At 45.7% G+C, this 60,948-nt stretch overlaps 3 protein-coding genes and 1 non-coding gene across 5 annotated transcripts; 3 read left to right on the top strand and 1 right to left on the bottom strand.

Moving 5' to 3' along the window:
* Positions 1-491: 491 nt before the first annotated feature.
* On the top strand, positions 492-32,168 carry RTF2 (replication termination factor 2). 2 transcript variants are annotated; one of them, XM_033094718.1, is made up of 9 exons: positions 492-657; positions 2,537-2,631; positions 3,370-3,463; positions 5,251-5,390; positions 8,409-8,487; positions 28,045-28,158; positions 30,364-30,418; positions 30,530-30,625; positions 31,450-32,168. In XM_033094718.1, exons 1-9 carry the CDS (start codon positions 589-591, stop codon positions 31,629-31,631), a joined length of 924 nt encoding a protein of 307 aa, XP_032950609.1. In that variant the 5' UTR covers positions 492-588; the 3' UTR covers positions 31,632-32,168. The 2 variants fall into 2 exon arrangements, with proteins under 2 accessions (XP_032950609.1, XP_032950608.1); XM_033094717.1 differs by having other exon boundaries at positions 31,447-32,168.
* LOC117015882 (beta-1,3-galactosyl-O-glycosyl-glycoprotein beta-1,6-N-acetylglucosaminyltransferase 7-like) lies at positions 14,669-21,648 on the bottom strand. Its single transcript, XM_033094719.1, has 3 exons — positions 19,859-21,648; positions 19,285-19,380; positions 14,669-15,585 (listed from the first exon to the last, which is right to left on the bottom strand). The coding sequence occupies exons 1-3, from the start codon at positions 20,829-20,831 to the stop codon at positions 15,359-15,361; spliced, it is 1,296 nt and encodes a 431-aa protein (XP_032950610.1). The 5' UTR covers positions 20,832-21,648; the 3' UTR covers positions 14,669-15,358.
* On the top strand, positions 16,730-16,803 carry TRNAT-GGU (transfer RNA threonine (anticodon GGU)). Its single transcript has one exon. It is a non-coding gene; the product is annotated as a tRNA-Thr (tRNA).
* A 154-nt stretch (positions 32,169-32,322) lies between the features above and the next one.
* Positions 32,323-35,661, top strand: LOC117015883 (protein FAM209B). The gene is made up of 2 exons (XM_033094720.1): positions 32,323-34,335; positions 35,257-35,661. Exons 1-2 carry the CDS (start codon positions 34,087-34,089, stop codon positions 35,518-35,520), a joined length of 513 nt encoding a protein of 170 aa, XP_032950611.1. The 5' UTR covers positions 32,323-34,086; the 3' UTR covers positions 35,521-35,661.
* Positions 35,662-60,948: the final 25,287 nt, after the last annotated feature.

Here is a 60,948-nt window from a genome sequence, read left to right as displayed (position 1 = left end):
TCTTACTCCCCCAGACTCGCCTATCACATCCCTTCACAGGATTTGCTGTGACTGCTTAGGTCACAGTTGGCGCTCAATAAAGATTCGTTTCTCCTTTTAAACACATAAGTGTTAGCTGAATAACAGTTTCCATTCAGACGCATCATTAATTCCATTAAGAGAATGCGGCCTTTTCCCTGAAGGCGCTCACAGCCTAGGGATGTAGATCCAGGGCCCACGAGCGGGGGGTGCTCGCGAGTCACCCCCACCCGCGCCGACCACGCCCCCGGCCATTAGGATTGTGCAGCAGAATTCCAGCGCCCGTCGCAAAGAGGAAGGGACCGGCCGCGGCCGGGGAGTTGGGGAAATCCTGGGTACCCTGCTCAGCGCTGGAGGACCCGCGAGCGCTGTGGCAGCCCACGCCGCGGGACCACGCCCAGAGCCTAGCGACGCTCTCCCTGGCAACCGGAGCTTGGCAACGGTCCCGCCCCGCTGCGACGTGACGGACGTGTGCGCCACAGCGGCGCGCCGGAAGTGACTGCAGCTGGCGCCAGAGGTCCCGGAAATTGATGCAGCTGGGGGCTGCTGCGGACTGACTCCCCGCTTGCGATGGGTTGCGACGGGGGGACAATCCCCAAGAGGCACGAACTCGTGAAGGGGCCCAAGAAGGTTGAGAAGGTCAGTGGCGTGGGCCTGGTGGGGACTGCGGATGGTGGGGCCCCCAGAGAGCGAGGGGAGGTGGGGGGCGGAGCCAGCGGGTTTCCAGACGTAGCTGCGCTTTTTGTCCCAGTCGGAGAACTCCAAATGAGCACCGATGTTCATAACGGACCTTTACTGAGTACTTGCTATTGCCAGTCACCCGGCAGTACCCTTCACACTGGGTACCTCGTGCCATTCGCACATCGGTGCACACGGTCGTCGTCCTCGCGTCTCAGACATGGAGGTGGAGGGGGAAGAGAGCAGGTTGTCGTCGCTGTAAGCAGCAGAGCCAGGATTCGAGGCCTGCCTGCCGTGGGTCCCAGTAAAGCGGAATGACTGCTGTTTATCGAGCTTTGTAGACACTAACGGCATTTTCTCGGGGAAGGCTTCCCCAAACGGCCGCTTGGCCCCCGAAAGATCAGGCCCTTCTCGTACCACCGTGTGCACTGCGTTCCTGGTTGGTTAATGTCGGTCTGAGGGGACAGGAAGCTGGTGGCCGCCTGTGACTCTTTCCCCTCTACGACTCCCACAGTTCCCAGCACCGTAAATACCGTCCAGTGAATAAATGAATTGAGTGAATAATTCCTAATTCGCACACGTAATTGATAAAATCGCATAGTAATACCTTTCCACGCTACTGACAGGGAAATTGAGTCAGTAGCATGACCAAGATCTCAGAACCCTTAGGTAATGAAGCCAAGATTCCCATACATTTATTCAGGATGTTGACGTTAGCACCAGTAATTACTTTTTAATACTAGAAGGCAAGGAAAGCACCTAATACGGTATTTCACTGGTGGCAGGTCTCTCAGTTCTCCACTACACTGTGAATTTTGATAAAAGCTGTTTATTTGAGCTGCCAACGTTTGGCTTTGGACCTGGGGAATGGATGGAAGAACAGTTGCAGTCGTGTGATTTTGTTTTTGTTTCGTTTTGTTAGAAATAATAGAGAGTAGTGATTAAAAGCATGGTCTCCAGAGCCAGCCGACTCTTCTCCTCGTTCCTTCATCTACTTGCTTTGTGACCTTAGACATGTAACCTAACCTCTTGGTGCCTCACTTTCCTCAACAACAAATGTGAAAATACTGAGAAATAGGGTTTTTATGAGGGCTAAAAAGAGCACATAAAAGAGTTTTCATGAGCACAGTGTCTGGCACACAGCGAACACTTAAGCAATTGTTGCTGCAAAAATTTAAGGACATTTTCTTCTAATTCTTTTTTTTTGTTTTCCTATTTCTTTTTACTTCCAAATGTGCCATCATGTTACATTATTCAGGTTTGGTATTTTCGGAGGGGGAAAGAGTGGGACGTGGAATATCATGTAGGTAAAAATATCATTTGATGGTTATGGAAGGTCTTCTATCTGGATTTTCATACTGTGGATAAGGGTTTGATGTGCCCCTAGTGAATAGTTCACTAAAAAAACACTTATGTTACAATTGGTGATTTTATAAAGAATTATACAGTCTTTGTGCTGACCTTTTTAAACAAAAAAGCCTATCTCTTCAATTCGTAGTCCTTAAATTCTGCTAAAACTTTGGAACCTTTCCCATTGTTGGAAATTAACCTGTACTGCTTGTTTTTTCTGGATGGCTTTCCTAACTTAAGATACGAATATTAATATTTATATATAGCTTGCCTAAGCAGTTTAATAACTTGATTCGTTGTAGGTGTCGTGTTTAGAGGGGACTTTTTTGACATAATATTGCTTACTTAGACTTTTTAAATCCCAGCTTCTTGTGTTACTGGTTTTTATTTTTTAAAAATCATAGTGTGATATTATTGAATAAGCCTTTATATGTAGAATTGTGGACTGTAATAGAGGTGAAAATTAATTGGAAGAATTTTTTTTCCTTAGGTTGACAAAGATGCTGAATTGGTGGCCCAATGGAACTATTGTGCTCTAAGTCAAGAAATACTAAGGCGCCCAATAGTCGCCTGTGAACTTGGCAGGTATGTTCCTTTACATAATCGAGACGAGTTTTTATTAAGTGATTTTTTTTTTTAAAGAATTTTAATTTGTAAGTACAGTTACTTACTCTTCAAATGTGAATTACCTCAAGCAAATTTGTGAAGCCTAGGTTATCATTCCCTGGCTCTGAACATGCTTCTACACTTTCCTATTCGGTTTGGTTTATTTAATCCATGGGTTGAAAACACAGCGGTTAACAGGAGTTAAGTTATAAGCATAAATGTATGAAGGAGCCATGAGGGGACAATAGGGAATGGTGGGGACTGGGGGAAACTGGCAAGTTCGTGTCCTATCTAAACAGGTAGCTGCTGCTCACTTCCAGCCAGTTGTTGCAGTTCAAGAATGTGGCCTAGTGATTCCAGAACTTCTGATTTATTTAATTTATTTATTTATTTTAAGGAAAAGTTGAAAATGTTTAGTTTTGTATTAAATTTCCCAATTTTAAAATCCTTGTTAAAATCGCATTCAAGCCCGCAGGCTGCCAGTTTGCAACCCTTGATTTAAAGTAGTTTCTTTATTTGAAAAAAAAATAATAAAATAAAGTAGTTTCTTTATTTGTATGATCTGGAAATAGTTGCGAGGACAACATTTACTTTTTTAGTAAGGTCGGGCATTTCTGCTACCAGATGTAAATGACCTTGGATTGTACTCAGTTGAGTCCTCCTTTGCACGAAGGGTAATTGTTGCCAGAATGTTTTGATTCATCCTTATTGTTACAGACTTTATAACAAAGATGCCGTCATTGAGTTTCTGTTGGACAAATCTTCTGGAAAGGCTCTGGGGAAGGCAGCCTCTCACATTAAAAGCATCAAGGTAAGACAGGTGATTCTGAAGTGCTCCGAGAGTCTCGGTGGTTACGGTTTATTTTATAGAATTCCTGTATATTATAGACAACTCAGATAGTTGGAATCCCATTCCCACCCAGCAAGCTCAAGGTGTGATTTGGGGCAGGTCATGTAAAGCTCAAGCCAGACGGCCCCACACCTGTGCTTCCTGCCTTACAATCTCTTATGATTTAATATGTGTGAAAAATATGTGTGAAAACTCGTAATTTAATATGTTTGAAAACTCTTAATGTGCTGTGCAAATGTTGGGAGTCATTATTTCTGTAGTTAAAACTCAGATACTTGAATTTTTTATTTGGAAGACACTTTCATAGAATTAGAGAATTAGAGGTAGATCACTGATAAATCATTGTGGGTATCTTCTACGCACTAGAAGTTCTGACTGGCCATTTTAGTTCTTTCATAAAAGTGGAAAAACAAGTTTTTTAGTTAAAGACATTGTTGAGAGGACAGAGTCTTTCAAATTTGGTCAATCGGAGAAAAATGAGAAAAGTAATGAAAAATTTGAGAACCATGAAGCTTGTCAAACACGTCACCTCATGCTTCCCAGAAATAACGCCTTGAGGCCACTTGGCTAGTTAGTGAGGCTTATACATCAGAACCAGAGCCCCTGATGCCCAGTCTGAGGCTTTGGGTTGATTTTTTATTTTGTTTTTTTCTTTTTTTTTCCTTCTCTTTCTTTTTATATATTTCATTATTATATTAGGCTTTTTGTTTGAATTCTTGGCATGATTATAGAATATAGGATATGTTCATTTCAGGCAAATTAGTAATTCTGAAACATAGCTAATGGTAGTGCTATACAAATAACTATGTTGATTTTTGTCATCTTTTACCTTGGGAAGAGAATCCATTCCTAAAAAACCCATGGTAGCATAATTATCTTCTCTCAGAAATGTGATTATCATTGAATTTTATTTATAAAGTTCTGGACTTAAAACACAGTATTCAGTGTAGGTGGTTGAACTTTTCACTTTAATGCAAAAAAAAAATAAAATAATAAACCTTCCAAGGAAATGAAAGGATTCAAACAAAGCATTGCAAATATATGAGATTGTCATTGCTGTCAAGTAATAGTCCACAAATACTCTGAACAGAGAACTTGATGAGACACACCCCAGATGGCTTTCCTTCTGAGTTATTCAGCTACTCTCCAGAATGGTGGAATCAAATGGTGTGGTTAACTCTGAAAAAATGCCTCAAATGCTAAAGTGGGGCTAAGTCATTCCTTGTAAAATTGAATTTTTGAAAACCTGAATGGCTGAATCTTGGAATATGTGTTCGCTGGCTAATAGTCTGCTTTTTAACGCATTAGACTGTGGCCTCAGATTTTACCGTCAATTCAACTGTTAAATAAACATGGATGGTTAGTAATCTGGAAGAGCCTCAGTGAGGATTCATCAGCAGAAAGAGAAAGTGTCCCTTTCTGGATGAAACTAATATAACGCTTTCTCTTAGTGGATTAATTAATTTTTCATGTCAGAACTTACTTTTCCTTAAATAGAAAAGTATTTGTAAAATAGAAATTAATTTATTTACTAGTCAGTAGATTTTAAAAATCTTGTTTTCTATCACAATTTGTGGCTTAATTTTATATCCATGTTAATTGGTGGTCAAAGGAAAGTAACTAGGAAGGAGAGGTTTGGTATGGGAAGGTCCTAGAAGAAGCATTTCTCTGTTGACTTAGGTGGTAATTAAGGATAAGAATGATCCATTTATAAAATGATTTCTTAAAATATTGATGGTTTTTCACAGAATGTGACAGAACTAAGGCTTTCTGATAATCCTGCCTGGGAAGGGGATAAAGGAAACACAAAAGGTGACAAACACGATGACCTCCAGCGAGCACGTTTCATCTGCCCAGTCGTGGGCTTGGAGATGAATGGCCGACACAGGTCCGTCTGGTTAAATAGTCCTGGTGCTGTTAAGACTTGTTCCCCAGCGTAACGATGACACCGACTTCCTTCAGGTGTCCTTGGGTTTGTACAGTGGCTTAGAAGCAGCAGTGCACATAACAAGACCACGTTCACGCTCTGTCAGCCATTAGTAATGTGGCGTCTGAGTCCACTCAATTTGTCGTCGTCCTTGTGTATTTGAGAGTAGGGCAACCTGAAGGGAAGGGGGATTTTAAAAATTGCTCATGTGGCACTTACGAAACTTGAGTTAGGTTGTTTGATCTCCTGTGAGAAAGAAAACAAAGGGCAAGTGTTTCCTATCAACCAAATCCCATTTCCTTATGATTGGTGAAAAGTATGCCGTGGAGAACGGTGTTACAGAATGTGTGGTTGGTTAGTCAGCTAAAGGCCCAGCTGATAATGACAACTGGCTTTGAATATGCAGCTAACAAATCCTCTGGCTAGAGCATCGGAAATCTGAAGGTTGAGATTTATACTGCAGATGTAAGTGACCTGTACATTTCTGCCTTCAAAAATATGAATGTTGAATAGGTTTGTAGGTGTCTTTTTATAGGATGTCTCACTACACCAAAGCTTTAAACTCTTTTCCCACCATTTAGAAATATCTTTCATAGTTGGTAGTCCAAAGTCATCTGGTATCTTCCAGAGTCATCTGGTATCTTCCATCTAACACACATTACTTGTTAAAAGGTAGTAATTAATTTTTATTATTTTCAATCAGGAAAGTAGGGGCAAAGCATCTCAAGTAAATAAAAACATTCATTGAGCTATTTACAACCACAGTTAATCCGGGAGCATTCCGCACATTTGTGTGCATCCGTTTACAGACATCAGTGTGCTGTATGTGACAACACACACCAGAGAGACTAACCACCGTGCTCTGACGTGGAATAACCTATGGCTTTATGGGTTTCAGGAGAAGGAAAACGGAGGCCCAAGGATTGTCCACTTTTAAAGATTACATTCTTCTTCAAATGTCTGAAATTAAATCATTTATGCCTCTCTCTTAAACTTGGCCATTTAGTAGTAATTATGTGAGGTGATGGATATTTTATTTAGCTAGATTGTGATCATTTCACCAAGTATACATATGTTAAATCAAGTTGTACGCCTTAATGTATACAATTCCTATTCATCAATTATACCTAAGAAAGCTGAAAAAAGGAAAATAAATAATAAAATAAAAAGCTAAAGTTCACCATTTAGGTCAAGCAGGAAATATTCTGGGGAGCCAGACTCTTGGACCTAACCCTCCCTTACCTGAGCCCGACACCCGCCAATATGCTTTCCGTCTCAACAGATTTGCATATTCTGGATATTTCATATAAATAGAAGCATATAGCATGTAACCTTTTGTGTCTGGCTTCCCACTTCTTTTTAAGAAAATCATGGTTCACCCCAAAAGAGGAATTTAGCAGAAACAAACTCATTTCTGGGTTCTTGCGTGGGAGTTACCTATAGCCCATGGCCCTGATGGTGGCTCCCCCTAGTTTTTCCTTTTCATTTGCTCTTCCCCCTTTCGCTTCCCAGTTAATTGGAGTTTGCCTCTTTCTGCTTTGTCCTCCTTCTGTTAATAGGGCCTTCACACTAGAAAATTGAGTTGTTTGTATATCTAGTAAAGTTTGTATAATAAAGACTTAAATATGTGAAAAAATAAAAATTAACTGCTAGTGTCATAAAAACATCCAACCTTTATTTCAAGACGAGCATAATTTCCTAAATTACTAATAATTAGTAAACATCCATAAAATAGGATTTTTGGGGGGGGTCCTAAACAGCCTTTAATGAATGGAGTACAAAATTAATAATTGGGTTTTGTTAGGCACTCTACAGTTGCTGTAATCCCTGGGGAATGGGAGAACCTTCCTGTTGTAGCCTTTTTAGAGGAGTGTGTAAAATAAACTGTGAAAGTGCTTTTTGCCCCTCCCCGCGTCCCAGCCTCCAGTGGTGGCATTATTAGTTGTTTGCTGTTTAATGCACCCCCACAAACCCTCCCAACACGAACACACCACACTTCCTTCTACCTCTGCAAATAGAAATATAAGTGAATGTGTATTCTTCCCACAGTCATGGAATCATGTTATACATATTTTGTAGCTTCTCTTTTTTTTCTACTTCTCTAATTTAAACACGTTTTATGCCCTTAAATAGAGATTTACCTTATTCTTTTTAATCACTGTGTGAGTATTCATAATTGATTTAACCGTTCCCCTATTGATGAACATTTAGGTGGTTTTTCTTGTTACAAGCACAGCTCCGTAAAGACACGTTTGTGCACTTGCAGCCTGTGAGCGTGTTTCTTTAGGAGAAATTCTAAAAAGTGATGCTTTCCTTGACACTGTCAGATTGTCTTTCTAAAATGTTACACTGTGTTCTCCCCACCCGCCAAATGTGCCTATTTCCTCAGGCAGTTTCCAACTGGATTCCTTCAGTCTCTTTCATTGTTGCCTGATAGGTAAAACATTATATGTCATTGTTTTGAAGGGCATGTCTTTAATTAACAGTTGAGTTTAAGCATCTATTGTATATGTTTTGGCCATTTGTATGTCTTTTGTGAACCACATGTTAATGTCCTCTGCCCATTTTTCTATTGTTTATTATTACTTCTTAAGACCTTTTTGTATATTCATTAACTCTGAATTGCATATATATTTAAAGTATTTTTTCCTGAGTTCCTATTCTGTCTTTTGACTTTTTATGTCTGTGGGGTTTTTTTAAAATGTAATTTATTTATTTTTATTTATAGGAGAGACTTTATTCCAAAGGCATATTGCATGGGGGTTAGAATGGGACTATGGCCTGTGTTTATGGTTTTAATTTATATATACATATTTAGGATGTACTTAATATTAATATTTTTCTTAATGGATCAAATGTAACCATTTTTCTTTGTGGTTCTTGGCCTTTGTGTAAACTAAACAAATGCTAATTGATAATGTGGGTAATAATTTTTAAATTGGTGTTTAACTCATTCTCCATGTTGGATTATTTCTCCAGGTTTTGTTTCCTGCGGTGCTGTGGGTGCGTGTTCTCTGAACGAGCTTTGAAAGAGATAAAAGCGGAAGTTTGTCACACAGTGAGTTGTTGACATATGTCATTTGTTCCTTCTCAGTAGCTGAGGAAATCAGATGGTTTAGGGTCCTTTCCTCCATGTGTCATTTCAACATCCTTCAATTCTTTCTGAAACATGCATCTAATTAGTTGTTTGTCTGCTTAAAACCCTTCCACACACTCAGACTCCTTCTTGTGACAGGTCCCTGCCTGCCTGCCCAGCTCAGGCCAAGCTCGGGCCACTCCCTAATGAGCCACTCTTTGTCCTGTGCCTTTGTTCCCTCTACCCTGACCTGCCAGCCTGGAGGGGTCCTTCCTGGGAACTTTAGTTCCAGAGCGATAACTTCCTCTGTGAACCCTTGTGCCAAACCTCCCCTCCCTGCTGGCCCCTGGGAGTTTTGTTAACTCATGGAGCTCATCAGAATGTAATTGGTGGTTATGTGATGATTTCACCACTGGACCATGAGGGTTTTTCCTTTCTTTTTTTCATAAGACTATTTTTTTTAGAGAAGTTTTAGGTTCACAGCAAAATTAAGAGGGAAGTAAGGGATTTCCCATATTCCCTCTGCCCCGCCCCCACACGCACAGCCTCCCCCACTGTCAGCCTGTCCACCAGAGTGGGACAGTTGACAAACCTATCCTGACATATCACCACATCACCCAAAGTCCCTCGTTTACACTCGGGCTCACTCTTGGGGGTGTACATTCTATGGTTTGGACTAATATATAATGATATGTATCCGTCCTAACAGTATCACACAAAGTACTTCCACTGCCTACAAATCCTCTGCTCCTCCTGGGAGTGTTTGAGAGCGGGGAGCAAGGCTTGTCCATCTCTCCACCCGAGGGCTTAATCCTCTCCTGGGCGTGTCGCATGTCCTCAGTAAATGTTCACATGTGTGAGCCAACAGTTGGTGTGAGACTCACCTGCTCAGCTCACATGAAGGAAATGCTGATGACTTGGCTTTGACGGTGCTGCCACCACCCGGAACGTTTGTGTCTTTGCTGTTTTGCTGGCCCATGAAAAGCCTGGCATTTAGTTTACTGCCAGGGATGTCAAGCGCTCCTAACTGTATTTTCACCCATATGAACTCTGCTTGGGTTTTGTTAGGCCTCCCTATACGGTATCTCCCTGCTGCAAATGATTTTTCAGTCACCAGCTTTTGTTGAGTACCTGTTAGGGGCCAGCCCCTTCCCCAGACACTGTGCGGTGGGATATTGTGGTAGGTCAGAGTGAGTCAGTCCTCTCTCTGAGACCCACGTTCCAGTTAGAGAAACACTCAAGTAACTGAGCAAGGCAGTATCAGTTGTGACAGATGCTAGGAAGGAAACAGAGGGTGACATACAAGAGGGAGAGAGGCCACCTTAGTGGTGGTTGGCAAAGGTAGCTCTGGAAGTTTGAGCAAAAGCTCAGAAGTAACAGAGGCCTTTGCTGGTTCAAGGAACAGAAAGTGTAGTGGAGGATGGGGACAGGAGAGAAGTAGATGAGATTGAAGGGTCAGGTATGGATCACTTCATGTAAGGCCCAGTGGCCACACTGGCGCTTGTGGGTTTTATTCTAAGAACAGTAGGAAGCCAGAAGGCAGCTTTAAGTTAGACCAGATGGACTTTAGTTTTAAAACAATCCCTCTATAAAAGAAGCTAGATATGGAGGAGGAAGCACTGGGTGATACCATTTACTGTGTTTCCCCGAAAAGAAGACCTAGCTGGACCATCAGCTCTAATGCGTCTTTTGGAGGAAAAATTAATATAAGACCCGGTCTTATTTTACTATAATATAAGACCGGGTGTAATATAATACAATAATTATAATATAATTATAATTATAATACCGGTTTTTATATTTTTGCTCCAAAAGATGCATTAGAGCTGCTGGTCTGACTAGGTCTTACTTTCGGGAAAACACGGGATTTGGGACTCAGAAACAATCAAAAGATAATTGGTGATAAAGAAGTCAGTTTGGGGAGAATATGAATAAAGCTATTATAGAATTTGGAATCCATCTCATTAAGCTTCTACAAAAGAAAGGAAGTTCAAAGAATGCATTCAGGAATTGATTTATGTCCTTTATTCACCAGCACTTATTATCTCTCCTGTATTAAAGGTGATTGATATACAGGTGTTCCCAGGGGGAACAGGATGTAGGTGACACACCCCTGTGCCTCAGGAGACTACAGTCCTGCAGGAATCCCACGTTACATGAAAGTCCCATTCGGCTTTGTTATTTGAGGCCAGTACCAGGTGGATGGGAAAGTTGTTACTGGAGTTCAGGGGCCGGGCACTCGTTCTGACTGCTGGTGGTTGGTGGCTTTATGAAGGAGGAGGCGTCTGTCCTCGGTCGTGAAGACAAAGCGTGGTTCTCGTCAGGCAGACTTTCGCAGAGATTGGGACAGCACTGGTGGGGGTAGGAGTGCTGGCCGGCTGGTGCCCAGACAGGACCCCAGACAGCCCTACGGACAGCACACAGGGATGTGGGGACGCCCACTTCAGCGCTCCTTCAAACCGTCTGCTTGCCGCAAGGAGAAAGTCTCCGTTCAGTCCTGGTATGTTTTTAGCACCTCTCTAACTCACTGAGCGCCTGAGAGGGTGGACCTGACGTTCAGAGCCTGGGCAGGCGGGGCTAGTGAGACTTGTTCTGTGTTCTCTGCCATCTTGACGGCAAGGGGTGCTGCTTTTGTATTTATAGTAGGACTTAACGTAAATGTAAGTAGAAACAATGGTAGATTGAAAGAAAAATGTTAAGATACTGACAGTACATTCGGGGGATGCCTGAAGTTCATGAGATGCTGTTAGAAGTGATGGTGGGTACGTCGTCGGGGAGGGGAGGGGGATGTTGGGGTGGGGAGGAGAGCAGCAGCCGAGTTCACGGGGAGGAAGTGGCCCGGGCAGCCTGCAAGGTGGAGGCACAGGGCGCAGTCACAGCGCGGGCTGGCCAGGACCGAGGGGCGGGGGCATGGGAGCAGGGAGAGGCCAGAGAGGAGAGGCGACTGGGCAGCGGAAACTTCGAGTGTCAGACTGAGGAGCCATTGCTGCCTTCGGGAGCACGACTGTGTGGACTTGTGCAGAATGGACAGAGAAAAGACTGAACGAGAGCAGTCTTACCTGCTCTCAGCAGTCTTACCTTTCATACCTGACAGCAGGTATGAAAAAGGAGCCTGTGTGAAAAGCATGTACAGGAGCAAGAACTCAGCTGGCGTGGGATTCCACGGGGCGCGACAGGCCCAGTGCAAATGTTCTGTGTTCAGATGTGTGTGTGTTTTAGCAAATAGTATTAGGATGTTGTTTAAGTGTTAGATGCAATCGTGCGTACACTCAGGATGTCTACTTGAAAGAATGTAAATATGAGAAGCTGGGAAATGCAAGCAGAAATTTATTACAGAAGCCAAATGTCCTAAATCGATGGTTCCCACACTAGAGTATGCTTTAAAATCACCACAGTAGTTGGTTACATTTCCATTCCCCATCTCAGACGCATGAAATCAAAATCTTGAGGGTGACTGTGGACCCCCATGGAGTTCTGATTTTATGTAAGAGTTCCCAGAATGGGCTGTCGGGTTTGGGGGACTCACTGATCCAGAACAGTGGAACTTTTGTCCTACCCATAATGGTGACCATCTCTTAGATTGGTGAGCCATTTTCCTTTGCATTGGCTAACCTCAACCATCATATTAGTAACCATGTCGACAAACATGCATAACAGAGCTTTACAGAGAAGGTGATTTTATGTCATGGAAACGCGCTATTTTGAGAGAACTCTGCAGTCATTTTGCTGGTGCTTGGGAAATTTTGCTGAGCGCTTGCAAACGTTTGAAAGGCTGTACCTTGAGCACTTCAAGGGAAGGAAAGGAAGCAGCGGAAAGGGGAACCGACTGTGTCAGGGTTGCATAAGGAGAAGCAGAGACCAGATGACGACCAGGAGCACGGCTCCTGTCTGCTAGTAGGGGTCACCGTGGCTGTCGAGACCCCCTGCAGGCGAGGCAGGACCCTGGCTGTAATTTAGCAATATCTCAGGGAGGAAATTTCCTTAAAAATAAATCTGTTGTCAGAAAAGCAAGATAGTAAGCACTTTTCACTTACATAATCTACATAAAAATTGCCTTTGCTTAGCTAGATTGAATACTCTACGTATTAGTTTGCTACGGTTGCCATAACAAGGTACCACAAACTGGGTGATTTAACAGAAATTTACTATCTCATGGTTCTGGAGACTGGAAATCCGAAATCACGGTGTCAGCAGGGCTGGCTCCTTCTGTGGGCTGTGATAGAGTCTGTTCCAGGCCTCTCCCTGACTGGTACATGGCTGTCTTCTCTCTGTCTTTTCATAGGCCTTTCCTCCGTGGACTCTCTCTCTGTCCAAATTTCCCCTTTTTATAAGGACACCAGTCATGTTGGATTAGAGCCCACCCTGGTGACTGCAGCTTAACTAATGACCTCTGTAGTGACCTCATTTCCAAAGGTCACATTCTGACGTACTGGGGTTATGACTTCAACATCTGGGGGGGCACACAATTCAACCAACAACACTGTACAGTATCATAGAGCATGGGAGATTCACTGGCACACTTGAGTAAGTCATTCATTCACTCATTCATTCAACCAGGATTGAGAGCCTGTTATGGCTCACATACCAGTGCTGGCTTGGGAGTATCACTTCACCTGTCTGGGCTTTAGATTCTAATATATAAAATGAAGGAAGTAGAGTAAATTCTCGGACGCTTTCCTTTTAGACCCAAATTCCAAACAATAACATTTTTAAATGAGGAAGAAAACTAAATGACAAATTGGTATACTGTTATCAGGAACCAAACTCACGCTGCTAATTTAAAGTCTCACGTTTAGTAATACTAAGTGTATTAGTCAAGCTTGGCTAACTGCTGTGACAAACGGTAACACAGTGAAAGTTCCTGATTGGCCAGCTTTCTTCTAAGGGACACTCAAGGACTCAGGCTCCTGCTGTCTTGTAGCGCTGACCTCCTCTGGTTTTTGGAGTATTCTCCATTAAATTGACTGATGGGGACAGAGAAGGGAACATCCAGCTTAGGAAGTTTTTATGAGCCTGGCCTGGGCTTGATGGTCATCACTTCTGCTCACATTCCATTGGCCAGAACTCAGTCATGTGGCCACACCTAACTGCAAGGGAGCCTTGGAAATGTAGTCTGGCTGGATGCCCAGGAAGACGAGGTGAAGACCTGCCATTTCTGCCAACTCTGCCAAAAGAATGATGGCACAGTTCCAGGAACTGTAGTCTATTGTGACAGTGTGAACGACGTGAGGTAAAGCCACAGTGTCAAAGTCTAAAATATTTTCTTTCGTTTTTTAGGTAATGTCTGAAATTTAGTGACATCAATGTCATAAGTACAATGTCAGGAACCTCTAATATTTGGGGTATGCATTTTCTCTCCTTTTCACTCTGTAGTTCTATCTACATTTGGCTTTTCAGTTCACTAGAAGAGACTTGGGGATTTGAAATAACTCTGGTTTTGTGTTCTAAAATACATGCACAGTGTGCACCTTTGATTTCGTAAACAGGGTCCAAAGAGAGGTAGTTGCTAGGTTTTTTGTGTTTTCAATGTAAACAAATCACTAGCCAAAAAATTAATTGTATTCCCCACTGTGTTCCTTCCTTCCTGTAATCAGCAGCAGCACATTGGCGTGATTACAGGTGGCAGAATAAATGATGTGCTTGTTACTCAAAGCATGACCCATGGTCCTGCAGCGTTGGCGTCACCTGGGAGGGTTTGTTTTCTCTCTTTAAGACAGGCAGCCTCCCCACCCCTCCCCCGACCTGCAGAATCAGAATCTGCATTTTTCCAAGACCCCACAGGATTCGTGTGCACAGTCCAGTTTGAGGAGCACTGATCTAGATTCTAGAGGTGATCAGTAGCGTTTGACTTGCTAGCTTTCTGGCTTCATTTTTTTGGTCTTTGTAGTAGGCGAGTGGGGTATGTGGATGTTTTAAACTCACAAATAAAACAAAAATGTACACCCATACTGTTGGGTTTTTTGTTTGTTCTTGTTTTTTGAGTTCTTTTCATGGGTGAGAGGTGGAGTGGAAAGGGGTGAAAATAAATTAGGGAAGGGGAATATCTTCAAAAGTGGTTGGCAAATTCTAATTTTCAGGCTCTGGCTTCCAGGTTATTTTAGCTTTCTGCCATCTTTATGGCCTTTGTGAATATTAAGGCTGGGAAATTGCATAATACCCAGCACAGGCAGCCTTAGACTTTCACATGTAAAAGAAAAATCTAATAGAACAGTTGAACAGTACACTGTGCATGTTAGCAAGAAGCCTCTGTGCCCAGAAAACTAGAGAAATTATCTCAAGATTCTCGTTAATACATCGCCTTTACGATACAGTCCATAGCAGTTTATTTCAGACATGGTTTACATGGGATTTAATTGTGTTTTTTTACTTCACAAGTGAACACAGTGAGAGCCCGACTCAGGGCGGAGCGAGCCGCAGCTTCTTGTCGTCGGTTCTGGTGCTCACGGAGGCGGCTGCTGTATCTTGGCCTCCCGGGCCTGTCCCATGGCTCCCAGCTTCCCCCTCCACCGCTCCAAACAAGCTGTGTTCTTATTCTCACCTGAGCCTGGATCGAAGCGTTTGAAGGATCTCCATTTTCAGCAGCTGTTTACTGAAGCAGGCAGCCCTGCAGGGAGCTTATCTGTGTCCCCAGCAGTACCTTGAGATTCTTTTCCTCTCATGATTTCTTTCTCAAAGCGATAGAAGTGGCCTTTAATCAGTAGCAAAGTGTTGTCAATAGCATTTTTCTCAATTCATTATAGGACTAACTTGTATCAAAGAATCATTTTCCCATCTTCTTTGGTTGAATGTTCTCTTAAGTCAAGGAAACAGTATGATACCAGTAAGAAAGCAAACCCTCCTTACAACGTCCAGCTCAGCCGTTCAGTTTCACATCAAAATGAGTCTGCTGTGGAAACCGCCAGTGTGGCTCCACAGAAACCTCTGCCTGCCGCAGCACTCTAAGTCTGTGCCACCTCTCCAGACACGTGACCACAAGAGGGTCTGTTGAGGAGTCGAATTTGCTGGCAAACAGAGAAGGCGATTGAATGATCCACGGCAAGTCTCCTGGACCATATACACAGCTCTCCCGGACATAACGGCCTGCAAAAAGAAACCCCAAGACTTAGCTGCCTTTGTTCCCTTGTCAGTTTCCATTCACATAAAAAAAAGTGACCCCCTTCTTCTGAAGTCATCTGGGAGGCGTCTTCGCTCCCCAGGCGTTCAGATCACATATGATTTCCACGATTGCTCGGGTGAGCTTTTATGTTGGATTTTGAATTTACGATGGAAGGGAAGTTTTCATTCTTTTTGTCAGTGCTCTCCAAAATATTGAACGACTACTTTAGGTGACTACGGTGAAATTTTAGCTAGTCATGAACCCAAGGGAGATGTAACAACATTCATTTGCCTGCTGAAATCTAAATTCTGATAGCTTCTGTTTTACGTTCCATGAACTTTTAAGCCTTTTCCTGGGTTGTGGGTAGTTCGTAAGAATTGGCATTGATTTTAATAAGTCATTACTTCAGCCCCTTATTGGTTTTGCAGAGTGAGTGTTCGATATAAATGGATTGAAATGGGAATTACAGTAGAAGCCCGTGCTGATTGGATTCCTTCGAGGTGAACTCAGTAGCACGTTTTATGTGCCTGACACTGTGCTGGGCTCCTCCGCTCTTATGCTCCCACCGACACTGAGATGGTCCTGTCATCACCTTCAGTTTGAGGACAAGTGAGTTTTCAGCTTGTTTGCGAGAGAAAGTTCTGTCCATCTTGGAGACCTTCCTCTTTGCTCAGCTCTCTCCCCGTGCCAACCCACTCATTTTAGTTCTAAAAACCTATCTTAAGGAGATACTATTTTTAGAAAGGGATGTAACTGCATGCACAGAAATGTCCAGTAAGACTGAAATAATCAGAAAGAACCTTCCCCATACTGAGCAAGTATTCATTGAATAAAGGGCCTAGAACTGGGACGTAGTAAGTATCGTGTAAATGGCAGCTGTTATCATGGATGACAGACATTCTTGGTACAATGTCAATAGACTTCCATCTAACCAGCTGAAAAGTGTAAATACGAACACAGCACTGTGAAAAGCTTAGGACACGGAGAAGAAGGAATCGTGGCCCTTGATTACAACTGGATAACTGATTTTTGTACACATGGTTCAAACTGGAAGGGAACACAAACAGATGGGATGTTTTCAGAGTTGTGTTAATTCTTTTTGATAATTAAAAGTAAACTCTGTGGGGTGGCCAGTTAGCTCAGTTGGTTAGAGCGTGGTGCTGGTAGCACCAAGATTGCTGGTTCGATCCCCGCATCGGCCACTGTGAGCTGTGCCCTCCTTAAAAAAAAAAAAAAAAATTTTTTTTAAATAAATAAATGCTTTGTTGCTGATAATAATGGATGGCTGTCACTCTGCATACAGAACAAGGCTGTAAGCTTGCCCATTGGAGGGTGCCTGGTGGCTACATCTGATTTGAGACCCAGCTCTGCCAGCTCTGTGCCACTTCCTGTGACCTTGGGAGTGACCTCACCTCTCTGAGCCCGGGGTTCTTCATCGGTAGAGCGTGACTAATAATAGTTTCTGCCTGAGAATCATTGTGAGGATTGACTGCAGGCCCGGAGCCAGGCTCCGGGAGGGTTTCCTGCACTGTCCCTACCACAGGGCTCGGCCGAAGGTGGGGCTGACGAACCTCTGGTTACAGCCGGCCAGGTTCCTTGCTGTGCTAGGTGATCAGCTTACACACTGACGCTGGGGGCCAAGAACTTGCCCAAGTGTTTACTTTCAGGGGAATGATGTTTTTTAAGTTTACATAACTAGGTCTTTTTGCAAACATTGAAATACTCAGGTTGCCACTATAATAATTCTGAATCATTATTATTATTGGTGGCAATAGTCCTTCGTGACTTTCCATAGCATTTGTGCACCTAAGGGAATGACATTTTCAGGAAGAGTCTGAGTTCCCTCCTTTTCTGAGCATTTATTTATTTACTGGTCTTGTCAGTCCCGTGAATATTGGCAATGAGCTCCCTCCTGCTTTCTAAGAAAGACCAAGGCTGTTTGTTAGCCTTCTGTTTTAACTGTCACCTTCTTACTATGTGAATATCTCCCTAACTGAATCCTTGCTACGTTTTTAAAAGTACTAGAAATGATTCCAGCCCTCTGACCTGGTACCTGTCAGGGGGATGGCTGTACATGTGGCTGCAGGACTTGCCCGTCTTTGAACTATTCTGGTATTAGATTTTACATTTTTGATTCATCTGCAGCCTGTTTCTTTTAGGTCAGTCTTCTAAAAGCTCAAAAACTGGGTGAACCTAGTTTCTTTTGCATATCTGATGTACTCTATTCAAACGGGAAGACCATACCAAATGCACCATTCAGAGAGGTTACTGTGTGTCTGCGGCGTTGGGAGTGTCCCTGGAGACGGGACACTCTGCGGGGGCCGCCTTCACACGCGGACTTGCTCTGGTCTCCCTGCCTTCTCTTCCCACGTGAGTTACAACCCCATAACTGTCAGGCAGCCCTGCTGGCTTCATTCAGTTGGTGCTGTAAGTTGTTCATCATCTTTTCTCTGCCCGAGACTGACTGCTCCTCTCAAGCAGCCGTCTTCATACTGGGGACTTGGGGGCGCAGGGAGAGTAGGCCCGAATAGCTAGCTCCACAAGAAGCCAAGTTCTAGCTTTCCAACTCCATAGGTAGTTTCCCCAAAACTGATGTGCCTGAGAACTCTCTGCAGTCATCCATTTCTCTTCCACGCTCTTGGCAGAAGAGGGACCCAGCTCTCTCCCACCCCAGATCTTGCTTTTGTCTGTTGCCCTGGTAGCTAACCTCCGGGGCACCAGGCAAAGGGGCAACAGAATTCACGGCTCCTCAGGGAGAATCAGCTGAGGGCAAAGCAGAAAGCCCTTCCTTGAGCCAGAACTGCTTACGAACTTGGCGGGGGAGGGGGCTCTGTGCTTTATATTTAAGCTTCACTGCAAGAAGATTGCTACGGGGATGCAGAGGCAAACATTTATTTAATCAAAAAACGAAGTCTCGCTTTTTCAGAAAGAAGGTTAGTCTTTGGCTTGATGACCTTGGCCATGGGGTCCACCTGTCAGATCATGTGACAGAGGTTGCCCATAAATTGAATGAGCTCAGTTAAATCTGTAGCTCCAAGATTCTGATGAAAAACTATTCAGAACGTATATACAGTGTATAGTAGGTGGGAAGACACACCCGTTAAACCTGTAATAAGGTCTTTTTCCAGTTTCTTCTAAGGAGCGTGCAAGCAGAACAGGAGTGAAGCCCGTTGCTCTCGAGCAGCATGGCAGACTTTCTGTAAAGGGCCGGAGGGGGAATATGTTTGGCTTTGTGGTCAGGGTCTGCCCTCTGGTGTCATAAACAGCACAGTAAGTGAATGGGCATGGCTGTGTTCCATAAAACTTTCTTCGTACAAACACGCACAGGGAGCCTGTCAGTGATAGTTGGCCTGTGTTTATTCAGTTTCCTATTTTAATAGAGAGACCGGGGGAGACACAGAGTCATTTTTAAAAGATATTTAAGTTTGAATTCTAGGAACAGGTAGAAAAAGCCAGGTAGCTCATGTATTTTTATCTTAAAACTTTAAAAGTTGCAGCCCTGTTGTATGTTCACTTTGTGAACATGTATCAACCTGAATACTTATGATTTTTGTGCACCGTTATACTTAAAAGTTTTCAAAAATTGACACCTTGCCAATTGGATTGTCACTAATTACAGAGTACTTTCACTGTGACCGAGGCAGCAGTTGTATGGGGAGTTTTTTTGTTCGTTTCGTGTTTACCTTTACATCCGTCGTGAACACGTCCCTCCTCGTTTCTCCATTTAGTGGCTCGCACGTCACCTTCCCAGCCAGCATTCGCTGTGGCACCTGGAGCATCTGGGGAGGAATGGAGGGCGGACAAGCGTGAGGTGTGAGGTCCAGCTTCTCAGTTCTTTTAGTTCAGGTCTCCCTGAGATGGAAATGCCGTTATTTCCATTCCTCCAGATACAATAACAGAAGAGCCCCCAGCACAATGCCTGGCACTGTATGTTTATTAAGTGAACGAAGAAATGAAGAACTCTCCAAATATTTGCGCTTAGACTTTTCAAAAGGCCCTGTTTGAGGAGATACAAAATGCTTCTTTCTGGAGAGGGAACAAAAGCAGCCAGGTTGGTTTGGGAACTTGGCGCTCTGTCAGCCAGCCTTGCACCCCTGAAATCAAAGACCCTCTTTTCCTCCCCAAGTGGAAAGTCTTGCAAAATACAGAGTTATTTACAGGCCATATAGCAGAGCTGAACTAGAACCTTCAGTTAGGATTTAACTCCTGTTGTTGCCGCCTATCTGAACACACCCCAGATTGCTGGTTCGTCATTACCTTTTAGTCGGTTCAGAGTCACCCAGTAATGTCGCTCTGGGCTGTGCATGTCTTTGGACCACTGAAGCATGTCTTTTGCACGGATGTCTGTCAGTACAAACTGTACAAACTTCCTCGTTAGTACGTAGTAAGCGCTTCCAAAATAAATTGTTAAGTTATGGGGTGGATCAGCTTTGAATATTTTATTTGGAGACACATAGCTATTTCCTTCAGGGCTGAATTCGGGATGGCTTGGACTGGCCTTGGATCTCCTGTTTCCTTGTTGAATTACCCCAGGAGTGATATTTTTGTCACTCCATTTGCTTCTGATGTAGTGTATGATTTCTTTGTTGGTTTTGATTGGAAAGTCCTGTCCACAAAGATTAATGACATAGTGCCATTGAAATGTGGAATGGACTAGATCTTTCATACAGTTAATATCTGCCTGTAGTCTTGTAAAGCCCATATTAGGCACCTTCTCTCTCTTCGATGAAATGAAAATATTTTCAAAACAGTTAAGCAGGGTTTGCACAGCAGCTTTGTACTTCTTTGGGGCCTTTTCATCAACGTGAATACAATAAACATTTTGAGGTACATAAATAGCTCTGAGAAGCTGCACAAACATGGCCAGCTCCTTCGGAACAGTTATTATATATGCCAACGAGAAATGGGTCTCTTCGGCAGACAGAGGGCGGGATATGAAATGCAGCGCCTGGGAAACCCTGGAGCAATTTCCTGGGGTGTGTAAGGGAGTGAGTATTTCTGGTCCATGAGCGTTGTTACAGAATTTTGCAATTTGGGGGGCTGCCCCTTTCCCTTCAAATAAAGCTGAGCACAGTTCATCTGGATAAAAGCCGCATTCCACTATTGCCGGATAGATGGGCTCCTCCTCTGGCCCCTTGTGAGTTGGGTTCCTTAAATAGAGAAAAATGGAGGTGATGCAAATGGCCGCACACACCAGAAGGCCGGGCTTTGTGGCTCGCAGCGGGCTCATGTTGTAGCTTCAGGCTTCTTGTCACCGTGGTCTGAAAGTTTTTTCTCTGAGCTTCCTGAAAGAACAGCAGATAGAATTTAGGATGCTGTAACCACCCTCCAACTTTACTGAAGTACACATATTTAAGTGTGTGATTTGGTCAGTTTTTGTGTATGTGTGCACCCGGGAAACTGTCACCGGAGCCAAGGTAGCAAGCATGTGCCTGACCCCTACGCGTGTTCTGTGCCGCTCTCACTCCATCCTCCTTCCACCCTCGTCTCTGGGCAATCACTGACAGCTCTCCGGCTCTCTGGATCCGTTGGCATATTCTGTAATTTTATGTAATGGGATCATGCACTGTGTACTTTCTGCCTGGCTTTTTTCACCTAATGATTTTGAGATCCATCCACATCATTGCATTCCTCACCACTTCATTCCTTCTTATTCTGAGCAGTATTCCATCATACGGACAAGCCACAGTCTGCTCGTCCCTGCACCTGTTAGTGGACACTGCCGTTGCCCGTTTTAGGAAATTACAAGATACTGTCAGCATTTGTGCACAAGTCCTTTGTACCGACCTGTGGTTTTATTTCTCTGGGGGTAGATACCAGATTGGAATGGCTGGCTCACAGATACGTGTACGTTTAACTGCCTGAGACTGCCAGCTAGTTTTGCAAAGTGGCTGTACCATTTACACTCCGCCAGCAACATCTGAGAGCGCCAGTTTACAGGAACTTGGTTTGGCTCAGGAAATGTTTGTTTGATTGCCCCAAACGTAAAACATGATGGCATAATTTTAAAGACTGTTTCATAAATTATGTCATGTTTTTATAAACAAAGCCATTGTTCAAATGTACACATTTCACATTTGGTCTCTAAAATAACAGAATCTTTTTTATATCATAAAAATGTTTTATAAAAATAGAAATTCAGTAGGAAGGAAATACCTTCTTGAAGTAAAAATAAAGCTTTTAACTTTTTCTTTTGAGAATTTTGGTTAAAGGTAAACCATGTACTGTAGCCTGTTATACTTCTCCTGTACTGTAGCTTCAATATGGGAGGAGGTTTGGGAGGGTTTGGGGTTTGTTGTCTTGGTTTTTGTTTTGAATCCTGTGGTCAAAGGAAAGCATTCTGGTCCCATCACAAATGTTAGCCCCACTTCGCTGACAGATTGCGCCCCATGTAATCCCCGGAGCCTGGGGACTGGCTATTCTCCGTAGCTTATATAATTAAATGAAGCCCAGTCTCGTGTATGACCCACTGTACTTTGGGCTGAGTGTTTTTCCCTCCCTCGCACAGCAACAGCCACGTGAGCTTGCTGCCTTTCTACTTCTGTTCTGTCAGTGCCATGTCCACAGTTGCCCCACAATGAAATTTTCCCTCCGGCTCAGGTTCACTTTATCGTTTAGAAATCGGCATCTGTGGGAACTCGGGTCACCAGTGGTTTAGCTTTATTGTCACAGTTTCACACAAGTTTATCAAGGTGGTCCCGCCAGCCTTGGGTATGAAGCCTGGGAGACTCCCGTGCTGTTGAATGTAAAAACGAGGTTCTTGCTGTTGCTTTAATACAACACCCGGTGGATGATGGGAAATTCCCACGGGAGCCAACTCCGTAGGGCCGGGCAGGCTCTCCTTTGGAAGGAGTGACGAGCACCGCTTTCAGTTCTGCACATTTCCTGGCCTTGATTCCTGGTGATTTGTTGTTGTCGTTTCTATATTGTGAAGTCCACTTCGTAGCCATAGTGAACATGGAGGTGTTAAACGTGTGACTTCTTATCAGTCAGCTAATTTCCAAGAAATGTACGGGGTCTTTTCCAAGTGTGGGCAAATATGCAGCTGCTAGACAAGTAGTCGCGCCGGGTTTTGAGCCACTTTTTTCCTCCACGAAAAGTTACATGGGAAGTACTTTTTCTATTTTAAAGGCTTTAGAAAGAGTGGCAGTCGTCCTTGGGTTTTCTGGAGCAGATGAAAAGTTCTTTGTCCAGACCAGACGCGTTTTTCCCATTCCGGAGTCCTGTTTCCTCATGTATTACTGAAATCCCAAATGGTTTCTAACACTGTTATTTTCAAGGTGTGTGAGAGAGCGTCTGAAGGCTCTTTTCAAGTACTGTCATTCCTTAATTTAAATTTCCTGGGCTTTATGTACTTTAATAATCTCTTAGTTTTCTCTATCTGCAGCCTTTGACAGGTAGCATCATTAAAATATGTATGTATAGTGTGCAGTAGAATTAAGTGGTTCCAAACAATGAATAATCTTTTCAGTAGAAATAATGACCAAAGGTAGTGCTTAAGGATGGTGTTTACATTTTTTTCCTTTTTATAATGCTAGAATCTACAATAACAGAAGTGATTATTTCCAGTTGTACTTCTCAGAATGGAATTGTATTACACTTTATGTTTTTGTCCAAGCATAAAATGCTTCCACGGGGTTGTTTCAAAACACATAAGTATCCTAATTATTAGAGCCAGTGAGTGTGTTTTTCTCCTTTTCTTGTTCTTTAGTCGTCTACAGTTCCCCCTCCCTGCCCCGCAACAAGCCTTCGCAGCCAGAAACAAAAGTCAGCAATATGGCTTGAGACTGTGGATTACTGCTAGAATACTCCATTTAAGGGCAGTCATTTAAACTCTGTTGTGATGGGATTTCGTGTGTTATAAAGGCTTTTCAGGGGGAATTGACAAGATCCCATAGAAACGAACTCTTTTTGCTGAATCTTTTATACTTTAAAAAATAATAATAATAATTCCCGCGAATAAATAGATAATGAGTAGGCATCTTTAAAGATGAATTTAAAATATTTTGCTTTATATTCCAGAACATTACTGCTTAACCAGATTAAACAATTTATCTCCATTTTCTGGACTGCAGATGGGACATATGACAGTGCCTACCTCTTAGGGCCACTGGGGACGGGGGACAGGGCCAGATGGATGCCAGCTTCCCACCGAGCCTGGCCCAGGGAGGTGCTCAGTGCTTGCGTGGGATTGGGGTTCCTTAGTGCTTGCCAGCCCCAGGGTAGTGGCACCCCCAGACCATGAACGCCGGGTGCTCTGTCCATGTACTTGTATGTTTGTCCTAAAAAAGTCACTATAGCCACAGCTGTGAAAATGGTGGTGTGTTATTTCTATTGGGCTCTGGGCTCAGAATGATGTCCAAAGCATCCTACAAGTTAACAGGTTTTTTCTAGAACTGTCTGAGCTTATTATTAGACTAATTTGAATTCAGAGACTGTCCAGCTGCCCAGTAAAACAGATGTCTTAATCACAACGTCCTGATTCCTAAAATGTGTATACGATTTTTCAGCCACTTTGATATGAAGAGGCAAACTTGATTTTCGGATGTCCACTCAAAAGAAGCACAAAAATAACATTTTTAGTATTGGCACCCAATGCGAACTAGGATTTGGATATGACCCTGAGCCTGAGTTAGTATCTCCCCTGTGAGCAATGAAGAAATAAATGGTGGCATTAAAATCGTAAACTCTAATTGGCCTCATACCTGAAAATATTCCACTTTTATTTTCTTCCAAAAAATGAGGACAATTTTTGAGAGAAAAAGATGCTGCTACACCTGCATTTTACAGTATTACTGGCATTCCAGTATTTCTACTTTAAAACCATAGAGGAGGCAAAGAAAAGCATTTTGTTGTAATAACAATACCTGTTCAGCCTGTGCCATTTGTGCCCTGTGCCAGGTATGAAGCACTTACCACGGGGTGTTTCTCATGCCCCTGGGGTGGGGGTCCCGGCTGTGCCCCATCCACGGGCTTTTCTCTCCATCAGTTGCTGCTGGTCTTGCGGTGGCTGCAGCTTAAATCACAGGAACGAAGTTGCTTGGCAAGTTTTGTTCCCCTCTCATCCCTGGAGGATTTTATGCTTGTTGATTCTGTAGATTGAAAACTAGTGCTGCTTTTGCGTCTCTGAGTGTTTCTTCAGGACCGGACCACCCCTTACAACACAGAATGAGACGGCAGCACCAAATGCTGGGCCACAGGATAACTCTCATATTCTGAAAGCCGAGTGAAGTCCTGGCCGTCATGGGTTGGATTCTTTAAAAGCTTGAAAAATAGGAGGCCATGTGTGCTTATCTGCCCCTTTTTCGTTGAAGGGATAAATACAAGTCACTTACCAATCTTGCAGGCTCCCTGAGTAGCATTGGGAGCAATCCGAGTGTGCCAGCATGGCTCTGCAGGGGACCTGACTCCCGGGAGGCAGATCAGTGTCCTCTGGAGCCCAGGGCGCCTGTGAGGTGAGTCCCTGCTCACCGTTACTGGGCCCTCCCCGCGTCAGTCTCCTCCGCGGACACGTCACTAACATCCTTCCCTGTCTGGCTGTGAAGCTTCCCTCACTTGCTGGCACTGCCTTTAGGCTTCCCACAGACACATTGATTAGGGGACTGAAGCCAGGAGACATCATTGCACACCAGGGAGACGTACCTGCCTCCCACGTATGTGCACACACCTGAGCTGGATGCTTAGTCGGAGGACAGATGTGCTTCACCTGCACCAGGTGACTCGAGACACATGACTCTGTGGCAGAACAGGTGTGCTGTTGCTACAGGGAGACTGCTTGATTGCCGGGAAGAATCGGGGGAAGGGCCAGTAGGAAACTGCTGAGGAGCACCAAGCTACGGTATCTACATTTGTGTCACAGACAAATGGAACAAGCTTAGGGGCTGTGGCCCTGCTGTGTGTGTGAGACATGCGTGCTGTGTATATACAGCAGCTGAATCCAGCCTTTCAGTGGGGAGACCCCGGATGCATTTGTGTGGAGATGTTCAGAGTCCAGGTGCTTGAGGAGCTACTTTTATCTGGTGACGATCAGGAAGGGGAAGACCCTTTCACACAGGGAAGGCCATGGCTGCCCTGCCAGCTCTGAAGTCCTGCTGCAGCTTGTCCCCGGCACCCCACCCCGAGGGTGCGTTTTAAACGTTGTCCTGCGGGTCCCACTGGGCAGTGATTGGTGCTGGACTTCACCTGGTACTTCCCATCCTTACTCAAAAGGAGGAAGACCCTCTAAGCCAAAAAGCAGTGGAAGAAAGAAACCAAGAAAATGGTGGTGTTACCTACATACCGTTTTGCATTTCCACAGCTCCAAGGAAAATGTAGAATAAAAGCCAGACGTACTGGAGAAACTATTGTAATAAATGGACAAAACGTTAATAGACTTAATGTGTCAACTTCTTATACAGACTAAAATTTTTAAAAAAATGAAAATCCTAATAAATGGACATGTAGCATATATATGTAATTTGTAAAAGAGGTAATATGAATGCAGGAGGAGGTTTGTTTCTTAAAGCCAAAAAAGAGCTGTCTCTGTGCCTTTCAGATTAGCAGTTGTTGTTTTTTTCCCTTCAAATTACGTGGTGTGATGGGTCCACTCACATGTTGTAAGAAGTCTAAAGCTCATGCGACCTTTTAGGGGAGCAATTTTGGCTTTAAAATTTCGTCCCTTTCATTCTGGTTTGAAATACTTCTCTAGGCTGTGTTGTCATTCATTCATTCAGCAGTTATTTACCAAGTGTCCACTGTGTTCCAGACCCTGGGCTGTGACCATGAAACATAAAAGACAAGGTCCCTCCCTCTTGGAGCTTCCATTGTGACGGAGAGGAAGCCCGGCTCTAAAAGTCAGCGCACAGACACGGGCTTGCATTCATCAGTATAAGTACTATACGCAGGAGACAGAGCAGGTTCCGTGGAAGACAGTACCACTTCTCGGGGGGACTGTGGGCCCGAGACGCATGCAGTCGTCTTTACAAGTACTGTTTGTAAGGACAGAGACCGAGAAACCACTGTTGCATTTGTATGTGATACAGATGTACAGTATCATAGTTTATTGCTCCTAATTCTACCACTCTTCCCTCAGCAGTTTCCTCCTGGCCCTGTTTTTAATACTTTTTTTTTTTAAATTAACATCCAGAGGTCCTATGAATATACAAATTCTAGTCTGCTTTTTCTTTTAACATGTGATAAACATTTTCTGTATTGTCAAAAACTAACTGTATACTCCTCCTTTTTTAAGAATGTGGTATGATCTATGTAACCATTTCCCCCATTTTTTTGAAATCTAAGTTACAAGTGATAAAAGGAAGCAAAATTTAAAATGAATATATGATTTCAGCAGTGCAGTAACAGTAGTACGTGGGAAATACATTTGCAGGAAAACATGGGTGTTTTTCACTTTGCATATGTGTTACTTTTATAAGCAGAGAGGGAGGGTCAGTCCCTTTGGGCCAGCTGTGCCTTCTCAGCAGCGCTGCCACCCCTTCTGAAGTGACCCTCTGCCTTTCAGTCCACGGAGAAGAGCCCCCGCCTGGCAGCAGGCAGTGTGACAGAAACCTGCCTCCTGCCCTGCTTTTGTTTGCCCTCAAAAGACGGGCCACTCCACCCAAGCTCCTGGGGTTAGGCAGAATCCTTCCAAGGTCAGGCGCACACCAAGAACAAGTGACAGGACCTGTGGCCAGTGGGAGGGTCATGTGTCCGGTCTCCAGGGAGCAGACCTCAGGTCCAGGCAGCTGAGGCTTTGAGGGTGTGAGTCTGCTTTTAATGGATCTTTTGAATTTTGGAGACAAAGCAAGATGTCTCTAGTTTTAATGTGAGAGGTTCCCGACTTTTTATTTTTAGTGGCTAATTCAACATTAAAAATACAACTCCAGACAAAACTGTATGCCGAACGGGGTCTGCGATCATATCTAGACGACTAAACATCTCGAGAAAGGAGACGGCTAACAAGATAGGAACGGGGTGGGGGGCAGCATGAGTGGTGGCAGGAAGCCAGGAGGGAGAGCAAACGGGAAAACGGGAGCAGACACCTGCCTCTGGGTTGTGTTTGTCCGAGGGCTGTTTACACCAGAGCCCCAGCGCCAAGCCCCACTGGCCTCGTCTGCCACCTGATTCTGTTCCTGCAGATTCTTCCTCATTCCCTCTCCCAGGACGACATCCCTGGGAGAAGGCTTTTGTAGGTCAAAGGAAAGTCTCTTCAGTCATGAAAGCTTACCAGACCCACCCTGGAAAAGGAGATGACTTTGACCCAAAGCAATGGGTTTTGGAGACAGAACCACAATAAGTAATAACCCAGCAAAGGCAGCAGACCCAGGAGCTGGCTAGGCCAACATGCCGGGGGGGACGACAGCAGCTTCCCAGGAGCTTGGGGGGCAGCAGTTGGGCTGAGAGTGAGGGTCCAAGGGTGCCTGCCCTCTGCGTGGTGACGAATCTGTCTCCTTTTTTTTGCTCTCCAGTGTGGGGCTGCCTTCCAGGACGACGATGTCATCGTGCTCAACGGCACCAAGGAGGACGTGGAAATGCTGAAGAGCAGGATGGAGGAGAGAAGGCTGAGAGCGAGGCTGGAAAAGGTAACGAACGGGTCCTTGTGTGTGTCCCTCACCTTCCTGGCGTCCTGGGCCAGTGTTCAGATTCTGCCCAGCCGCCTCCGCCTCCGTGCTCAGAGCCCATTGCAAACCACCAAGCTGCATTGCTGGCGGCTGCTTCCGGTTTACAACCCGGAAGGGCCTGGGCTCCAGAAGGTTCCAGTCCAGGCGAGGCCCCACGGGAATGGCGGTCAGCACGACTGCCGTGCTCTCACTGATTGCAAAGCATGCAGTCGGCCCTCTGTAGCCTCTGGTTTTCATCAGTGGATTCAACCAAAACATGGGTTAAAAATATTTGGGGGTGGGGAAGGAAATCCCAGAAAGTTTCAGAAAGCAAGCAAAACTTGAATTTGCCACCCGCCAAGCACTCTGCTGAATGTACACAAATGAAGTGACGTGTGGGCACACCTGCTGTAGTCTGTATGCAAATACAGGTCATGTGCAAACACGATGCCATTTTACGTAAGGGACTTAAGCACCCTTGGAGTTTGGTATCCGCGAGGGTTCTGGAACCACCCCCACCCCCTGCATATACTGTGAGACAACTGTACAGACTTGGTGTTCATAACTTGTAAGATAAAGGCAAAGGGGAGTCCCCATCACCCCAGCACAGGTTTGAGTGTCCCGGGGGTCACCTGGAGACCTGGGTGGCCCTGGGCACCTGCGTTTCCCACCCACTGCTGAGCATGCAGGCCCTCGGGCAGCACTTTGAGTAGCGAGGATATGTTTAAAGGGCCGAGCACAGATTTCAAAGTGAATCTATATAAGTGCGTTCATTCTAAGTTAGTTTTCTAAATTACTATGATTTTATCATCATATGAGCAGAAAAGAGAAAGCAAAAAGCTTGAGCTGTTTTTCACAAAGGACACTTACCAAAAAGGATATGACTGTTCTTCATTGATGAAGCTCAGTTTTTAAAAAGCACCAAAGGCAAAAATTGTGTTTTGAAGAAAGGTCCTGGAGACATTTGTGTGGTCACCGTTCACCGTCTGACTTTATTGAGTTGCCTCCTCTGTCCCAGGCTTCCTGCCAAGTTGTTCAAAGCCCAAGGGATCCAACGTGCCCCTCTCTGCAAAATACTCGCCAGAGCTTCTGGGAGTGCCTCCTAGATACTGCTACCAGGATACCAAAATATTTCCCAGATACACTCGCAGCTGGAAACAGGACTAGCATTTCGTCTAACTCCTACTGCTTGTGCTTTTCAAATAACAGTTATGAACGGAGAACTGAGAAATTAACTTTTTTTTTGAAGGCCAAGGTATTACTTACTTTCAGATTTGCATGTGTGAAATAACAGGCAGTTTTTGTCTCGTACAGGTGTTGCAAGTTCCATTGCATATATACATACATGCAAGAAGACATACATATATGAGAAGACATATATATATATATATGCCTCCTTGCCATGTTTTCCACGATGGGAGCCTTCTGAACTAATTAGGCTGTGTATCTGTGTATGTATAGCACCATCTTTTGGCTACTTAGGAAAATGGCACTTTTAAAGTAAATTCTCTGAACGTGGTCCTGTTTGTCCTTTCTGTGATAGACTCAGTTCTGACAGAGCTGTGTGGTTTTAGAGCGGTTAGTTTCATTTAAAAAATCTTTGCTGACCAATATGTTATGAGCGACAGAATTCTAGTGCCCCAAAATCTGACGAGTAGCCCAGAGTCTAAGGATTGGCTAACGTGTCTGTTAGTGTAAGCCTTAAATCCTTATAGTTAAATAAACAAATATCAAGGCAGTGTGACAACTTGGAAAAAGTCTTACTGCAATGGGCAAGATTCAGCCCGCGTGTATCCTGGTTGGACTCGATGTTCCCGCGTGTACTTTATGTTAGTCTTCATGTAACTGCTCTTTGTGGACAATGAATTGTCCCCATTAACCTTGACCATTATGACTGAAATCTGTCATCATCATTAAAAATTTTTGGAAATGTGATTTTGGAATATAAAACTTCAGCAGATCTCTACAGATATATTCATTCCTGTGTGAGGCAAAAGTGCATGGCTGGAAACCCAGGCAAAGCGTCAAGGTTTAGAATTAAGGGCCTGTCAAGGTCGTCTTCAGAACAAGCACCCGCCACCATGGAGGAACCGCATCTGCCTGTCAGTCGGCTTCTGGGAGGGCGGGGAACCGCTGACGTGAACTGAGGGCATCCGAGCACCTGCAACTTCCTCTGTTTTTTTACAGAAAGCAAAGAAACCCAAGGCGGCAGAGTCGGTATCCAAGCTGGATGTCAGTGAAGGTAAGACGCTAAGAGGGCCATGTTACAGCAAAGTAAGACTGTAGGGCTGTGGCCTAAGGAAGCTCGTGCTTTTGTTTTGATTTTGTTTGGCTCTCTTTGTTCTTTTTGCAGAATCCGCAGGACCATCAAAAATTAAGGCCGGGAAGCCTGAAGAAACCAGCCTTGATTCTAGAGAGAAGAAAATCACCCCAGCTTCCAAAAGTGCAGGTGGGTCCCCCTGAGACCACAGGGGCTGCTCAGGAAGCTGGTTATGTCCGCCATACTGGAATGAATTTGGAAACGCAGGCGTGTCCTGAGTCATGTCTCTAATTCATTGGTTGAGCTCTCTTGGGGGACTGACTAAGAGATAGTCACTGTACCCCAAAGCAGTAGTCCATCAGGGTTGCTGGCGTCTGGCTTTCCTGTCGTGTGTGCACGTGGTGCCCGGCTGGTGGACTGGGGCTCACGGGACTGAGCATGCTGTTCCCGACCCTTGAGGGCGGAGGTTTTGTGCCCCCACACATGGCACTCGGAGCCAGGCTTCCCCCACACCTGCCTCTTGGTCAGCTGGTCAGAGCCATATGGCGTATAGTCCAGAATTCAGTGCGTTCCTCCTGAAACTCATGAATTTTAACTCAAAAAAGAAAAAAAAGTATTTATTTCACAAAAAGGGAAGCACAGATTCATTAGGTAAAAGACCATGTAAGCTTGTGCTGTAAGTCGCATCAGCAGCGGCAAATGGGTTCCGGTGCCCGGTCTACCTGCAGCAGCCGCCTGGGGCCTCCGCTTCCACTCACCACCCCTCCCCCCCGGTCTCCCCCCCATCCCAGCAAGACCTGATTTGTGTCACGCACGGACCTGGGGCCAGTGTGAGCACATCACGAGTAGTGTTTTTAGGGAGTTGGTGATGAGATGGTGTATTTCCACCTTCATCCCAAAGGGAGGAAGGAAATCCCCGGGAGTGACACTTACCTTTTCCCTTTTGAGAATGTGGTATTTGGAATGACCTTTCATCCCAACCTTAAAGCGTCTGCTTTCCATTTTTCCAGCAGCCGCAGCAAATGGGAGCTCTTCTGGAAGAGTCGGGAAGCCTCCCTGTGGAGCCGCAAAGAGGTCCATTGCCGACAGCGAGGAGTCTGAGGCTTACAAGTCCCTCTTCACCACCCACAGCTCTGCCAAGCGCTCCAAGGAGGAGTCAGCCCACTGGGTCACCCACACGTCCTACTGCTTCTGAAGCCCCGGCACGCCGTCCCCACGCAGCCCGCTCAGACCCCGTGGGGCAGCTGGTGTGGGCGCTGGCTGTACCACGGAGTCCCTGCTAGGTCTCCCTTTGCACCGTGTCACACAGTTGTCCTCCACACCTCGGAGCCGGTGTGAGGCTCGGGGTTCCAGGAGAGGGCATGGTGGGCGCCTGCCCCTGTCACCCTGTCCCGCGGGCCCAGTGCTCGCTTCTACCTGTAGATGTACCTGGACCTTCCCATGGCCAGGGATGCCGTGTTGGCCACCTGTGCTTGAAATCATGAGATTCCTGACACCTCATGGGTGTGTGCTCGGCTCATTTTGACGAAAATTCTAATGGTATTGCTGCCAACAGTTACCGAAATAGAACTTAGGAAGGACGAGTTTCCAGTGCACTCTGCCCGCCGGGGGCATGTCTCCTCACCAGCTGAGGACGTAGGGGAGGTTTTCTTCTTTCATCATTTTCAAGATAGAAGAGATTGAGTTTGGCACCTTACGATTTGACACAAAAATAAAGCAAGTCTGCCGTTTCTCTCCTCTGTCTGTATTTTTGTTCTTCTGTCCTCTACTCATGTAAGAAAATACCATACCAAAGTAAGAAAATTAAGAAAATTTCAGCCGTTCCATTGCTAGCGACGGGAGTAACTCCAGGATGTTAGGTGAAGTCCACCCGGCAGTGTCCTCAGCATCCAAACTGCAGCATCTCAACACCCTTCTTCCCCTCAAGGTCACTTTCAAAATCTCAGCTTTCCCCCCTCCCCACCACGCTCTTCCTGCTTTGCCGCTGGTCCTCTTCTGGTGGGAAGTGCTTTCGATGTTTGAGTTCACTGTAAACCAAAAAACGTGATTCCATCAAGTACACATCAACATTTCCAAACTACGAAGCTTCCTGAGCACGTCTGTTGGGGGTCGAATTCGTAAATCAAGTCTGTCCCTTCCTGCGTCACACCATAACCACTAAATCTTAAAGCACCATGTGGGGTAGTGAAAATGCAGGGTACCTGCAGACCTGGGGTCACTGCACAATACTCTGCAGAAGCTCAGACTCTTCCCTCAAGAGCCATGTGAATCAGAGACGGGACAGGGTGGTGGTTTCTAGGATGAGCCCCTCCCGGTCACAGGGCACACCCTCCAGCCCGCAGCCATAGACAGCAGGCCAGCTGCTTCCAAAGGGCCCCTCGTAAGTAGTGAGGAGCAGCCCCTCAGGAGGAATGGACTGGAGTAACTGCGCGGCCCCCTGCAGGACGGCCCCCCACTCCTCTGCAGACAGCATGCTGTGTGTGGAGAGGGGCCATCGGTGCAGCACAGCTCAACCATCCGCCTCCTCTTCGGTTTCGAACAGCCTGGCAGAACTCTTGTGTCGCTGGCCAGAGCTCAGCAGTTTGAGGCGGTGCAGGGACCCAGGGGACCCTTAACAGAGTCAGCAGAAGGTTTTATTCCTCGGGGATACGTCTGTGAATCAGAAGGCCGCAGGGAACAAGTACAAGCCTTGTGCTTCGTGAACTGGGATTTCTTGTTCTGTGTCATCTTTAGAAGCTGACGGCTTCAAATACACGGGCCACTGAGCCCTAGTTATACTCCTGGCATTGGCCTCGGTTGTCTTCTCCGGGTCTTCACACACGTCTGGTGTCACCTTTCTCCCCGTATAATGCAGCCAACTCCTGACCATGCCTCAGACTCGGCCCCCATGTCTTCCTGCATGAGATAACCTAGAGTACTCTTCTTGTTCTCTGCTCTCAAAGCTCTCTGCTCTTACCACAGTTGTCACATGTTATACTCTTAATGAACCAGGGATTGTACACCCAGGTAAAGTCAGTAAGGGCGTGTGAGGCGACAGCGCTGGAGACGGTGGACACGATATGACCAGCTCGCTTCCTCTTTGGTTCCACGCAGAGTGGCCCTGTGTTCTGAGATCTTCCATATTTTCTAAAGGAGTCAGACATCTTGGTTTTTAACATGAAGTTCCCCCTCGCCAACAATTAAATAGTGTAAATAGTTATTTTTAGAAATGTAGACCAAGGAAAACATCACTGGCTCCTAATTTGTCGCCTCTAGTTTTACCTCTTTCCCACTCGGTTCTCGGCCCCACAGGGGCACATGCTACGTCTGCTCTGCTCGCCATGCCTTGGGGATTCAGCAAACGAAACGCAGCTAAATGAAGACGTCTGCCGATGAGTGCCAGGGGCGGACAGACGAGCGAGGACACAGCATTCCATCATCGCCTCCACTCTCCCATTGCCCGCCGGAAATGTCTCCAGGTCCCTTTACATCCTACTCCTGGGCGGCCACCCTGGGCTCATTATCCCCTACCCTGCTGGCATCACAATGACCAGACCTTCTGGCTTGGGGCCTCTGTGACATCACCGATGGCCCGGCCCTAAGTACCCAGTATCCAGGTACGAGGCAAACAGACCCACCATGAGCAACTTCCTCTCCCGTCGCTGCTCACCATGCTGACGCCGAAATGGTTTTTGTTCCTGCTTCTGTGCCTCTCTTGCGGCTATGCCCTCATGTTTTCTTCTCTGAGGGACAAAGGCAAAGACCCCCAGGGAAATGTGCCTTGCGGAGGGCACTTTCGGAGTAGGCAGAACCTACCGGAGCATGGCCACGGCTGGCTTGGGAGCAAGTGGCTCTGGGTGGTTTTTGTTTTTATGGTTTACGTGATACTAAAGTTTCGGGGAGATAGTGAGAAGAGTAAGGTAAGGATGGTAAGGATAGATCCTTTTTGTTTTGGGGGTTTTGGGGAGTTTTTTTTACACATTTAATGTCGTCTCAGAAATCTCAGACTTGGAGAAACAGATATTCTAGTTATTACCGGCAGGACCATTATAAGGAATTAGGGTGCCTCCTGGTCCTGAGAAATGCTGCCAGATTCCTTTCCTGATGTGTCCTTAGGGAAAGACAGTAGTCCCCAAATGCACGGAGGGTTGAGACTAACAGTTGGAGACCACATTCTATTTCCTGGGTGAATAAAACCTTGGCTTGATATCTATCCTGTTAAATGAATTTTCTCAACTTGAGGATAGATTCAAGAACTTGGCATGTTTGGGATCAAAATTACTCAAGGAGCCAGATTTCCTGCCCCTAACATTTGATCTGCTGCAAGTTGCTGAAGTGAATGGAGATGTATCATTAAACCAAGTAAAGCAAAAGGCCTGTCGTAAAAGGAGAGAGCTGTGAAGAGGTAACAGCTAGTCCCTAAAGTGGCTAAACACATCCAGAAGGGGAAAGGGAGAGAAATATGGCAGTAAGTTCTCTCCTAGACAGAACCCACACTTTACGATACTGAGTGGAGCAGTGGTTGGCAAACCTTTTCTGTAGAGGGTCAGGGAGTAGATATTTTTCAGCTTTGCAGCCCATCAGGTCTCTGATGCAACAATGCTGCCATTTTAGTATGAAAGCAGCCCCAGACAGTATGCAAAAGAATGTGCATGGCTGTGTTCCAATAAAACTTTATTTACAAAAACAGACGGTGGGCCAGGTTGGGCCATACTTTGTCAATCCCAGGACTAGAGCAAAGCTAGGACCATCTTCTCTTAAGTGAGCTCAACTGTCTTGGCGCTGCGGCCAAACCCAGAAAGTCAACTGTTATTCACCCCATGTATCTTTCCCGACAGGAGCAGAACCCTCCTCCTGGCCTTCGAAGCTGTTCATTTTGCCCTCCCCTAAAGAAAAATCAGAATGCTTCCTCCAACAAAGACAATACATTCAACACCCTAACCCAACTCGAGATGGACCTGGTGAAATTTGTGTCCAAGGTGCGGAATCTGAAAGTCGCCATGACAACCAGCAGTAAGCCCAAGCCTCAGCACCTAGAGATACCTGCAGACCCACAAAATAGTGTTACAATATATGAAATATGGGGTGAAGAAGAATACGAATGAATGCATTTGTGTGTTGAAGTAGGAGAGAAAAAGTTGAGTGTTGACGAACCATACACAAACTATTAAAACTATTCTGAAGAAAAAGAAATGTCGAATTTCAGGTTTTTTCCCCCTCTTTTGTTAAAGTTGAGAAAATAAATGTGAGATCCGTAACCGTAGCAGTTATTGTCTTGTTTTTGCCTTTCTCACTTCCTCTAGACTTGCAGGTGGTGAGAAGAGTATGGACGGTGCCATACGGGCATGGGTGTCATTCCTGGCCTTGGTGCCATGGCCCCTGTAGGAAATTTGGGATAAGATGTTGATACCATTTTCATAGTAGCTATCTTTATAGGAGGTATTTGTGCAAAAGATGGGACTGATTTTTAACTTTATGATTCATTCCATTATAAAGGACTGCTTTAAAGGTGCTAAATGATTGGATTAGGAGGGTGTGTGTGTGTGTGTGTGTGATGGTGAATTCTAGAATCATTTGATTTTCTTAACACCAGCAAAGTCTTCCTATTCATTCCATCCCATGCGTTAACTTTTTCTTCTGCCAAATTAGCAGTTACATCTGTCTAACTGGATTAAGGAAAATGGAGAATCAATTCATATTTTCAGTGTAATTTGGATATGGATGAGCTAACCAGAGGCTCCCCAGGTAGTTGAGATGAGTGTTCTCTGTAACGCTTATTAAAAATGTGGATATGTTGGCGTGCTAACACGGCTAATGGAAACTGTGCTTAGTCCAGCCTATTAAATTAGCTTACTGACCCCTAATGTAGGCCGTCCTTATACTTTTATAGACGTGCAGGTGCAGGCCTGAAGAGAGAAGTTAGCTGTGGAAGAGCATGGAAATTCCCTTATTTCCACTTCAGTCCAAATGAACTGTGCCTGCCTGAATCTCCATCATCTCCCTTGCCAGCTACAAAAAAAATTAAGTCCCTTTGTTTGAGCAAAGTCTTCAGGCGTCTGTCCCACGTGGATGTGGGAGTGAGACCTCATATGAAAGCTGCCCACCTCCTCCCCTTGTGTCAACGTTACTCTACCTTTGAAAAGTGGTCCCTGAACACTTTACTTTTAGTCTTAACTTCAACTTACAGGATAAGAAAAAGTGGAAAAAGCTGAGATAACTCCTTTGTGCCTTCCTTGTTCTTTCTGAGTGTTTTCAAGCAGATGGGACTATGTGAGTTATTTTCACAGCACCCTCTGAAGAAATTCAGAGGGTGCTGTGAAAATATGGGATAGATTTTAGATTAGAATGGAAACCATCTAAGAGACCAGCGTTCACCAAACCATGGCTCACGGGCCAAACCCATCCCGCTACCAGTTTTTGTATGGCCCATGAGCTAAGAATGGCTTTTATATTTTTAAATGGTTGAAAAGAATCTCACACGATGAATAATATTTCATGACATGAAAATTACATGAAATTCAAATCTGAGGGCTCATAAATATTTATTTCACACAAGCCACTCCCATCATTTACATATTGTCTGTGGCTGCTTTTGTGCTCAGCGGCAGGGCTGAATTATCGCACAGAAAAACCGTGTGGCCCACAAAGCTAAAAATATTTACTAACCAGCGCTTTACAGGAAAAGTTTGCCCAAACCTCATTTGTGCTAATCTCATTTGTTGTGTTAACAACTAGGGAAAATAGTCAGCTGTAATCTTCACAAACATCCTATATTTGTCTAATAGGCAACAGTCTAATTTCATAAATCATATTTTTTTGTAGTTCCCTGTAGGTCACTAGCAACCAAAGAAAGATGAGAATCCTAAGAAAGAGCAGAACATCACAATTCCTCATCTCAAGTTGACCTGGAATGTAAATTAGAACAAACTCTGCTGTATATTTGGATTTGAGAGGCAATGCCTCTCAAATAGTGTTCCGAGTCTTTGCCTAGCTTAATACAGAGGTTTGCAGACCACAGTGTTGCCTGGAAAATCATGTTTCCTCAAACCACTCAATTTCATGCCAAAAGAAAAGAAAAATGCACGAGATACAGTTTTAGGAGCCAGAGCTCAAGAAAGCATCTCACTTCTGTTGGTATTACAAAAACTCAAATTCTAACATCAGCACACTGTGGTTTGAAAAGAGCCGTCGACAGGCAAATTGTAACTGCTGGATCACAACAGTTGTCTACACCTGCCGAATCCACCCAAGTGGCTCGCTCCGGTGGTTGGCAGAATTCTTTTCCTTGGACTGTCCAAGTCATGGCGGTTTTGCTTCTTCAAAACCAGCAAAGAGGGGCAGCCAGGTGGCTCAGTTGGTTAGAGCGCGAGCTCTCAACAACAAAGTTGCCGGTTCAATTCCTGCGTGGGATGGTGGGCTGCGCCCCCTGCAACTAAAGATTGAAAACAGCGACTGGACTTGGAGCTGAGCTGCGCCCTCCACATCTGGACTGAAGAACGACTTGGAGCTCATGCGCCCTGGAAAAACACACTGTTCCCCAATATTCCCCAATAAAAATTTATAAATATAAAAAAATAGGGGCTGGCCTGGTGGCTCAGGTGGTTGGAACGCTGTGCTGCTAACGCCCGACTGCTTCAGCCGGGAGAGCGCAAGGCTCAGAATACCAGCCTGGGCCAGGGAGCTGTGTCCTACACAACTAGACTGAGAAACAGTGGCTTGAACTGGAGTGGGGGGGCCGGGGGGGAGTGGAAGAAGTGGGGGGAAACATATATATGTATATAGCTGGTTTTAAGCCACCAGGTTTGTGGTAGTTTATTGCGTAGCAATAGAAAATCAACGTAGCCGCATACATACACAAACACACGGAATCTTTCCATGTGCTGTTTCTGATGCCTAGGGTGACACACCTCCTTCCCTCTGACATAGTCACCTGGCCTCTGAACCAGGGGAATGGGACCAAAGGAATATCGGCAGAGGGTCAAGAATGGAATGTCCTGTTCCTTGAAGCCAGAGGTTACAAGCTGTTGGCTCAGAGACCAAACCTCCCCCACCCCCGTCATGTTTGTGTGTCCCATAGTCATTTTTTTATACTTTTTTATTTTGAAATAATTATAGAGTCGTGAGAAGTTGTAAAGGTAGTACAGTCATCCCCTCTTAGCACGGTTTGCTTCCCATGGTTTTAGTTAACCCACGGTCCACTGCAGTCTATAAATATTAAATGGAAATTTCCCGAAATGAACAATTCCTAAGTTTTAAGTTGCCTGCTGCTCTGAGTAGCATGATGAAATCTCGCGATATCCCCCCCACCCGGGCAGACGCCCCGCCCGAGAGTCACGCAGCGGCCATCTTTGTTTGCGGACGCACTGTCCGGTGTGGAGGAGCTTGTGTTCCCCTCACCCTTAATTTACCTCATAATGGCCCCAAAGCACAGTAATAGTGATGCTGGTGATTCGGACCTGCCCGGGAGAAGCCGTGTGGTGCTTCCTTTAGCGGAAAAGGTGAAAGTTCTCAACTTAATAAGGAAAGGAAAAAACTCGTGTGCTGAGGTTGCTAAGATCTATGGTCAGAAGGAACCTTCTATCCATGAAATTGTGAAGAAGCTGTGGGGACAGAGTCCCAGGGAGCAGTGTCCAGGCTCCTGGCCTCACGTGGGAAGGTGCTGGCTCGGGTAGCAGGTGGCCTCAGCTGTTACCCGTTAGGCATTAGCCACTGACGTCACTGCCGTGGCTGGGCTGGTTAGTTGGTTGGTTGGCAGAGAAGCGGACGGCAGGTTGCAGATCGTGTGGCTCCTGCTTCCTGTGTCTCCAACCAGCCGCCAGCGAGACTATAGCGGTGTGACTCCCCTGTCTATGGCTCCGTGGGTGTTCCTTTTTGGCCTCGCCATGTCCTGCGTTCTTCTGTGGGGAGCAGGAGCGGAGACCCCGCATGACAGAAGGGACAAGAAATTTGTGCTGGTTTTGCTGTCGCACCTCAAACTGCAAACACCCCTCATCACGCAGGCGATTTGTCATCTCACCAAGAAGGGTGAGTACAGGATAATAAGATATTTCGAGATACCACATTCACATAACGTTTATTACAGTATATTGTTATAATTCCATTTTATTATTAGTTGTTAACCTGTTACTGTGCTAATTTGTAAATGAAACTTTATCATAGGTGTGTATATGTAGAAAAACCATGGTATGTATGGGGCTCGGTACTATCCGTGGTTTCAGGCATCCACTGGGGGGCTTGGAACGTGTCTCCTGTGGATAAGGCGGGGCTCCTGCACCGAGACTCTCCTGTACCCTTCACCCAGCTTCCCCCAGTGGTCACACCTTACATAATTATAACGCAAGACCCAAACCAGGAAACTGACATTGGAACAACATATTTGAAGAGCTCTGTGTCATTTTATCCCACGTGTAAGTTCCTGTATCCACCACCACAGTCAAGGCACAGGACCATTCCATCGCCTCAGAGACCTCCATCATGCTGCCCCTTACAATCACACCCAACCACTAACCTGTTTACCACCTCTATAATGTTGTCGTGTTGAGAATATTATATGGACAGGACCTACGGCATGTGGCCTTTGAGATCGGCGTGTTTCATTCAGCATCACGCCCTTGAAGTCCGTCCACGCAGTTTCATGCCCCAACATTCCAGGCCTGTCTATTCCTGAGTACATTTGATCATCCACCTACTGAGGGACAGTCTGGTCTTTGGCAGGTGTTGGTTATTACCGATAAAGGTGCTGCAAAGAATCATGGCCAGGTTTTTGTGGGCACATCCATTTTCATTTCTCTAGAATAAATGCCCAGAAATATGATTGCTGGGTCATATGGGAAGTGTATGTTTTGGCTCCTGGTAATTTTTTTTTAAATTATGGATTAATGGCCAACATTTCAGAATGAGATTTCACATTATATTTTAGTGAGGGAGGCGCAGTAAACCAAGAAGTCCTTGTGACAGTCTAATAAGCACAATGTGACATGCATCTGTCCTAAGCCTTCAGCCTCTTATGCTTTCCTACCATCCTTACAGCAGCGTCCAGTCCTGCCCCCCTGGCCCATGGGTCCTGTGGGTTCCCATCCCCTCTTAGCTCTTTGTCCTGCCTCCTCCCAGCCACACGATGCCAAGCCCATTTCTGCCTCAGGGCCTTTGCACGTGACCTCTCTCCCCGGGGTAAGTTTTTCCTGCAGACATCACACTGCTGGCTGCCATGTTCTGGTCTTTGCTCAGAGGTCACCTCCTCTGAGAGGCCTTCCCTGACCACCCTCCCCTCCACTCTCAGCACATTGCCCTGCTTTGTTTGATTTCCTTAGTAGCACCATCACTGTGTGACATTATGCTTTTTATTGACCTGTTTCTTGTTTCGAACCTAGACCCCACCAGGAGCCTGTTTACTAACTAGATTACAGCATTCACGATCGTTGCTTGGTCTTCAGCCTTGCAGCATCCAGCCAGGAACTATCTTCCAGAGTTCCTCATACGATTTCTTCCCTTGCTCACCCCTTCAATGTGGTTAGCGACTCCTTGGTCATGTGTTCGGTCCGTTGGTTAGTGTTTGTATTCCTTTTCGGGTCCTCCACAACCTGGTTGCTTTTACTTGTCGGTTTACTTTTTGCATATGTGAAGATACGCGTAATATCACGATGGTTCTGAGAGTCAAAGAGTTAGAAAAAGAGCGTGCCGCCCTCCCTCCCTCATCCCTGCTCCACAGAGAGCCTCTCCTCCTGCTCCCCACCTCTTCCCCACGAAGCCCTGTAGCAAATCAGCCTCTGGTTTCCGTTTTGTATTTCTTCCTGCATTTCTGCACAAATGAACACACGCCTGTGTGTTTTCTTATACCCCTTTCGTTTGTATGGGAAGGGTAGCCTGCTGTCAGTATTCTTGGGGGCTTTGCCCTTTTTGCCCCACTTAACAGAATGTCCTGGAAAATGACTCCATATCAGGTCAGGTAGCTCTCTTCCTCGTTTGTTTTTTCTGGCTGTAGCATACTCCCTCGGGTGGATGGACTCGCTTAATATGTGGACATTCAGGTAGTTTCCAGTGGCTTGAAATGATAAATAATGTTGTGATGAATAACCTTGTGTATAAGTGTTCTTGTCTTGTTGGAGGTGTACCTTCAGGGTAGATTCCTAAAAGTGGGATTGCTGGGAAGAAAGGTAAGTGCACGTGTACTTTTGTTATATATGGCCAAGTTTCCCTCCAGAAGGGTTGTGCCAATTTGCGTTATCACCAAAACAGGGTTTTAAACCAATATGTGGAGAGATTGGTGGACATCTCTGCCTGAAATTGTATCTTAAAACGTTGTGTGGCTTGCAGTTACCAGAGGCTGCCACCAGGTGGCAGACAAAGCCCATCACAAAGAACGGTGCGCTCGGGTTTTACAAATATTTTGCTTCAGGGGCCGTAGTAACAATAATGTGTAAGTTGAAATGATAGCATCTCTGACACGTAATCATTTTATATTGTATGAGAGTTGTGCTTCTGCCATCTTAAAAATTTCCGTTTCACGGTGCTGCGAGCCTTCTCAGTGCGTAACCGTGTGGATGGATATAAAGGCACCTACAATTTGTTACTCAGGGAGACAAAGGAATTAAATTCAGTTCCGTTTTGAAAACTGGTAAAAAGGAAATCTGGTGAAAAAGAAGGGGGCAATGGCGGGTTGGGGGACTCTTCCGTCTTGCATTCTCCAGGCCATCACAGGCACCCTTGGGGGGCCCAGGGGTGACCTGCCTGACGGTGGTGATGTGCTGGCCATGTGGAGAGGTGGGTGAATTGGGGTGAGATTTGGGAGTCACACGGGAGGCTAAGCTCCTTGAGGGCAGGGCCGTTGTCACCACATCCAGCCCTGTTACCCCTTTGGGCTCCTCTCCCCACCGCTGTCATCCCCTTCTCCCGTGCTCGCCACACCAGACCTTTCCTTGCTCACCTCCAGGGGTGAGGGCGCTGGTGATGGGGAGGCGTCCCCAGCCGACTTCACACCTGGCGCTCTTACAAAACAGCCCTGACTTTGTTGGGCGAACTTCTGGATTCACTCACCTGCGACCAGGAGGTTGCCCAATGCCTTCCCGGGTGTGTGTGGATTTAGCCGGCTGGCAGATGGTTCTGAAGAGTTTGACTCTCACTGGGATGGATGCCATCAGCAGCCGTCTCGCTGGGACTGTGTTATTCCAGAAGCACTGCCTCCCACTGACGCATTTCATCACTCAGCTACCATGCTTCCCCGAAAATAAGACCTAGCCAGACCATCAGCTCTAATGTGTCTTTTGGAGCAAAAATTAATATAAGACCCAGTCTTATTTTGCTATAATATAAGACTGGGTATAATATAATATAATATAATACCGGGTCTTATATTAATTTTTGCTCCAAAAGACACATTGGCACTGATTGTCTGGCTGGGTCTTATTTTCTGGGAAACACAGTAATACTCAATGAGCTTCCCTCTGTGAATGTGGCAGTGGGAGCCAAGGGTACAGTGAAGAGCCCACGTAACATGGACCACACTGAGATACTGCCTCACGCCCATGAGAGGCTGCTATCTAAAGGAAAAAAAAAAAACACCAGAAAACAACAAGTGTTGGCAAGGATGTGGAGAAACTGGAATCCTGTCCACTGTTGGTTCCAGAATGTAAAATGGTGCAGCCACTGTGGAGAAGAGTATGGAGGTTCCTTAGAAACTTAAATATAGAAGTGCCATATGATCCAGCAACTCCCTTGCTGGGTTTATACCCGAAAGAATTAAAAGCAGGATCTCAAAGAGATGTCTGTACACCCGTGCTCATAGCAGCATTATTCACAACTGCCAAGAAGTAGACGCAACCCAAATGTTCATAGATGGATGACTGGATAAACAAAATGTGCTCTACACACGCAGTGGAATATTAGTCAGCCTTAAAAAGGCCAAGCACCCTCTGAGCCCTGGAAATTCAGAGCTAATCAAATCCTACGATGTGATTGGGGGCTGTCAGACAATTAGGGGAAACCGATAGTGGCAAACACATAAATATAATATACAACAACCTGTCAGAATAAAAATACACTAAAGGACGCCCTTCTTGAGCCAGATGGTCAGGGAGGACTTTTTGGAGGTTATTTTTGAACAAACCTGTGTGAGGTGAGGGCACAGCTGTGGAAAGAGCCCTCGAGGCAGTGGGAAGAGCAGGTGCAAAGAGCAGGACATACCTTTCCCAATGAGAACGGTGTCCCTTCCTCCCCCATCCCAGGGAGAAGGCGCTGCTTATCGTAAAAGGTAGGGGTGGACATCAAGCTGAGGCTGCATAGACACTTACTTAAATATCATCCATTAGTTCTCCCATAGAGTTCCTCGTCACACCCCACACTGTGTCCCTTGAAACCCAAACCCTCTCTTCTTTGTTGAGATGGTACATAAGCCCTGGGCTCTAACTGCCTCCTTGAGTTTCACTGTTCTGTGAACTCCCATGCATGGAAATTTTAATAAAAATTGTGTGCCTTTTCTCCTGTGAAACTGTCTTTTGTTTAATCATAGACCCCCAGTTACTGAGCCTAAGAGGGTAAAGGAGAAACTCTCCCCCTCGCCCAACATTTTCATTCTCCCCCCTTACTACATGTTGGCTCTTATTATTCTAGAGTTGGGATGGGCCACATTTTAAACTATGGATGACTGTCTACATCCTCCCCGAAGTTGTGTTATTACAAACACATATGGGACACGCTTCCCCAGACTGTGCAGGATTTGATGATCTCCACTTCACACAGCACAAGCTCCATCTGCCAGTGTTTGGGTTTCTTCTACAGTCAGCAAACAGCGCAGCCACAGCCAGTCAAGACGCTGAAAACAAAACGCCTGGAATGGCTTCCACTTCACTAATTGTAGAATTCCCAAGTACAGTTAAATGACTCATCCCATTTCAATTCAGAGCTGTTTAATGGGCCATCTGGTTCATCACAGTATGAAAGACTTTGCCCAGAAACCTGGAAAATTACCTAAGAGGAAGTCAAAGCAGATTTAACCACTGAGCCTACGCCCCGGGGCAAGATCAGCTGACTGTCAGCTCCTTGAGGACACGAATGTTGTTAAATAATTAAACTGCAGGATTTCTGGGCCTATTTGCCTGTGAATTGATGCTTTTTTTCCTGATTACAAAAGCAATGCAACCCAAAGCACAAGGAACCAAAAAAAAAAGGATAAACGGGCCTCGGGACTTCACCAAAATTAAAAATTTTGTGCTTCAACGGGAACTATAAGAAAGTGAAAAGATAACAACTCAGAGAATGGGGAAAATATTTATAAATCATATACCTGCAAGGATCTAGTATTAAGAATATATAAAGAGGGGCGGCCGGATGGCTCAGTTGGTTAGAGCACGAGCTCTTAACAACAGGGTTGCTGGTTCGATTCCCACATGGGAGGGTGGGCTGCGCCCCCTGCAACTAAGACTGAAAACGGCGACTGGACTTGGCGCTGAGCTGCACCCTCCACAACTAGATTGGAGGACAATGACATGGAGCTGATGGGCCTGGAAAATCACACTGTTCCCCAATATTCCCCAATAAAAATTTAAAAAAATATTCTGGGGCAGAGGATAGCAAACTCTTAAAAAAAAAAAAAAGACTATATGAAGAACCTACAACTCAACAATTAAAAATGGGCAAAGGACTTAAAGAGACATTTTTTTCAGGGAAGATGTACACATGGCCAGTAAGCCCGTGAAAAGATGTTCAATGTCATTAGCCATCAAAACCACAGCGAATCCCACTTACGCTCACGAGGATGGCTGTGATCACAAGGATAAACCAGAGCAAGTGTTGGTGAAGATGCAGGGAAATTGGAACCCGCACACGTCACTAGTAGAAATATAAAATCATGCAGTTACTTTTGAAAAAGGCCCAGAACTTCCTCAAAATGTTAAACATACAGTTAGTTACCCTGTTTACGGAAGGAAAATGAAATGTGTCCACACAACAACTTGTACATGATGTTCACAGCATTTTATTCACAGTAGCCCAAAGTGGAAACAACCCAAATGTTCACCAACTGATAAATAGATTAATAAAAATGGTGTATCCTCACACTGAAATATTATTCAGCCACGAAAAGAAATGAAGACTGACATATGCTACAAAACGAATTCATTTAAAAACATGCTCAGTGAAAGAAGCCAGACACGAAAGACCACATATTGCATGATTTCTGTGACACAGCAAAAACTTCCCCACTACCCTCTTAGGCGCAATGCGTGGGGGCCTATGAATTAAACTAACAAAAGACAGATTAACAGGGAAAAAAGGCATACACGTATAGTTCTTATTAATATTAACAAGGCACAGGGGTTCACCGAAAAGAAGAAAAGCTCAAAGAAGTGGTTAGACTGGGGGTTCTGTACCATTTTAACAACGGAAAGGGGGTTTGGGCTTCACGGGATGATAAATCGTGGGGACGTGACTAGGAAACACATGAGGAAACTAATGGAAGGTGAAGGTTATTTTAGTCAGGTGTGTCCTTGCAGGCTCATGCCAAGGTGGACTCCATCTCTGGGGACCAGTCTCTCCTCTTCCTGGCATGGGAGGAGGACACCTTCAAAGGGAAATGCATGCCCTGCTTTTAGGCAGCTCCAGGGAACCGCCCAGAAAGTGGGGACCGACGACCACTGTTGGCGAAGTCCCCTCCAAGTCAGCTCAGGGTCCTCGCTCTCACCAGCAGCACCCCAAGGCCATGAGGCCCCCATAACCTGCGTCTGCCTCTGAAATGGGCCTGGGAAACGTGGGTGAGAACGCCCCCAAGGCTTCTGTGTGCCTCTTTTATTCACCCAAAATCCATTCAACAGAAGCTACTCTCTAACCTGTCACAGTGTCAGTCCTGCTCGGATTAATACGCTGTCATCACACCTGAGTAAAAGTCGCTGTTATGGGACGCCTCCTGCAAGCCAAGGCCCACGGGCTTCCCACACTTCAGCTCACTAATGTAACCCTCCAAGAGATTCGGCAAAGAGCTGTGGGTTCTGGAGCCCGGCGGGGGTCACTGGCTTTATCATTTCCTGCCATGGGAACTGGGACTAATGATGAATTTCCGTTTCGTCATAGGTGAAATGGTGGTGACAGTGGGGGGCCCTGAGAATCTGCCCTCCCCCTTGTACCTGGTCTTTGTATCTTCGGATGCCCCAAAATGCGAGGGCGGGCGAGCCAGAGCCAGCAGCCTGGCGTTGCTAAACCCGGAGCTAACAACCAGAAAAGTAGGAAGGCTGCATTCTTTCCCTTCAGGTTTTATCTCATCTGCAGCTTTAATGACAAGAAGAAAAAGGACTGGAGGTTCCTCATTCCTTCCAGGCAGGACTGGCTACATACATTGCAGGACTCGTGGGTTTGTTCAAAACCCATGAATTTCAAGACAACAGTAGAGCATTAAATCAGTGTGGGACCTTTGTGAGCCCGGGGTCCTGGGAGCCCTGTCCTTAGATCTCCGTTCCCGTCTTCCACGATACTGACACGGCCCCCGCTCTGTCACCTACATACTTAATAGGCATATTCTCAAGTCTGTCATCCAGGTTGTCACCAAGGACCGAAAGAGGCCTGATGTCGTTGGAAATGATTGGGCGGGGTGGGACGGAGCTGGGAGGTGGGGATTCCCTTCTCCTGGCCCCACATTGTCCCCTGTCACCCTCTCAATCCCTGGTACCTACCCTGGGTGGGGACAGGAGGGTTCTCAGAGAAGGGACGAGGCTGTAGAGACAGCGTCGTGCTGTGTGAAGTTTGGGCACCTGGCCCTCCGTGCACTGTCCAGAGGTGAGAGGTGAAGGACGCATAGCTCTCCAGTCCAGCCCAGCTTCACGGAGGCACGAGGCCTTGTCACAGGAGAGTCGGGAAATGAGCCATTTTCTGTGGCAGTGAGGGGCAGTGGTTAGGGCCCAGAAGTTGGAATACGGAAATCGAGCCTGCCTAACCCCGGTGCTGCCTCTTGCCAGCTGGGTTACCTCAAACAGGTTCCTTAACTTCTCTGAATCCCAACAGCAGGATTTGCAATGGGATGATGGAGCAGGATCACTGAAAAGATTCAGCAGAATATCACCGTGAAGCCCTTAGGGCAATGCCTGTCACACAGTAGGCATTTTGTAATAATACTCTATTATTACACCAAAAATGTGCTTTGGATGCTCAAGGAAACAAAATCCCTTGAATGAAGGGTTAAAAACTGCGAGTCTTCTGAGTTGGACGTATATTACATATTTCTCTGCCTTTGGATGGAGTAGACTGAACGTCTTTTAGCCTTTTCTGATGACACAGGGTCATTACTTATAATACAAAAATTCCCTTGGAGCCCAAAGCCTGATTATATTTTGAAGCCAAACACTAGTCGTCATCAGGCTGCCACATTCACTATCCAAGAGGCTGCATTTCCTGAGACGTGTGCGAGGCATCAGAATTAGGGTCAAAGGCTTGGTCCGCAGCCACTCACAGAAACAAGGAGGACGCGGTTTGCCGTGGCCACACCAACCGCAAATCACAATGTCCGATCTGCCGGATAAACATCCAGATACCCCAGGTGTGGAATCCAGTCATAGAGTGACCAGTGATTGGGCCCCAGCGCCCAGGCCAGAGACGGATGTTAGCGTGTCCAAGGTCACACAGCAGGAACACGCTTCAGCGAGGCTTTGAATCAAAGGCTGATCCTCGTTCTCATAGCTTTCCACTTAGCGGTGCCGGCTTTAGCAAATAAAAAGACAGATGCCCACTTATGTTGGAGTTCCGGATACACAATAAATATGTTTTAGTGTAAGTAGAGCCCATGCAATATTTGAGACCTACTCACACTAAAAATGTATCCCTCGTTGATCTGAAATCCAGATTGGTCTGAGCACCTTTTATGTTACCCGGCGACCCATGCTGCCTCTGTCCAGTGATTGGTGAACACGGACACAACATCTTGGCAAAGGAGACACGGAAAACCCTGGAGGTGGTACTTGCCCGGCCACAGCGATTTGAATAGCAGATCACCTCCACAGACAGGACATGTCTGAACACGCCTGTAAAGGCGGCTCTCTAATTCCCACTCCTTCTTTGTAACGTTTTATTGAGATGTAAGTCACATACCCCGCATGTTTGTACAATTCGACGGCGTACAATTCGACAGCGTGTTTTATATGCTCACAGATACAGGCAACCATCCCCACAGACCACTGGAAACATTGACATCGCCTCAGAAAGCAGCCCCCTTCCCATCAGCACAGCCTCTGCCTCCAGCCCCTGGCAACCACTGACCTCCTTTCTGTCTCTGCGGATTTGCCTGTTCTGCACACTTCATACAAATGGAATCCTACCATGTGCGACCTTCTGTGTCGGTGGCATGTATCGGTCCTTCTCTCCTTCCTAGGGCTGGAAATATCCCCTTGTGTGGAGACCACCCTCCAGTTATGCATTTGTCCATGGGGAGACATGGGGGTTGTTTCCACCATCGGCTTGTCCTCCTGCTTCTCTTTAACCACATCTCCTGATTTCCTTCACCTCCATCACAGCATGTTCGTCATCACCCTCTTTGTGAACAGAGCACCTACCCGTTCACTCCCTGCTTCCCATGCTCAAGGGGGGAACAGAGCTTTGTTGGAACCACCGCCGCATGCCTGGCCCACACCTGATGAATGAGTGATTGGAAATGGACCTGCTCCCACCGATTCAGGCCCCTGGGAAAAGAGGGCTTCACGTGCCAAGGGAGAGAAAAGTTCTGATAATTTCCAGGTAGGAAAAACCCTTTGGTGTGGCCGTGACACGTGCGTTCCTCTCGGCCACAGCTCCTCTCTGCTTTGAGAGTCTGCAGGATCAACCTTGTCTTCCTCTGAATCTTTCATGTAGAAAGGAGATGTTGGGACAAGTGCTGGAAATAGGTGTGTGGGGGGTAGCCGGGGCAGTTGGGGTGGGTGGAACCATTATCTTCTGGTAACTTAATTCCTGAAACGTGCTGGTACCACCAAGATACAAATCTTACAGCAGCTTTAACAGCCGTCACCCTGCAGAGAGAGCCATCCATTTGTGCTGGACTCTCCTAGCCCAGGTGGATATGCTGACATCCCCTCTGCGCAGCTTTTTGTTTTATGTTATTTATGATTATGTTTTTATTTTTCCAGTTTGGGGGAATTTTCCAAGTATACCCTTTTCTCTGGCAAAGGAATTTTTTTTTTTTATCTGCCCATCTGAGTCAGGACTTTATTCACTCATTCAACACTTCATTCCACCCTGTGTTGGATTCCATCATAACAAAAGCACCACAGGCTGGGTGGCTTAAAACAACAGACTTCTATTCTCTCACAGTTCTGAAGGCCAGACGTCCACAGCAGAGGTCAGCAGGGCTCTGGGTAGAACCTGTTCCACGTCTTTCTCCCAGCTTCTGGTGGCGGCTGGAAATCCTTGGCATTTCTTGGCCTATTGACCCATCACTCAAGTCTGTGCTTCCGTGCTCGTATGGTGTTCTCCTCACTGTGTCTGTTCTCCATTTCTTGTAAGGACACCAGTCATATTGGATTAGGGCCCATGCTACCCCACTATGGCCTTAACTTACGTCATAATTACATCCATCAGGATTCTATCCCCAAATAAGGTCAGATGCACAAGCACTGGGGATTAGGACTTGAGCATATCTTCTTAGGAGACATAATTCAACTCACAACATACTCCCTCTGAGAAGAAAACCCAAAAATCTTATTGGGATTTTCACTGGAATTGTATTCAATTTATATCAGAATTTTTACCTTTTCTTACTCAAAGACATGTTAATTCTCCTCCTTTGTTTCTATTTTGTGTGATGTCATTCAGTGAGATTTTATTATTTTCCTCATATAGCACCATGCCTTTTCTTATTAGATTGATTTCTATACAATCAATACAATACATTGATTAGATGTATTTCATTGATTTCGTTCTATATTGTGAATGAATGTTATTTTTCTTATTTTTATTCCGAGGTGTTTACTGCTAGAACGTGAGAACGCTGTTGTTTTTGTGTATTTATCTTGAGCCCAGCCACCTAACCAAAATCTCTTATTTATTCTAGGGTTTTATCTTTTTTTTAATAACTAGTATATTTTCAGTTTTCTAGGGACACAATCCTATAGGTAGGGAAATGATGGACTGTTGCATCTTCAAATATTCTGCAGCAGATAAGAAGAGTAAAGCAGAGTTATCGGTTGACCTTGAGCCATTTCCACCCAGTAGTGTTATGTGAGGAAGTAAGATGCAAGAATGTATAATGGAATCCCAGTTTAGCAAAACGGTGAGGAAAAAGGCAGTAAGTTTGTATAAGGATACATGTTTATATATGATATTATGTTCATAAGGAAAATGCAGAACATTAGGTTGTTAACCTGGGCTGCTTGTCAGGATGGAAAGTGAATATGAAGGGAAGAGGGGAGAAGAAATGAAAGCAGCCAAGCAAAAAAGAAAAAAAAAGACTCTACCAAAATATCCAAAATCATGATACAGTCACATTTATGCATCTATGTAAATTTATATAAATATGCACATTTATGTTGTATGTGTCCAGAGAAACTTAAAATAATTTTTCCAGTTTTATTGATAATACATATAACATTGTATTAGTTTAAGGTATACAACGTAATGATTTGATATATATTGGGAAATGATTACAGTAAGTTTAGTTAACATCCATCACCACACAATTACAATAGTTTTCTTGTGATGAGAATTTTTAAAGTCTAGTCTCTTAGCAACTTTCAAATATACCATACAAACATATTAATTATAGTCAGCATACTGTACATTATACCCCCAAAACTTATTTATCATATAACTGAAAGCGTGTACATTTTGGCTGCCTTCACCCATTTCCCCACCCACCAGTCTGATCTCTGTTTCTGTAAGTTCAGTATCTTCAGGTTTCACATATAAGTGAGATCATGCAGCATTTGTCTTTCTCTGACTTCTTCACTTGTCATGATGCCCACAAGTTCCACCCATGTCACTAATGGCAGGATTTCCTCCTTTTTAAGACTGAAGAATGTTCCATTGCATATTCATACCACCTTTCCTTTATGCATTGACACATCAGTGGACACCGAGGTTGTTTCCACATCTTAGCTTTCGTAACTAATTTTTCAATTACCACAAAAGCAAAGAAGTGAGAGTCTGGTGGCAAGCATGGCTCTTGAAGCCAGAGCCCGATGGGGACACATAGGCCAGGCCGTGGAGGACACCCAGGGGAGGACCTCTGGCTGCAGTAAGAGGAGGACGGTGGTGACATCTAGAGCTTTGCTCGCAGGCATCTATGCCCCGTTGGGTACAAGCAGCCCCGTGCTCCTTTGGGAGCCAACTCTCTCCCCTTCCCTCTCCATCACCTGCGTTGTGCCTCTTCTTGGTGGGATCCTCAATGAAGACACCCTGTCTGGCCCTGGCAAAGGTGGCTGAGTGCTTGGGTGGCCAAGCACATGCTCCTCTCAAGGTCTGACTCTTGAGCCAAGGGCCAAACACACTGGCAGCTCAATGAGCCAAACACACTGAGCAAGGTGGCTTCTTGTCGATGGCTTCTTGCCTAGAGACACCTTTTTTTTTTAACTTTTATTTTAAGTGTGTTTTTCCAGGCCCCATCAGCTCCAAGTCAAGTAGTTGTTTCAATCTAGTTGTGGAGGGTGCAGCTCACAGTGGCCCATGTGGGGATCGAACCGGCAACCTTGTTGTTAAGAGCACCGCGCTCTGACCAACTGAGATAACCGGCTGCCGTGTTGCCTGGAGACACCTTGACCAGTGTCCTGCCTGAGACCAGTTAGGGAGGTTTTCCTTTGATATTTTTAGCCTTCCAAATATGTTCCTTTCTGGCCTGCGAGAGCCAGAGGCCATGTCTGCTGACAATGTACCCCAGGTGGTTTTAAAAAAAAAAATAGCTAAAAATCTTCCACTGTCTGGAGCACTTCACACAATTACATAACAGCCTTCTGATGTGGCTCTTATTCCCATCCCCATTGTACAGATAAGGAAGCTGAGGCTTCAGCAGCACTAGGATTTGAACCTGTGTCCATCTGACTCCGAAGGTCTTGTCAGTGACCACAGTTCTATGTCTCCCTCCAGGATAGTGGGAGGATACAGAGACAAAAATGGGGTATCGCTACATAAGCACACTGCTTTATAAATCAGCACACAGAGGGTTTTATGCAGACACCAAGACGGAGAGGCCAAACAAGCCCGGGATGGTGATGGTGGGAGGTTATAGGAAAGCTTCCTAGAGAAGGTTGCCCACGTCTGAGCTCAGCCCTGGAGAATGAGCAGGGACAAGCCAAGAGAACCATGTCGGGCGTTGTGGACAGAAGAATTGCATGCGACGTGCCTGCCAAGAATTTGAGGCAGAATGTCTTAGACTCTTACTTGCAACCCCAATTGTGGCTAAACAAAATGAAAATTTAATTGGCTCAAATCACTGAAAAGTTCAAAGGGAGGTAGACATGGTGCCAAGGACACAGTTAGCTAATGCTGTCCTCAGGATCTGGTCTCTTTCTCTCCCCGCTGTTGTCACCGTTTCTATTATCTTGACTCCGTTCTCAAGCAGAGAATGTGCTTGCAAGATGGCTGCCTGGAGCTCCTGGAGCCCCTGCCACGGAGATCTGCCTTTGGCTTCCTTGTCCAATGTCTCCTGACCTCTTATTGGCTCTTTCTAGATCATTTGCTTGTCCCTGACCAATCACTGTGGCTAAGGCGAAGCAGAGGGCTGATTGGCTTCGGCCTAGGTCATCTGACCTATCCTTGGCCCGGGTTGGTCAACTTGGGGCTGACACCTGGACTGTAACAAGGGAATGGAGGGAAGTCGGAGCACTTGTTTCCAGAGCAAGGATGAATGGAAAGTGGGGAAACACCAAATACTGTCTTCTTGGGAATGTAAGGTAAAAGCCTAGAGCAGTAGGGGTAAGGCTCAGAGCCAGGTGGGGCCAGATCAAGGAGGGTCCAAATGCAGACAAGCTTGCAGCTCAGATGCAGCTGGGGGTACGTGAGCCAGCATCCCAGAGAGTGCAAGTCACATCCCTGGTCTCCTGGCTCCAGAGCCCGGCTGACCCAGGTGGCAGTGGCGAGGTGGCCGGTCGCTTTCATCTTTGAGTCAATTCTCTCATCTTTGACAATAATGGACGAGTAGGGATTCTTTGAAGAGGCTGCTTCTCCTGAGTTCTTTCCTTCAGTTGGCTTGTAATCCACCCAATATACTCCAAGGTCCACACACTGTTTTCCGTAATTGCCCAGAAAGAGTAAACATTTTGGCTTTGTGGGCCATCTGGTCTCTGTCACAACTATTCAACTCTGTTGTTGTAGTGACAGCAGCCATATTATTTACAAATTGCCTGGAGTTGCTTTTGAGACCATATGGACTGCAAAGCCTAAAGTGTCTATTCTGCCCTTCACAGAAAATGGTTGTCAACCCTGTCATTTACTACGGACATCTGTCGAACTAGTAAATACCCTTCCCTACCTTGCATTTTGCTTCCATCCCACCAGGCTTTCCAAAGCTGCTCTACTGAGGGCATCCGTTTTCCTGGCAAATGTTCTTGACACTGAATTTGCCAAGGGAAGACTTCTTCTGAATTTGGGGAGCAATGGGAAGTGTCCCCAAAGCCCTGCCTGACTTCTCTCTTAGCCCAGCCCTGGTCGCTAAGCTCTGACAGGCTAAAAACCACGTTCTAACTTATTTCTCCTGACTCAAGATCTTGCAACTTTGCAAACCCATAAATTAGGCCAGCTGCTGGAATCTCGTTGGCCCTGTCCTGAGAGAGTCCAGGACAGTCCCTTATGTTCCCTGCACCCTGGTCCCATCCACATTCAGCTATTTTTCAGCTCCTTGACTTATTTTTTCCCCTTAATTACAGTTTACAGCTGGTCTTATCGGGAGCAAAGGCTGCCTCGCTTCCCTGGGGTCATCATACATCCAGCTGGACTGGGAGGGTCTTCCTGCTGAATCAACGTAGGCAGGAGGATTCAGACAGAGGCTTGAACCAGTTTTTCTAGTTTCCAGGCACTCTCCAGATTTTTCTCTGGGTTTACTTTTCATAGGAAGAAACCCTACCTAGATTTGCAAATGACATGGGGCTCTTAGTCACCCCAAATCCCTTGGGAGGCCCACCAGGAAGTCAATTGTTTGGAAAGTGTTGCCTCTTCGGCTTTTCTTTTTCTCCAAAAGAGGAATTATAATCTTTGCTCCCTACAACCTTGGACTTCTGCCAAGTTTCCTTGGTAGCATTTTCACTTGATAAATATGAGCCTTTCTCTTCCTGAGCTAGGGGAGTGATTCTTGTACCAACAGCGAGGCTTGAAAAGCAAAAATTCTGAAGCCTGGTTATACCCCTGCATTTATCATGTCAAACACACCAAATGCAGATGGCATCTCCCAGTGAACTTTTAGATGCATTGAAATGCCAGAAATAAATGAGAGGTAATCATTCTGCTCATTTTTCAAATTTTATAGCACTGTCTTTTTAAAAAGTTTGGGGACTTTGGAGTTTCTTTGAAACTTACTTGAAATTTTGTTTTTTGTTATTATAAAATGATACGTGGTCATTGGAGAATAACTCTTCGACTGGGCAAACGAACCAACGATAGCCACAGCCCATATTCAAAAGCGGCAAACATGAATAATATTGTCGGACAAACTTTTTCAACCCTTATCAGTAGAGTAACAGGCACCGTAGGGTGTCTGCTCAACACCCATTTCTTCTCTTCCCCTTTCCTAAGAGACCCCCGATTTAGTTCTGGCATCCACTCTGAACAGGTGCTTCGAGAGGGTGAAGCTTGATCAAGCTGAGATTATCAAGCCGAGATTAATTTGTCATGGTGGCCGTTTCCCTCCCAGTAAGTGGCTTAGACCTGCACGTGGAATGCAGTTATGGGCAAAGAGATAAAGGAGCAGATGTCTACTGAGGGGCGTCTAGGGAAGGTTTTCTTCCTCCTACATGAGACACACACAGAGATGCCCTCTGCTGATTTTTCTGATGACTAGATAGGGCTCCTGGAACCACCTTGCCCTCAACCTGAGAATGCTGCAGGGTGGGGAATAGGGTAGAGCCCGGAGAGTCAGGATTAGAGCAGGACCCCAGTGTCTCGTTCCTGCCCGCCTCTGCCCTTCTCATGTCTTGAAAGATGTTCCCAAATCTTAAGCCACTGAGTTGTGATTCTGTTACTGTAAGGAAAAGCATCAGAAGTGAACTGCTAGTGTGTGCGTGTGTGTACACATGTGCACGTGTGTGTGTGTGTGTGTATGTCCTTGAAGCCCACCAACCAGATCCCATGGAAACATATTGCAGTTGAATAAAGATGGGCTTACTTAGCTGCTGCACCCAGGACCCAGAGAAGCCTTAGGGAGAGTCTCGGATGGGGAAGGATGGAGAGACTTGGAGCTTGTGCTAGGTGACTCTAAGGAGGGATAGGAGAAATGGGGGCCCGTTCTGGAGAAGTTAGACAATTTGACGACTGACTATCTTAACAACTAAAGCAGGATTGGCTTGGAGTCAAGGAGGGTTGGAACTGCCACTGGCGAGTTAGCCATCACTCGTGTTCGGTGAGAGAGGGATGTTTACTTATTTTCATGGCCGCTGTGTGGCCTTGTCTGTGACCTGCTCCGAGCACTGTTATGTTCTGTTGAGAATGTCATGGTCCGGTTGTAAGGCCCGTCTTCACTTGCTCTGGTTGTGAGCAGGGCCAGTTTTCACTGTCTCAATATTAGTAGATAACCTGAATAAACCATTAGGACTCCTCATCATCGCTTCTCCACGTGATGTGGCAGTCAAAGACACAGAGTCTCCGTTAGAAACAGCTGAAATACTGGTTTTCGTCATTGCAAAATGTACATGGAGAAATACACACACAGCTCAAGCCCCGTGACAACATTTTAAAATTATTTGTTCAACAAAAAGAGAACAAGGAGGAAATTTAGCCAATCCTGGAGTATATGGATGTTTAGTACCTTATGAGAAAAATAATCTGGCAGCTAATGGAATTCTTAATTTTATATCTAGGCATCTTTGTATCATAAATCAACAATTCCTAATTCTGAGGTCAGCTACATAAAAATCACCAAGATTGTTGATGAAAAACTATACATTGCCACCTCCTTCATCACCTGAGATTCAGTTGATCTCACCTGGGAATCTGGTTTTTAACAAACCTGTGAGGTGACTTTTATATACATCCAGGACTGGAATAATCAGTATGGAGGGTCAAGACACCATCTCGCTCACATCCTTCCGGTGTCTCTACCTCAACGTCAAATCTTGCTCCTCCAATTTCAAGGACTCTGATTGGCTCCAGTTAGGTCACATGTCCCACTCCTGGACCAATCATTGTGGCTGGTAAAATGAGGCACTATGATTGGCCAGTTCTGGGTCACATGCCCTTCTCCCTGGCCAAAAGGATGGGGTACTGTGATTGACAGCTATGTGAATCATATACCGGATTCAGCGAGGAGTGTTTCCCCCAAAGGAAGTTGCAGGGTCCCACGCTGGGCATGTCATTCCAGGAATGCCTGAATCTGGTTTTAGCTCAAGCCACTCCTTCTCCTTAAAGTCGACCTATCTCAAGAGGCAAAGGGAAATTACAAGTCAGCTTCATTAGGGATTCTGGCAGAATTCTAATGCAGACTGTTGATAAATAGTGCTGTATGTCTTGGCTTAGAGGTGAAGCTGGAAAGAAATTGCCAACTGCCAGTCAACCTTCACCTGACCACTGGGGGTAAATCATGCCAAGACGTGAGAGAGCAAGGATGCAGAACTGAAAGACTAGAACTGCTGGGGTTGGGAGCTGCCATTTGAAGTGACAGTGACCTGGCTCATTACCAAATCATACTCACTCAGTGTCTTAGAATTTGACCCAATCAGATTTATAAGTCTCCCTCCCTGAAGGGTAGGAGGGATGAACTGCAAGATTTCAAGTTGAAAAATGCCAGGGAAAGGCTCTGATTGGCTCAGCTTGGGTGATGTGGAGGGGACCAGCAGAGACAACCCCAATATACCCACCTGCCTAGAGAGTTCTGGGTACATAAACGATTCTTCTAAATACCTCCTTGCTCATTCTAAGATGCTGTGACATAACAAGAAATATATATATTTGGTCTCTGCCCTCATTGCCAGGCACATATCTCCAAATACACTTGGAATCTCCGAAGTGCTGTGACTTTTGCTAAGGAGACAACTGGTGGCTGGGGGCTCCTGGATAGCCTCTGATGGGGCTGGTTGCCAGGGGAACCAAACTTGTGCTCAGAGCATTGGACATTTCAGCCCCACCCCCTGAACTACTTGGGGGAGGGGAGCCGGCCTGGAGGTTGCATTAAACACCAATGCCCCCACCCCAAAAACCCCTGAGTAGGATTCGGTTGGTGAACACGTGCAGGTCCCGGGAGAGTGGCGCGCCTGCAGGGAGCATGGAAGCTCTGTGCCCTTTTCCATCCCTTGCCCTCTGCATCTCTTCTGCCTCCTGTTCCCGACTTGTGCACTTTACAATAAACTGGTAATCTAGTACTGTGAGATCTTCTGGCAAATTACTGAACCCAAAGAGGGTATCATGGGAACCCCGGATTTGTAGCCAGTTGGTCAGAAGTCCTGGGTGCCTAGACATGTGAATTGCATCCGACGTGGGGGACAGTCTTACAGGACTAAGCCTTTAACGCATGGAGTCAATTCGTAATTGTTGTCCGGGGAATTGGAGAATTGATTAGTGGGGGAAAACCCATCACACATCCAGTGTGAGTCGGGGGAGTCGTAGGGAAAAACAGTTTTTTTCCTGTTATGTGCTCTTCATTTTTCTCCCCTTAAATGTATTTATTTTAATATAAGAAAAGAACTCTCTCACGGGGTCTTGCACATGGACTGGAAGCAGGGGTGGAAGCCAGCAGAGCAAAGAGAATGTAAGCAGACCGAGGCACAGTGCGCTCATCCCGATTCTCATTTTATTCGTGTGCAGACTGAAAAGACCGGTTCAGGGGTTGGGTGCAATGTCCAGAGCAGTGACCTAGACATGTAGCTAATACCTTTTATTATTTCTTTTTTCCTTTTTGGGAAGTTAAGATTTCCTCACAGTATCTTCAAATAGCTCTTGCTTTGACCCAAAATGATTTTAATTAAAAACGGTAACAGCAAAGAAAAAAAAGACAGTTCCTGAAATTCTACGGGTAAGAGAAGGCAGGGTCAGGAGTGGCAATCTACTTGGAATGCAGGAAATTTGTTATGAAGCGGTGTCTTCCTAGAAAGCATACTCTTTTTATTTAGAGTGTATGCTTATTGCGGTTGGCTTGATATGGGGGTACTCGTAGAGATAGGGAGGTGGGATGATAACCCCCCAATAATAGCCAAACAGAACATAGCACTCAGGATGATGCTTTATGACTTCATGGAAACCTCATAACAAGCCTAGGAGGTACTAGGTCCTTCGCAAGCTTCCTAAGATCACACAGCTAGCAAGCTGTGTATAACCACCAGGCTATCCTGCCTCCTTGCCTTCAGTGCGGCTCAGATTCTGGATTTGCAGCTCCCTGGCTGGATGAGCTCGGGCATTTGCCTTCTTTGAGCCTTGGTTCCCCACCTGCAGAACAAGGGTGATTCTAGAATTGTTGGGAAGCACTTGAAGCTCCTGGCTTTGACTCTCAGCAGCGGAAGCTGGGGGAGTTACTGCTGACTTAGTTTGAGTGGGCATTGTGCCAGGACTGGGTTACTCCTGCATCCCCCTACTGAGCCCGGTTGAGGCCAAGGTTCCATGCCAGGGAGCAGCTGCCAATGCCTGGGCCTGCACAGAGCTCGGCTACATGTGGAAGGATGGGACCAGCCACTGTGGACGCTTCTCCCTTTGAAACACTTTGACATGAAGGAATCTTCCTCTTTTGCTCCTCTTCCTTCCCTCCCCACTTCCTTTCCTCCCTCCATATCTTCTTCTTGAAACACCCAGAGTCGGATAATGCCTTTTCCTAAGCACCTAACTGAGCAGGACGGGCGGTATGAGCTCGGTTGGCACTGGGCAGGATTAAGGGAAGATTAAGGCCCTTTGTCAGTTCTCATCTCCTCTCTGCACAGACAAGACCTGAAGTCTTGCTAAAGAATTCCCGTAGTAACAACTTTCTCTGGGGCTTTTGTAGATTGCCGCTGGCTGGGTGGAGCTCCCACTGTGTGCAACCTTCCCAGGGAAGGGAGCCAGGCTGCCCACATCGGAGCAGGGTGCCAGGGTGTTTGCACTGGGTGGGGTCTCCATTCCGAGGCCAAGTTGACTCACCTCTTGGGCCAGTTGCTTCAGACCTCAGAGACAAGCCACATCACGCCAAGAGACTTTTGCTCCCCAATTCCAATGCCCAAGGGTGCAGTCCTGTGGTCACCCCAGCCCTCTCCTCCCTTTGTGTTCCCTTCTTCTCTTCATTTCTCCTGGTTTATGGAGGAAACATACAACCTGCTCTTACATAAGGCCAATCCTCCACTTTGCCGCAGGTCCCACTTTTTTTGACCTTCTCAAGGACTTCAAGTCTCTAATGATTTTCTCGTCTCCTGAGTCATCCATCTCTCCCTCTCCCTCGCATCAATCTCATCAGCCTACAGAACTGCCCCCCTAGAAAAACAAGAACAGAAACCCTGACCTCTGCATGTCCAACCCTCCCACCCTCATTTCTCTGCTTTCCTTCAGAGACAAACTTCTCTACACTCACCGTCTCCATTTCCTCCATTCCCACCTGTTCTCCAGCCACTCCAGTCTGGCTCTGGCACCCCTCTGAATTCGCTCTTGCCAAAGTCCCCAAAGCCCATCGTTCCACTGGACAACAGACCCTTCAGGTCCTCAGGTTATGGGGCTCCTTAGATGTACTTGACAGAGCTGATCACTTTCTTCCAGAAACTCCCCTCGCTTTCCTTCGGTGACATGCTCCAGGTTTTCCTACCTCTTCCCCTGGCCACTCCTTCTCAGCTTTCAACCTCGACCCTTCTTCCTGCCTCTAACTGTTGGGTCTCCCATGGCTGACCCTGGTCCTCTTCTGTAGCTCATGGGATGATCTCATCCATTACCATGGTGTTAAACCCGGTCTCACGGTTGAGGACCCTAACATTTATGCCTCCAGTCTTCTTGTCCCCTCACAATTCCATTGCCTACTTGACACCTTCGTTTGAATGTCTCTTGGGTATTCCACACAGAATGCGTCCAAAACGAAACTTTCCATTGTCTTTCTCATCTGTTTCCTCCCCAGTTTTCCTCAGCTCCAGAAATGGTACCACCTTCACCCCAGACACCCAAGCTGTCATGCATGGTGTTTTCATCCCCCTCTCTTAACCCTATCACTCAATCAGCCACCAACTGTCAGTTCTGCTCCCCAGATGTCCCTCAGATCCCACTTTCTTCATCGTCACTTTGATACCCTGGGCCAGGCCACCATAACTCCCACCCAGACGCTGTAACAATCTCCTAAGTAATCACCAGCCCTTGTTTCTCACACTGCTGTTTGCTGAGATTTTTCTAGAATGAAAATGAAGTCAGATCCCTTGCTTAAAACTATTTCATGCTCCCTACTGCTCTTAAGGTGAAGTCTAATCTCCTTAACGTAATTCACACAACCCTTCAGAGCATGC

The sequence above is a fragment of the Rhinolophus ferrumequinum genome, chromosome 23 (assembly GCF_004115265.2).
Source record: "Rhinolophus ferrumequinum isolate MPI-CBG mRhiFer1 chromosome 23, mRhiFer1_v1.p, whole genome shotgun sequence".
Classification (NCBI taxonomy): Eukaryota; Metazoa; Chordata; class Mammalia; order Chiroptera; family Rhinolophidae; genus Rhinolophus; species Rhinolophus ferrumequinum.
This window is presented reverse-complemented; position numbering and strand designations above follow the sequence as displayed.

Coding starts and splice junctions, on each gene's coding strand:
- RTF2 (XM_033094717.1), top strand. CDS start 589: ATGGGTTGCGACGGGGGGACAATCCCCAAGAGGCACGAACTCGTGAAG. Junction 658..2,536: donor GGCCCAAGAAGGTTGAGAAG/GTCAGTGGCGTG, acceptor TTTTTTCCTTAG/GTTGACAAAGATGCTGAATT. Junction 30,419..30,529: donor CAAGCTGGATGTCAGTGAAG/GTAAGACGCTAA, acceptor TTCTTTTTGCAG/AATCCGCAGGACCATCAAAA.
- LOC117015882 (XM_033094719.1), bottom strand. CDS start 20,831: ATGAGCCCGCTGCGAGCCACAAAGCCCGGCCTTCTGGTGTGTGCGGCC. Junction 19,381..19,858: donor GACTCTGAACCGACTAAAAG/GTAATGACGAAC, acceptor ATTCCTCCCCAG/ATGCTCCAGGTGCCACAGCG. Junction 15,586..19,284: donor TGTTCACGACGGATGTAAAG/GTAAACACGAAA, acceptor TTCTTTTTGCAG/GCCGTTATGTCCGGGAGAGC.
- LOC117015883 (XM_033094720.1), top strand. CDS start 34,087: ATGCTGACGCCGAAATGGTTTTTGTTCCTGCTTCTGTGCCTCTCTTGC. Junction 34,336..35,256: donor GAGATAGTGAGAAGAGTAAG/GTAAGGATGGTA, acceptor TCCCGACAGGAG/CAGAACCCTCCTCCTGGCCT.